At 43.6% G+C, this 72,089-nt stretch overlaps 1 protein-coding gene across 1 annotated transcript; it reads right to left on the minus strand.

Moving 5' to 3' along the window:
• Positions 1 to 21,646: 21,646 nt before the first annotated feature.
• Positions 21,647 to 48,912, minus strand: UBC32 (ubiquitin-conjugating enzyme 32). The gene is made up of 5 exons (XM_086490812.1): positions 48,705 to 48,912; positions 46,950 to 47,081; positions 46,677 to 46,761; positions 22,295 to 22,458; positions 21,647 to 22,210 (listed from the first exon to the last, which is right to left on the minus strand). The coding sequence occupies exons 1-5, from the start codon at positions 48,813 to 48,815 to the stop codon at positions 21,839 to 21,841; spliced, it is 864 nt and encodes a 287-aa protein (XP_086346938.1). The 5' UTR covers positions 48,816 to 48,912; the 3' UTR covers positions 21,647 to 21,838.
• Positions 48,913 to 72,089: the final 23,177 nt, after the last annotated feature.

Below are 72,089 nucleotides of genomic sequence, written 5' to 3' on the forward strand. Positions count from 1 at the left end.
AACATGATTAATTCAATGCGAGAATGAATCACTACCCCTAAACCAATGTCGCAAGAAACTCCTTCTAGCCATCCACGCCGGCGTGGACGTCTACAGGTAGTTTAGGCTTCTTCTAATACAAAGCTTAGTTAATCCTGGTAGAGCTTTGGCAACTTATCCCAACACAAGCACTGGCTAGAAGAGTTGGACGTCCGACTTTGGAAGGCAAGTGGAAGGCCATGGAGTAAAGATTGTCTCTGAGACTCTATGTCTCTCTCTCTCTCTCTCTCTCTCTCTCTCTCTCTCTCTCTCTCTCTCTCTCTCTCTCTCTCTCTCTCTCTCTCTCTCTCTCTCCGCGGGGGGTGCACTACCCCTCCAACATCTCTCTCGTGTTGTGCAGGGCACACTCCCAAGGCTCTAGGTTGTGGGAGGGCTATATAAGCCCAGGTTCAACTGCAATCAAGATTTACAGAGAGCCTTACTTACAACACAGAGCGTTACAATTTACAGAAGGCTTCTTCTAATTTTAATTTAAACATAACATAAGCTTTACAAATGTTATCTAAAGCATTGAAAAAAAAAACTACCTGTAGCCATCCATGCCGGTGTGGATGGCTACAGGTAGTTTGCAAATGTACCTGGCAGGAGGTTTCCAGGGCGAGGTAGACTCCCTTCTCCGAGCTTGGTTCGAGTTGCTCCCGAGTCTCGAGATTCAAGAACCGCGAGGTAGTAGAGGTTTTCAATGAAAGGCTTGAGAGTTTACCTTGAAAGGGCTACGTAAGAAGTCTTCAAAGGGCACGAGCAAGAAAGCGCAGGAGAGTTGGAGAGGCAATAGCGTAGGCAAGAAGGCAAGAAAGCGCTGGAGATTTGTTGAGGCAATAGCGTAGGCAAGAAGGCAAGAAAGCGCAGGAGAAGGGAGAAGGGATATTGCGCAAAAATAGCAGAGAGAGGGATGCCTGTGAGATAGGCGAGCAGTTAGATGCATTAAAAAATATTATTAAGCACTTGCTAGCGTTAAAAAAATACAGTAGGGGCCTACAGGCCCCTTTCACATAATGAAACATTTTGAAAAGATTTTTAATTTCTCGAGATTAAGAAGATCTACTCGTAATAGAAAAAAACGTTTCGATGAATACACTTTGAACTTTAAAGTGTATGGATGGCCTATAAGATCGCAATCATTCTTTGGTTGAGACCATTCTTCCATCTCTTTGAAACTCTTTAAATGTACTCAAATAACATACTCAGATATGATATGATGATCCAAGTAGCTAGCGTAAACTCATTCAAGAACTCACTCTTCTTGCCACAAAAAAAACCTTTTTATGGCAATGCTTGAGAAATTGGTTTATTCGTGTGTTGTCTTGAGGACTTAAGTTAAACTATTCTATCATCATTAGTTCTGCTATCTGAGCTCTATTCTTTCTATAAAGTATTCTATTCGTGTGTTGTCTTGAGGACTTAAGTTAAACTATTCTATCATCATTAGTTCTGCTATCTGAGCTCTATTCTTTCTATAAAGAAATACAATAGGGGCCTACAGGCCCTTTTCACATAATGAAACCATGACCCTTGCATCTATGTCGATTGGACTCTTCAAGATTTTCTAGCTTTAATTCGTTTTGACAATTTAGATCCGTTTTTGAGTTCTTAGCATGTAATTTTTCACAAATTACCATGCAAAAAGGGCAGTTATATCTAAAAATAAAATCGAAATTCATCTTTAAAGCTTACGTAACATACCTAAACTCTATTTTTTAGCATCTTTTATTGATAGACAGTCAGTCTTCTTATGAAAAGCTACAATTTGTTTTGCCATTCAAGAAAATTTAATCTCGAGACCAGTGGTACTTTGGGAATTTTGGAAAACTTGAAGGGCATTTTAGGAATTTGTGACAAAATATTCGGGCTTTTTCCGGAATGTTTGAAATTTGAGGGGTATTTTGGGAATTCCCGCAAATTAAAGGGGTAAATGTGCAATTTTTCCTTTTATTAACTAAGAGTAGCCATGAACTGATGGCCTCTCTAACAAACTCAATATGCAACCACTCTTTTCAGCACGCAAAAACTTGTCTTAGAATTTAATAAACCAAAAACACTCAGCAGTGTGTAAACACCCTTAACTTCGGCATGGGATATTGTGCATGGGACATTTAACTGGATAGGTGAAGCTCGAAAAATCATTATTATGCTCGATTGACTGAAAATCATAAAACTCAAAGAACTAAAAGCAGGCTCGTTTTTTCAGTGTTTTGAAAATTAAAAGCAGGCTTGTTTTTTTAGTGTTTTTAAAACTAAAATAGGTTTTTCTTTAGTGTTTTTAAAACTAAAATCAAGCTCGTTTTTTAAGCACTTTATATTTCATGTTGTGACTATATTATATAGTGAGTTGTTTTATAAGATAGTAATTCTTGTTCATGGGAACAAGAACGTACAATATTCCTGGCGGCTTGTGGTTATGGATAGAATTTTAAGGATATCAATCTATTCTATTTAGACCCTCTGGATCAATCAGAACCATGCCACTGCTCTTTGATATTCTTACCTTCTGCTAAACACACTATTAACCCATGGGGAGATGCATTACAGTTTTTGGTCCAGGGCGTGGACAGAAGCTAGTGATTATTTTTGATACCAGAATTTATTCTTTGACAGTTGCTTCTTTGCAAGAACATTTTGAACTTTGTGATGCTAATTTCTGTCTTCGTCCACTAACATTATCTGGACCGCAAGTCAAGGTAGAAGCTACTATATCATCAGATGGTGAGCAAACTTTTATGCTTGATCATGAACAACACCAGTTCTACAAGGTGGATATGCGAACTGAGGATCAGATTGATGGTGGCATTGATAGAGTTTCTCAAGACATGAAAGACAAGAAAGTACCTCTCTCTGGATCAATGTGAGTGTCATTGACATGTTTAAGTGAATGCCATTGCAAAGCAATTTATATATTGCCCTCCATCAAGCCAAGAAAGTGGTCTGTACTGATGAGCTCCCAGCTCATTATGATGGGTATATTGCTTTTGAGTTACCATCATCTGGTAATTCTTCAGGTATGAGTGGTATGGAGCAAAGACATGATAGCCCGGGAAGGTCACCTAATAAAAATGTAACCTATCACATGAGTTCAACAGAAGGGTATTTAAAGTTCTTGAAACTTACAAAAATATAAATACAGAAGGACATTATTTTTTCAAATTTGAAAAAAACTTACGGATTCTAAAAGAAAAGGGTACATTATATTCTTAACAAAATTCACAGGTAAGGGGTTTTACAAACATGTCTTGAACGCACGTGATATGGTAGTTTTACACATAGTGAACCCCCCGAGCATGATAGTCACATGTGGACAGAGTATTTCACTTGTAGCAGTGATAATTTTAATGGCATTGTCAGAATTAGTAGATGCTTTGGGCGTTTGTGCTGCATCAACATTGATTGTCCCTTTTATTTGCGCTCAAATATGTTCAATGAGTCGCAATGGCGAGGTCGACTTGTTAAATCTAGTCCTAAAGGATTGATCTCTTCTCAGTATGGCACACTGATATGCACTCATTGTGGACAAATTCCCGAATGTGTTCTATATGTCCTGCAGTTATTTACTATTGTTTGCCTAGAGATAAGCATAATTGTACTAGGTGTGCTTTGCACCTTGGAGAACATAATCATCCATGTGCAGAAGGGAGGAGTCGGATGGTGGAAAGTCACATAGATGAAATGCTGCTTGATCGAGCAAGTCGGGACCCTTTGGTGACTGCGAAACAATTGGAGTGGGCCACCACTAATGATCTTATCATGGAAAAGCTTATTGAAGCAGGTTCAACTGCAAGTGCTATGATTGAAGATTTGGAATTTGCTGGATTCCTTGACAGTATGACTCCCCTGTCAAATAAAAGGAGAGTCAAACGAAGTTTGGAGTCTGCAAAAAGATCAAAGAATATCACTTCAAAAGGTCTTGAGGCAGTGCTTGACTTGAAAAGCAAGTGCAGATATCCTTTTATCCATAATATCCTTTTCCCAGGTCAATTGGGTGATAAAGTACAACCTCATGTATTTAAAATGTCAATTAAGGGACCGGGCAGTGGAGTTGATTTGGTGAATTGCATGCATCCTGGAGGTAATTTGGAGCAAATGTGGGTGCACTTTGATCATGTTCACCGTGTTCAAGGATGGAAGACTATGTCAGCGCATGTCTATGACCCTTATGTACGAGAGCTACTCACCATTGCAACTGCTGAGTTTAGCGTGGAAAATAAATATGCTCAGATTGAATTTTGGAAGATGCTGAACAATGTGGTTAAGCAAAACGGTTTTGACAAGCCAAAGTTCAAGGGATTTATGGCAGATGAAGCCAGTGCCAATTGGATTGCTGTGCGTACTGTTTATTTTGGAGGAGCAAAGAAGTCTACTCCAAACAAAGAGAGATCATGTTTGTTTCATAGGGAGCAAAGTATGGTTCGACATACTGTCAAGTGCATCCATCCAGCATTTCAAGAGAAGCACAAGATTTTGTGTCACAAGTGGAGAACTGCACCTACAGAGAATGCGGCTGAGCAATGTAAGGGAGAGCTTAGAAGATTTTGGCAAACAGGAATGGCCATTGAAGGGGAGATTGCTTCATTGGAGACATGGTTGGCTTGGTGGGATGTACGAGTGCCTCATTGGGGGGAAAGATTTGTATCACAAGATGTTGCAGGTATCTTTGTCCCTAACACAAACTTGTCTGAGTCAAAACATGCTAGTATGCGTGCCTCGGTTGGTTACAAGGATCACATAAGTTTGTATGAGGCAGCATGTGCAGATATGGCTTTAGCTATGCTTCAAAGTGTGAAATATAATGCCTATTTGAAAGGTGTTGGGAGCTCCACCGGTCCCGGCATTAAAGATTTGGCAAATCGCTTCATGACCCGACCTTCATCTACTTTCGTGGCAGCTGGAAAGAAACTACTTGACCTCACACATTCTTCAATGCATGAAATGGGTGTCAAGAGTCCAGAAATGAATAGAAATATACTCGAAGAAAAGAGTATTAGAAAAAAGAGGCCAATTTTTGATGATGCAAATATTGTCTTGGAGGAGGATAGCCATAGGACAGAGTATGTTACAATGACAACTTCAATTGGTGGGCTTCAGCACAAAAAAAACAGCTTCAAAAGATGTCCCATATCCCGAAGTAAATGTAGCAAAGTCAATTTGGGCAATAAGGAGAACAGAACCTGGGCGAAAGATGACTTGTTTCGGTGTGGTGTCAAAAGATGTTCAACGGATGCCAAAATAGGGGTGCCAGCTCCTTGTTTTTGGGGTCGCAAGAAGTATCCTCCATCTGGTTCACAATTAGGAGGCCTTGTGGAAGGGTTCATTTGGTTTGTAACTCCAATAACATGCACACCTGGAAGGTTCACAGCATAGTCGAAGGGCCACCAGGTCCAGCTCTCGGTGTTTGCGTGGTCCCAGAGGGCACAAATTTGCAACCTCAAGAGGTAATGCAACTGCAAGCCAATGGTTTTGTTTTGCAAGCAGGAGTTACATCAGCATCAAGAATGCATGAAACAGTTCCATTGAACCAAAGAGTTGCTAGCAACATCCGTCCCAAATTTAGAGATGGAAAGATTGTGAAATGGAGATCACGATTAACAAAGGAGTTTCATGGCAAGATTGAAGTGGGTAGAACCATGGCAGTAGATTTGGTGCGAGAGGTCATTGTGGTTTGCAATGAAACACATGTTTTATGTTAATACTGTAGGGTCAAGTGCAAAGGGAGTGACATACTCTGTGACAATGTCAGATTTTCCTAGATGTACTTGCAAGGATTTTCAAACTCGGGAAAGCAAGCGCCTTGTGCATATGCCATGTAAGCACATTTACTTCATATTTCTGCAAGTACTTGGCCTTGACCCTCATGCTCATGAGTTCATGCATCAGGCGACTTTAATGAAATTGGAGTTAGTCCAAGCACTTGGAGGTTCACGAGTGCTGATGCAGCCCTAAAGGCTTGTGGACCTTGCTATGGATTTATAGAAGTAGTTTTTTTGGTGATATGTGCTTATGGCTATCAACTTTTGCCCCAAATATTCTACAGCGGCAGTATTTTTTTTGTTGCAGTGTCCATTTTGATTTGTAGATGCAATACACCTTCTTGGTTAATTTCAATGTTGATGGAAGGTTTTTGGCATGTGTTAGAGATAGAACAATTTAAAGTTATTTTTATAGGTTAAGAAACTAAGTAGGGAGTATTTCTAACCAACAAAAATCCAAGATATTGTGGTGTGTGGTCGACTCTGTCTACCCGACCAAACCAAGTGTGCCTCTCTCTCATCCGGCACCTCCTTATATTGCACACAAGCAGTTACAACCATAACATGTCTGACCACACTAGGTGGCCGGCCTCTACCTACACAACCAACCTGTTAGTTTTGCTCGGTTTATGGTTTTCTCGCTTTTATTGGCTCGGATTTTGGGATTCCTTGTAGTATACAAGAAGCCTATAGCAGGCTAAGCCCAACAGTAGGCTGTTCAAAGCCAATACAGCCAATGGCTTAAGTTTGTCGACCAACAGTCGGCCGAGAAGGCTAATAGATTATCAGAAACTCACCCAACCGCAAGAAGGACTACTACCATCTCACAAATACTAAGTAGACCTTCTCAAGCCTTCAAATTATCTAACTGTAAACAACAGTAGCCAGGCTCAGAGTATCAAAAGCCTACAAAAACTGAGGGATAGTCAAAGCCAGCAAGATTGTTTTATTTTTGCTAACCTATTAGAAATAAACACATTCAGGCCTATTAGATTTAGCCAATACCCCCGCAAAAAAAAAAAAGAATCGGCAAAATTTGCATGATAATTGACGGTTTTGGTCGTGGACAATAATTAGTGAAGCAACTGTGAGAGAGCCTTGTAGGCCCCAAAAGGGACTACAAACTGTTAGATAATCAGCTGTCTATAGAGGCATAAGAGTTGCGAGAAGAAGGAGGAAAGAAGCAGTTAAAAGCCGAGCAAGCCATGTACAACCAATCACTATTCCCATAGAATATGCCAGCTGCCTATTACAAAGTCAGAGATAATAGTGCCTATTCAGGCCAACAACAAGTGACCAGAAAGAAAATATCTTTCAAGACTGAGAAAGCTCTCAGTTTTAAACTAGAGAGCTCTTTAGAGCCAGGACAAAATCATGTAGCCATATTAAAAGAGTGTAGAAAAAAAAGCTATGTTGAGGTCTAAAAGACCCCTTAGACCCCATCACAACAAGATATAGCAATAGTAGTTGAATCTTTCAAAAGTTATCAGCAACCTGCCAAAAAAAAGTAGACAACAGCCTGTAAATGTCAGCACATTGTATCAAAGGCAACTAGATAAGGTAGCAGCTCAACCCGAGATGCACATGTATAACCTTAATCAAATACACAAGAAACTAGCAAGAGACCAACTGCCAATCCCAAGGCTAGCAGTACCTAGCCAGACAAGCAGGGTGGTCAACGGACAATTTCCAGAGACAACTGTCATGTTGAAGGATTTCCTCATATAAAAACTAGTGAGTAACCAAGAGAGAGCCCCAGCATCAGAAGGTCCAGATGTTTATAAAAGTCAAAGTGATCATGCCCTTGTAAACCAAGATTTCAGATGATGTACAGAAGTAAGCTATCTTCTCCATACCTTGATAATCTCCAGAAAAATAGTATTTATCCAAGTAGCCAAAGGTTAATGGCTTTTAAAGAAAAATCCATACCCAAAGCAAGAGCCAAGTTCAAAAAATAGAGCCTGGTTACCTCTAATATCAATAGAACAACACCAACTTATTCCAAGCAATAATTCTTTAAAAAGTGATTTTATGGTTACCATTTATGTCGGAACTGGTGCTATTTGCTGTAAGTTAATATTTAGTGATTGTTCTCGATGTGAGTTTCATGTTTAGGTTGTCAAAGGAGATTATATGAGGAAGGCATATCAAACATTAACCAAACTCACAATTCCACCATGATCTTAAAAATCCCTTGAAGAATCCCATATTCCAAAGGATTCTGGACAGTAGCAGCCATCCCTGATATAGTAATGAGCAGCCATCCAAGGCAGGTTGAATCTGTTACACAACTATGGCAGAGACCCGAAAGGAGCGGACTTCATACTAGTTTAGTGGTAATGTAGTTAATGCACAAAGGACTTGCCAGCAGAATTCATAAGCATTAGAGAGGTTTGTTGGCAAAAAAAAACCCCCATCCTTAGAGTAGGTTTATCAAAAACAACCCACTAGGTAAGTAATCCCAAATAGAGGTAAGTGACCCATGTTTGGCATCAAATATTGACACAGGGCAAGTGATAAGGAGAGAGAGGGAGAGAGAAAAAACACAAATAGGGGAGGTAAGGTAATTTCATTGAAGTGCTTGAGTGAGTAAGCTAACTTTGAGAGAGAGAGAGAGAGAGAGAGAGAGAGAGAGAGAGAGAGAGAGAGAGAGAGAGAGAGAGAGAGAGAGAGAGAGAGAGAGAGAGAGAGAGAGAGAGATTCGGATTTCTGCTTGCTACGGACACTTAGGACCACCATATTTCATAGATATGGACCTTACCTATGCAAGATCACTTGTGTATGGTAAAAACTGCACAAAAAACCATCACATCAACTGCACCAATCAAATCAAATGCAAGAATTCTTCAAATTGTTAGAGGCCCATTGGGGCATCAAATGAAGTCAAAAACTAAGACCTTTTCACCAGTGGAATCCCAATATAGGGTAGAATTCACCCATGTAACTACAGTTGCAAAACTGGTGGAGCATGGATTGCGATCCATGTCTCCCCACCTCCAAATCCAAAAATTTGTTATGCAAAACTAGTTTCTTAAGCCTTAACATTGGTCCAATTACAGTTTGAAAATGTTGTTAAACATGAATCGCGATCCATGTACCCCAACTTGCCCGATAATGGTAAAAAGTGAACCCACAGTTAGATATGCCTTTGGGAAGAGTGCCCTACAAATTTGGGAGAAAATGGCCTCATGATCACCCAAAAAACCTTAGCAAAACAAAAAATCTGCCTACAAATGGTCATTTTGACCTAGGAGGTACAAAGTTGAGCCAAATTCAAAAATATGTTGACTAAATAGCCTAGGGAACATGCCCAAATCCATCCTACAAAATTTGGTCATCAAACGTGGATCACGATCCATGTATCCTCAAAGCAAAGTTTCAAGAATTGGTTGCAAAGTGATTGTACAAGTTAAATATGAAAGAACATGCCATTTTTCACTGCTTGGATGCATAAAGTGGGTCATGTGGCAAAGTTAAGCAGTTTTAGAGTGCATGTGCAAGAGTTTATAAACCTGATCAAGTTAATGTATCTAAGGAGTTGGTATGCTCAGTGTAACCAAAATAGTCCAAAACATGCTTGTCAAATGGGTCAAACTTGTCAACAGGGCTGGGATAGTCAAACAAACCCCAAAAGTTTTGAAAATGGATGGATAGATAGAGTGGAAACTGAACTTCAACTTTCAATCATTACATTTGCAAAATCTCAAGCAGTATAATCACACGGAAATGTCAAAGGTGGGATAAAAAAATCCAATATGGAAAAGTCGAATCAAATTGGGCCATAAACTGGAAAATTGGGTAAACTTAGGAAAAACTTATCCAAATCAAAAAAGATTTCACTTGTATGCTAGGATAGGTTATAGAAACATGTGTGACAAGTTTCACCCGAAAAGGTTGCCAAACATGGATTTTGATCCATGTACCTCTTCCACTTGTCCAGGCCAAGACCTAACCATCAAGTCCTAATTTCCAAATAAAGCCTAACCCTAAAGTATCAAGTCATTTGGATACCAAAACCCTAGCCAAACTGCCAAAAATCTCCAAGTCTATAGAAATTTTCCAATAATTGGCATAAATCTCAAACTAGTGATCCAAATACAAAAAGTTTTGGACCATAGTATCCCCATATCATACTCTATCAGATGGTATCAACAAAAATTACAAATTGTTCCAACATGGGATCGCGATCCATGTACCTGTTGTGACACAGACCTGACCTATAACCACATGACCTAGTGCATGTAGTTGTCCTAGATGCACTAGTGAGGTTTGGTTGAATTTGGACTTGTTTTGATCAAGTTATGCTCATTTTTCAATTTTACGATCAAGTTTGCATTTTTTCAACTTTCTTGACAAATTTTTGACAAATTTTAGGAGCTAATCAGCTGGTTTTTTGATACCAGAATGCCTCAACGGAGACCTTAGAAAGAATGGGAGGCAGCCCCTTATGAATTCGTTGACATATCCTCAAACAGGCACACATATCGGAAGAAGAGCTTGAAAAGATTTTGGCAAATGTGTCTTAGGCAAGTTCCAAGCTTCAGATGACACAAAAGTGAAGACGACAATCTTCCCAAGAGAGCTTTGGACTTTACATCAACAAAGAGAAGTGATTGAAGGCTCTAGGTGTCTACATCTTGACACATCCTTTTGACTCCTCCCGTGAGGTACAGACTTCTAGGGGGGCCATGAGCTCATGAACTCCATCCAATACAATGGAGAAGCTACTTTGACTGATAAAAGCGGTGCAACAATCAAAGTCAAGATCACAAATGAGCTGATCAATTAGGCACTTCACATACCACATGTAAACCACAACTTTTTGCACAAAAGAAAAGCTATAATGACAAAGCCTTCATCAAGCAACAAGGGCACACATTTACCTAAAAAGAATTGATCTACACAGAGGCATAGCTATCACTCATGCTAGTTTCACAACACTTGAAGGTCCAAAAGCCACTTCATTACATTGAGCCAAACCTACACATAGCAGTGGTCATGGCCATGGGACTGGCATAGTAGAGAATCATCCAATGCAACCTCGAAAATTACATTTTAGAAAACCTGGTTGAAGCCAACTTGAAGAGAAATGAGAAGAACAAGACATATATGAATGTAGGTCTTGTACTCACAAGAATTGCCTACCAGGCTCTTGGTATGATTGACCAATTGTCCCAATTGGACTTGCTACATAAGCAAAACATGCAGTCCGATTTGTCGAAAGTTCTTCCACTACCCTACTAAAAGATGAACAAGGGGGAAAACGTGAAGCTACATAGTTTGACATGGAATTGAACAGAGAGATCAAGCCAAGAAATAGAGATACTCCATGGAAGCTCCGGTCCACAACAGATGAAGAAGAAGAGGATGACATCACAATGCCCCTAAATAGAAACAGATGCAAATTAGCTCAGCAAATCTCAAAAACACAAACTCAAAGATCGACGGAGAAGGCTCAGCAGTTGCGAGAAGAGTGTCTTGCAAAAATAACTGCAAAAAAGAAAAGGATGAACGAAGCCTGCTCTGATGTGGATGATGAAGATGATCTTGAGCTTGTCAAGAATCTTGACAAAATTAAAGCGGCATAAATGAAAAAACTCATGCAATACCAAAAAAGAAAAGCAAACAAAGATGTCAAGCTAGCACACTCTTTCAGACAGCACATCCACGACATGCTCAAAAGGAAGGTAGAACAAAGAGAAGAGCACGAGTCAAAGAGGTAAAAAAATAGATGATCTGGAATCCCCGGTTGATTCACCCAAGGTCCAACATTCCACAAAAGAAGAACCACTGAGAGATGAAGCCGCTCACAAGAAACAACATGAGTTAGAGATAAGAGCTGAACGACAACTATCCTCATTGAAGCATGCAACTCCTCCTCCTGCTGATGAAAAGGAAGTAGAGGTAGCAAAGTATCAAGAGAGTCGAGAAAAATTTAAAGAAGATCTACAATAGACTTAGATAGAGCAAGGGGATCTTACACACATAGTTTCATACCAAAGAGAAGAAGCCCAAGATTGCGACCAAACTGTGTAGGATAGTGTCCGTAGGCCTATTATACCTCCTCCTAAAGTTTCGTTGCATTTCAAGTTCGTTTGAGCGACGAAATCTAGCATATAAGCAATTGATCTGAGAGAGGTCCACACCCTCTACTCTACCATGAGATTGAGAGAAAAATCGGTTATGTATGACCTTGAGGATTTCAGATGTTTGGTAGCATGAAAACTTTGTGTGACCCTAAGACAAGCACTCCCAAGTTGCCAACTCATCCCCTTGCACAATAGCATGGTTGCCTCCATTCCTATCCGAGGGGTCCTCCAACATGTTGAAGTCCCCCCCCCCCCCCCCCCCACACACACACACACACACACACCACACCATTGGTTTGCATGAGGTAAAGACTCCATAATGTGTGACCAAAATCAGCTCGTGCACTCGCATAGTTGGGTGCATAGATGTTCAGGAGGTCCATGAGGCTACCGTGAACCTACATAGTAACCCATTGGGCCCTACCTAGCACAATGATACCTCTACCCACAATGGCATGCTGCCATGAGTCCACAATAGTCATACATACATCTCCTTCGTTGCATCTAGGCCCAAAAGCAACTGACCAAAAGATCTCATAGCACAGCCATGTAGAATTTGACCACAACGCCAAATGCGGCTCTCACAAAGATGGTGCTCTTGAAGCATTAATATATCAACCCCTCGAACACCTAAACCCTGCACTATTCCAAAGAGACAATTATCATGGGATCAGTGAGAAAAGACCAATGTTGCATTAGCAGTCAATCCTGCTATCTTTGAGGTCGGCTTGGATGGGAAGTAATCTGCATCCGATTGGGCTCGAGGTAGGCGTGTTTGTAGTGATTGTCCAATCCAGGCCCAAGAAGAGCGTGTAGTTAGTAGGGTACATCCTCTATCCAAGAGTCCTCATGTACATATACATAGCATGGTGTACTTTGCATGTCAGCAACCCCAAGTCTCCCGTGTGGTGAGAGAACTTGAGAGCCTGAACTTGAAGCCACTCCATCACTGAATCCATAGTCCACTCACTCTGATCCCTACCAAAGAGTGGGACGGAGAAATCAATTGTCGTGTCCAGGGCCTCTTCCCCTCTAGCTACTAGAAAGATTTTGTGGACTCTGAAGCAAGCCGCCTCAAGGTCGGGAGAAGAGTCACCAAGGAATCATGTGAAGTCATAGGTAAAGAAGTCCCACCGGTGATGAATGTTGAAACTAGTCATTCCACGAGGGAACGCTACAAAAGGTGATGCCTGCACCAACAAGGGCATCTGTAGGTATGACTGCTCTTCCCATCCTAGGCGACTCATGGCAGAGGCACTACCAAAAAACCTCCTAGATACCGAGGAATTTCATGTCCCCTGGGCCGGTGGTGAGGTATGAGAGGGAGCAGGCAACGGAGCAGGGGGGCTAGAGGTGGGGTAGGAGAGGCGGTAGTGGGGGGGATTGGGGGGGGTGGGGTGATGGAGGCACGGGGTATGGGCAATAAGCAAAGAGGGAGGAGGGGAGCTGTCGGTGGCAAAGCTAAGGTGGAAGGGGTACGCATCAGTTCTTCCTACTGTAGAGGGTCAAAATGGTTTCCTATGGGAACCCACTATTGTTACCCTGGTGTAAGCCAACTACCAGGGGCACCTAACTGGTGTGGTGCTCCCTAGTGACGTTGACCACAAACCTGCTGCTAGCCCTTCTCCACTTGGGTACCAGTCTCGGGGGAGGAACCCGGATGTGCTACATGTGTCTCTATATGTTGAGTATGGCCAGCCTTAGTAGGTTTGTTTTGTGTCACAGGTTGTGGCCTCCTCCTTGGACAAGGCTTCACAAGATGTCCCATCTATCTACAAATGAATCACTAATGTGGGAGTTTCAAATACACCACATTCTAACGAAGCCAACCACCTTTCACCCAAGGTAGACGTGTATTGTAAATATGCATGTTGCCTTGGCAGTGACGGAAGCTCTCATGCGAGGTGTCTCCAAGAAAATCCCAATCTCGAAGCCTATCCTAGAAGGTAGTGGGAGGTACTCTCTCCTTACGCCAGGGACTTACTCTCGCAAGATGTCCCATCTATCTACAAATGAAACACTAATTTGGGAGTCCCGGATACTCCACATATTTACAAATCCAACCACCACTCACCCAAGGTAGACGTGTATTGCCTTGGCAACAACGGAAGCTATCGTGTGAGGTGTCTCCAAGACATTCTCAATCTTGGAGCCTATCCTAGAAAGTAGTTGGAGGTACTCTCTCCTTAGGCTAGGGAAGTATATCGAAATGGGCAGATCTATATCCTTGACAAGAGCATCATTAGCTGGATTGAAGCCATGGCACCAATATCAAAAATGAGCTTTGGCTGCTCGGATGGAAAGAGGGCTCATCGCAATGTGACCTTGGACCTCATACTCAAGGCAATACTTCACTACTTTCCAAGAAGACGGGTGCTAAAAAAGAGTCTTGAAAGTTGAGAGGTATTGTAAACTTTGTGGAAAAAAAAGGCTATTATTGGTAGAAGTGTGCAAAGCAGTTGGCGAGACTGAAGAGGAAAAGACTAAAATGGCTACACTGCCTTATTCACCTACAGTTGGGAGTTTGATGTATGCTATGATTGCTGCACGTTCTGATATTGCTTTTGCAGTGGGAGTTGTTAGTAGATATATGTCAAATCCAGGCAAGAAACATTGGGAGGCAGTGAAAGAGGTTATGCAATATTTGAATGGTACAAAAGACATGTGCATTTGCTTTGGACAAAAGGAAGCATGTGTAATGGGTTACATGGATGCAGATTATGCAAGAGACTTGGACAAGAGAAGGTCCACTTTAGGCTATGTCTTTGAATTCATTGGAGGTGCAGTTTCATGGCGAACTCATTTGCAAGATTGCATTACCTTGTCTACTTCAAAAGCTGAATATGTTGCAGCTTTAGAAGCTTGCAAGGAAGCTATATGGCTTGGCCGGCTAGTGGGAAACTTGGGAATCAGTGTTGAGATGCATGTGTCAAATTGTGATAGCCAAAGTGCTATACACTTGGCAAAGAATCCAGTGTTCCGTGTGCAAAGACAAAGCATGTGGATGTGAAGTATCACTTCATTCATGAGGTGCTTGAGGACAAGCAATTGCAACTTACCAAGATTTATGCCATTGAGAATCGTGTTGATCTTCTAACAAAGGGCTTACCTTCAGAGCGGTTTGCACATTGTCGAGCACTAGATGATCATGGTTATTGTCTACCTGTATTGTATGTATATATGATCATGGTCATTGTCTACCTGTATTGTATGTATATTTACATTGTCACCCCAGCTTAAAGGCACATTGTCCTTTGAGTGGGAGATTTTTGGGGTGGTAAAGCCCGATGTGCCATGCCTAAGTGTGTTGGGTCGACAAAGACTAACCGAAACTAACACTGACCATTCATTCTACATAAAACAATAAGCACTCGTAACCTTAAAACACTATCGTGTTTGGAGTCCACCACAACCTATGTCTCCTCTCTTCTTCTCTCTTCTCCATTGCTACACACACACGCGCGCACGCGCACGCGCTCCGCTTGCGCACTTCAAAAATTGTTTGGAAGGAACAATCTCAAAGTCAAGAGTCTATGCACCCAATTATTATGTGTTGATGCCAAAGTTGATGATGAAGTTAAATTCAAGTCAAGCTCTTACTGATGAGTATAGTCAAATTGTGATTGTTATCAAGAAGGAGGACTCAATTCCTTCTTTAGAGGATTTCTAAACTCTTCAAGAGGAACAAAGAATGATCCATGGAAACGACAAAATTTTGACATAGAAAAATTTGAAGCATATGTAGCTAATGCAAGCCCTTAGATGGGGTGCCACATATGTGGCTTAGACGCCCATCCTGCCCAATATCCAATCAAATGTAAATCATTCTCCCATTTTCTATTATGAATGTTTCACTTGTGCACCCACCTTAGTCTTCAATTGGCCATCTTATCTCAATAAAGTCACTCATCTCTTAGAAAAAATTCAAAGAGTCACTACTTTGGTTCTTAAAGATGAGTATTCAGGATTCATAATAGGTTTAGGTGGGCACATGATGAGAAATATATGTGGAGAAGGGGAGAGAGAGAGAAAGGGGGGCGGGGGGGGGGGGGGGGGGTGTGGTTTCCAATCACAAGAGTAGTAATAATCATATAATATAGCCTTATTTATTTACCTTTAAAAAAGGAGGAGAGAGAGAGAGAGAGAACTTTTTGGGGTGAAAGAGGAAGACATATAAGTCGTTTCCTTAAGCATTCATTATATAGTCATGGTAAGCCAAAATTCTTTCAAGCATGTTTTGAAATAACCACTTGAAGAGTACACAAAAAACAACTAATAACGTTTGTATAGTTAAGTGTAGCACAATTGCAAAGGAAAACTCATGAGATGCAAGTTTCATTAAATCAAGTCTCTTTGGCCTATTGCAAATTTTATGCCCAGTAGAAAAATATTCTTCTCACTTTGGCTCATGGAAGACCCTTTCTCTTTTTATACCATTAAAGTTTCACTTTACAATGGTATATGCCCAAAACCGCTCATCTCCTTGTAGTTGTTGAACTCTTTATTGCATTTGGTGGAGTATACCCTCAAAGACTATCATGATTCCTCTCGTGATTCATAACACAATCGAGAATTGAACAGTCCACTCCCCATGTTTACTCCTTATTCTAACATAACTAGAACCATCATCCAAGAGCCTAGTTTCCATGCGAATGGTTGTCATGGTATATGGTTGTTCAAGGATAAGTTTCCATCTCTGCAAAAAGAAGTTCTTCTTAACTTTGACATCTCCAATAGTCACCTACACATTTGGACAAGCCCCATATACATCTCTTGATGGCTAGTTGACAAGTCCAACCATGATCTGTATTGATCAACCACTTGCCCTTCATCTACAAACTCTTGGACGTGAGATTGATTTCAAAGCCAAATCTATCAATACAACATATGTCTCTTCAAGATCACCCACCTTGACCAAGGTTTCAATTGTAGCTCTTGCCAAATGACTTTTGGAGTAGTGGATTTTGTGTGTGGCTTCATCTTCATCATCATTGTCTAAAAAATTCTATTACATAAGACTGGTAGCATCCTACCACACTTTCATCACATGCCCTCTCTTAGACATGTATCCCTTGTGCCTTCAATGCCTCTCCTTCACCCTGTTATTATGGAGGATTAATCTCTACTAGAGAATACCTTGTTTTTTTATATATATCTATAATTTCCTCATGGAGCTCATGCTTGGCTATACCAAGAGCTTCACACAAAGTAAACTCTACCTTACTGTTCAAAATCCTCTCCTTCAATACCTTCTTCATAACCGTTGCAGCTTCAATGTGAGATTGTAACCTGTAAACAATGGCACGCCTATTTCCTTCAAATGGATTTTTTATCCTTGAAGAAAAAATCTCTCTTCAAAGCATCTTTAAAGTTGTCACAATCTCTCCTACCATGATCCGTGCTATTGCATCATATACATCTATGTATGAAGCCTTCTTCACTCTAAAATTATCTTCCAAAGGGTTGCCCCTTTTCTTCTAACCTTGCTAGTTTAAGCTTCACTTCATGTATACCTTGACGAGCTCGTATAGCATGGAAGAATCATCACTCTTTTGATTCACAGTAGTTGGGGTTATCACATTCTCAAGTGCGCTATAGAGGAAGGAGTCACACTATTTACCACCATTTTGTCTCTATGACGTTGTCTCTTGGCAAGTAGTGAACTTGCATCTACAACGTCCTTCCACACAAGCTTCATACCTTGTTATGTGTCCTTGTCTTTACCTATAGCCTGGAAAAAAGTTTTACTCCTCTAGGAATCCAAGGTACCCTATTTTGTGGCTGACAATTGAGCATATCATCCCTCAGACTCGCTCAGTAACTCCATTGGTGAGCAACCCATTTTGTGGCTGACAATTGAGCATATCATCCCTCAGACTCGCTCAGTAAGTCCATTGGTGAGAGTCCTTTTGGGTGAGCAACCCATTCCAAATAATTCCTCTTGGTAATGCGTTCAGAATCCTCCATGAAATATTCTTGCTTAGAGATTTTGTAGATTCTTTCAAATCTTCCCAATGGCCCCTCCTTAACTCCCTTACATGTACTCTAACTTCTGGAACCACAAACTCAAAACTCACTAAGATCTCAACTGCAAACACTTTTTTTACTTCCATTTCTTCTACATAATGCCACAAGCACTCTAATACATCTTTCTCATTGAACTTATCCATGTTTTCCACTAAGGAATGCAAAGCATTAAACACTTCCCTCTTGTTTGCAGTTCATCGACGTTGCATAAACAATGCAAACGCGTGAAACATTTGCATCGTATTTAAATCAAAGTGCATTTCTTATTGCTCTTGTTGATCATCCATAATTTAAAAAAATTTGATAACAAAAAGAAAACTCTCACCCCGACTGTGTGTCGAAAAATTGTGATCTAGCGAAAAAGTCACAAAACCTTTAGCTATGAGAGTTCGTGATGGAAGTTACAAACACTTTTTGTAACTTTGTGAAAAGGCGTTGTAAGTTTTTCGCGAACCCTCTTCCTAAAGATACTTCAAATCTTGTATACTACTGGGTCTACTTTCACTTCCATTAATTAATTCGAATGGAAGATTCCTTCTAGAATCAAGAACTCAATGGAAAGTCCATGCCATGTCAGAAACCCCCTAAGCGGGCGTGCACCCTGCGTCTTTCTCCCCATCTCCATAGTTGGCAGTTGCAGACATTCGACAGAAGCGCCCTGCTGACCTGAACATGCATTTAATAATCTCCATCGCCCTCGTCCCATTGTGCATGTGCTGGCATGACTTTCGCTTGCTCGGAAGGGGGGGAGAGAAGAAGAAGAAGAATAAGAAGAGCCGATCCATCCCCCTTCGCCCTCACTTGCCCCTGTGCTTACCCACTATCTCCTGTAGCACGCCTCGCCTACTAATGGATAAGAGAGAGAGATGGAGAGAGAGAGCATGCCCTCTTATACAACCGATGGGACACAACACCGCCAGTCTGCAATTGAGAGCAGAAAAAAAAAACAAATATTGCTTGCATTTCTCTCGTTGTCTCGCTCTCTCTCCCCTCCAGGCTCCACACGCCTTGGCCAACACCTGGCCTCGACCGCCTCTGCAAATCGTAGCACCCAACCCCCAATATGCCCTTCAAATTTTGAGAGAGAGAGAGAGAGAGAGAGAGAGAGATAAGACACCTTGGGAAAAATAATGTTTTCAAACATACAATATATATCCCTTTGCTTGAATTTGTCGAGAGGAATTTTTTTCTTGAAGGTTTTTACACTATTTTTCTATTTTGGAAGAATTTATCTTTTTCCCCTTGCCCTCTACTGACATTTTTGAAATCGAAAATGGCACAATATCAAGCTGAGACACATTTTTCCTGAATGCAATTGCCCTCGAAAAAAAAATCCGCTTTTCCTTTGAAGACAAAAAATCTCTCTTTTTCTCTCTCTATCTCATCCACGTGCCATTGCCACGTGCCACCTTCAGTGTCCATGCGACACCACCCTCCCCTTCCCCTCCTTTTCCACTTAGTTTAGCTAACTCTTACACAAGCATATTTGCTGATTTCTTTAAAAAGAAATGAAAGAAACGTTTTGGGCACCTACTTTAAAGCGTTTGTGATAGAAAATTTAGAATTCCGTTTCTAAATCTAATTGTAATTGTGAGCGAGTTCGTAGTGAGAAGATTACAAACTCAGGAACCAAGCTTACTCAAAAGAACAATAAAAGACACTCTCATCAAATCTCTACTCACACATTAGCACAAAATTTATTGAAACCCCAACCTTAATCAGGGAATCTTGCGGCCTTGCATCTAATTGCATATATATATATATATATATATAACTTCAAACTGTTAAAAGGAACGCTTGAGCTTCCTACCGCAATTCGCTCACATTCTAATCCCTAGCGTATTCTAATACTCTCTTATTCAGACTCACATACAATTCTAATGTAAGAAAATGCTAATTCACACCCTCAGACGGAAGAGATATAGGACTGCACTATTTTTTCATAGAGAAACCAAGGAGTGAATACTGGAAAGAGTTCCCTTTGCTTCCATACAAGGCACATTGGCTAATGTGTCAATTTTTATGCATATCCACTCAATTTAAACTATTTATTTTATCATATTTATGCCAGTTTTGACCTAAAAATGAACTTTTGTTCGTGTCGAAATCCCAAACGAGTTGTGGAAAGTTTTCCTTGAGCTCAAATGTTATGCTCAACATTAGTTTTTCACTTGTCATGATCTCTCGGCACATTTGTGATAACCTCGCAAGCTAGTTGGTATTTAGACGAGATAATTGTGCTACCATGAAACACTTGACACATATACGTTCTTAACCAAAATTAGCCATGTTCTAAACAAACTTAGTCAAGTGTACTGCCATAAAACACGACATACACACATTCCTAAACAAAATTATTCATGTTCTATAGTGAGAAAACAAAACAGTGCCACATCCAAGGCCACCACTCTTTGGATAGCTATGTACATAGTAGCGTCCGCAATAGCTGCTTTTGCATGTACCACACTATAAATCGTGGCTTTTCTTGCCGAGCATCAAAAACTATAAAAATAGAGGCAAATATTTCTATTTTTCTTTGTGTACGTATCGCAGCACAACGTGGTAAAACATTATTATATAGGTCATCCTTGGTGGATAAACACTTGGGTGATCATTTTTCAAAACTTGTACCATGTCATGTGGCTAAACCAGAGAGAGTTATATATACTCAAAAATGTATACATATATGCTCAAAAATATATACTCACTTAATTATAATACGCCATAAGTAAACATTTTCGAGCATGTATATTTGCGTATAATTCATAATATTTTGAACACAAGTGATATGGGAAACTGATGATCAGCGTATGGCGTAGTTATTGCTTTAATGGTTGAAGTAATCACAATAATGGTTTGGGCATCTTTAATATCTGGTCTTTTCTTCCGGCTTAATGTCACAATCGCATCACATCTTGCCCTTCACCACGTGTAGTCGTCGATGGCACAACACTATCATGATGAAACCATCCTCATATAAAACAGAGTCACATAAACCTTTTGCAAACAGAAGATTCTTTACTCTTGCAATACTACAACAAATAGTTGGTGCCATCAAACTTGCCTTCAAACTTATGAACACATCAAAAATATAGTTACATTACGATTTGTGCCACCTCATTTTACCTTTTCAAGACAGGTTAAAAATAAGGAAACCTCTCGACAAGAGTGATTGGAACTCATATAGGCTTTGCCTTAACAAAATCTATTGTTGTGTTTGCTTTGACACAAAGGGGAAGGGGGGGGACATGCACACACACACTAGTACAAAACACGAGAAAAGCGAACACCTCCTCAACGAAGGCCATATTGACAGTATAACCTCAAACTGAAAGACAACATATATATCATACTAGAAAGTATAAACTCCTTTTAAGACCAACTTTGGCATGTGCCAAGTGTCTTGGTTGACATGAGACACACCGGGTAAGACATGCACATGATCTTACAAACCAAACTTTGTGATTCTGATCAGTACATAACCGCGAATATGCGTACTATGACTCTAGACGACTATGCCATTCGACTACGCCTTCTACAATCATTTATGCGCAAAGTCTATTCGATCTAATGGATCTCTCTTGGCAGGCAGGTCTTAACAGGCTACGCAGTCAACTTGCAAACTGGAAGATCTCCTCACAACATATGTTGCTTTCAGTTATTGCATACCTAGAAGGCCCATTACATACTAGAAAGCAAAAGAGCTTTCTGAATAGAACATAATGTTACATTATGAAATAGTAAAGACAGGAGTATGATTGACGACTATATTGCAAATTCCACCTTCACTGCAAGGCTAGAATGTCTTGTTCTTGACCCAAGAAACAACTGCATCTTGCTTACATGTAGTGAGCAAGCGGCTCCACAACCCTCTGCCACACCTGCCTGTGATGCAGATAGTCAAATGTACAAGAGCTCCCAACGCTTAAATACAACGATAACTCGTCAATTGAAACTGATCCAGGAGAAATAATGGTAGAACTTCTTGAATAATAAAGCTGCTAGAGCGACAAAGAGACCGATTGCTAATAATGTTAAGAACTGATCATCAGAAGCTTGCAGCCTGGTAATTGGCCTTGCAGGTGGTGAAGATCTCACTTCCCTTGATTCCACAGCAGATGGCCGCTCTTCAGCTGTCTCCATCGGCTGAACATCTTCACTGGATTGAACCTCAGGCAAAACTGCCACATGTGCTACAGTCTCTTCAATATTTTTGGAGCCGTCACTGTCCGTTCCCATGCTTGCAGCTTCACTCTCAGCCTCTTTAGGAGCTTCTGCTGGAAGCTTTTGCACTCGTTTCAACATTTCTTCATGGATCTGACCAAAATTTGCAAAAACAGAACGTTAGCACAATCTTACGACCCCAAATTCTGGTAATCCAAGAAGAAAGCAGGTCAACACCTCATCAATCACTTTCTGCCGTTCAGCAGTTCCATATTTGGGAGGAGATTCAACAGATTTCAATGCAAGGGCCTTCCTCTCCTCTTTTGTAAACTCTAAAGAACCTATGGCACCATTTCCTTTTGTTGGCATGAATGCAATCAACGCCACTAAAGCGGTTCTGACTGCCATGATAAAATACAAACTGTTTGCATGAGAAACTCTCTCTCTCTCTCTCTCTCTCTCTCTCTCTCTCTATATATATATATATATATATATATATATATATATATATATATATATATCAAAAGACCACCATAGAAACTAGGAAGCACTTGTCCTGGCATGGATTTACGTGGCACGCCAACCATTGCACTTGAGAAAAAGAGCTTCCCACTTCACCAATTGTTTCTTTAAAACCACAACTTCAAAGTGCACATACACCACAAAACATGCAAGCCTTCACCACTTACCCTATACCAAACTGCTTGCGGGCTTCCATATCATGTGGGAAATAGATTGTATCTTCCAAATCACAACTCCAAAAGGGATGCTTTCAAGCCTCAACAATTCTCTGCATTTTCTACAACAAAAGTTTTGAAGACACCAAATTTCAAATCTATGCACCATTATGTGCAGATTGGCACGAACAAGATGCTGCCATAGCACGACTATACGTAGAGAAGGCTAGTCGAGGGCATCATTGTAAGACATGAATAAGACATGAAACAATTAATCATGCTCTAAAGAGAGAATTTACTCCTATTTGTACACATCCGAGATGTACAAAGTGGTAACCTTTTTTGATAGCCTAAACTTTGTCATGTTGATAGTTGAAGGATCTCAGTGAGCCGGATAAAATGTATTTGATTATCATAAAGAAGTGTAGAATTTCTCGTTGGGCAAAGGGTTCTGCCTCCTCTATAGCTATGGAGAAGTTTGCAAGAGGCTTAGTCACTTTCGAAAACAATCTGCCGAAGAACGCATTCAAAACTTACCTGAAAATACTTCGAGAGAGAGAGGAGTTTCTACAAGATTTTACGGTGGAATTCTATATGAATTTCTCCAGGAATTGATTTGAGGACTTGTGCATGTTGCAAAGACGCAAATTTAAGTAGATCGTATCAAAGGATTAAGCTTTGCTTCTTACGACAGATAGCCGTCGAAAGTAATCTTTGAGAGTCTAATCTCATGTATTAATGAAGTTCTATACCACATTTTGATAAGACATAAGCTCTAATACCAAGATATGGACACAACACTAGTGCAATCTAAAGCAAATACCTCTCTAGCAATACAAAGGGAGGCCCTTGAAGGTGGGTTTGGGACCCCATCTAGTGTCGTCTCTTCTCTCTCTCTCTAGCACTCTCTTGCATACTCACCCACAGTTTTGCATTACCACTCTCGTGTTTGGTCATTGCACATTCACTCTCGAAGTACAGAAGGCTCTCTCTTCTGCTAAGAAAAAGGAACCTTGAGCACCACTAATCACTCATCCTGAGCCATACACCATCATTCACTTTGGGTTCAGTTCAGTTAGTCTAGAAGAAGAAGTGATCTGGCACTTTTTTGAGTCTGTTCGCAAACCGTGCATGTCTAGACACTTAGAGTAAATGCATATCCTCTGGTTGCACACAGCATGATCATCAGATTTCCATCAGGATCCATTAAGAGCATTTTTACAGTGCATAGACCTATTTTCCCTATTTTTGAAATTTTTCACTTATTATTTTTAAGTGACTTTTGTTGGGAACTAAATAGGGCAATTTTGCTAAGTTTGTATATATAGGAACGGTTAGCGCTAGCACTTTCGGGCAGAAGAGGCAGCAAGAGCACCTTGCTCAACAGGCAACTTCTCAGCAGAACCCCATCAGAAGACCTAGCGTTTGCAAACTGCAACACCTAGTGTTTTTGCTCCACAACAGAAGGCTAGCGTTTTTGGACAAAACCTCAGATCAGCCAGCGTTCTTGCTGTGGCAACCACCTGGCGACAAAACCACAGCAGACTCCCCAGCGTTAGCAGATTTCCACCGCAAGGACAAGGATCAACCCTAGCGTTTTGCATCTGCAAGGCACTTCAGCGTTTTTGCAAATCTTCGCCACGGAATCCCCACAAGCATCAGCGTTTTCAGTTTTCAGCAGTCAGACTCCACAGTAGAACCCCCGAACCTCGCAGATCTCACCTTCCCGCAGCAGTTCCTCGCCGCACGGTCAGATTCCGCAAGGTTGCTCGGAAAACGCAGATTTCAGCATCTGCGTTTTCAGCGCGTCGTCATCGCATCGTGGTCATCGACATAGAGTCAGAATTCAGCAGATAAAGATTTGCAGATTTCAGCCCTTAGCAGTTTCAGATTTCAACTGTTAGGTGCAGCGGAATGAATGTTTGCGCTTTTCTCAAGATGAGTGCTCCAAACTGTGCTCAAGGTTCCTTTTGTTCTTATGGAAGGGAGAGCCTTCCGTTCTTAATGAGAGACTGCTATGATCACAAACAAAGTGAATGGACACTGTGTGTGCAAGTGTATGAGACTGAGAGATAGAGAGAGAAGAGAGATACGACACCAGAGACGTTGTAAAACCCTCCTCCAAAGGCCCCACTCTCGTCGGCGAGAGTGGTCTACTTATGATTGCACAATCTGGTACAAATGGTATGCATGAGACTGATGCAAGTCTAGGCTATGTTGATGACGACGACGGGGATGACGAGGTCGACCTAAGGACTGAAATCTGCAATCTTGCTACTGCTGTCCAAAAACGCTATGGGCTGAAATCTGCGACTAGTCCAAAAACACTGATTTGGGGGCTGTTTTCTGTGGGTCTTTGACGCTGAAAATCTGCAGGTTTAGGGCTGAAAACAGAGGTTCTTAAGGGCTGAAAACTGAGATTCTTACCGGGCTGAATCTGCTGGTCTTATTGCTGCTGAATATCGCTGCATACTGTGGCTGAAAAACGCTGCCAACATGCAAAGGCTGAAATCTTCAAAAACGCTAGGTTGAGATGTCTATGCAAAAACGCTATGGTCTTCAAAATTGCTAGCTTGTTGGGGTCTTCTGGCGATGGCAAAACTGATGCAAAACGCTAGGATCTGGAACTTGTTGGCGATGGCTTGTGGAAGGAAAAACGCTAGGGGCTGAAGTTCTTCTTGCTTGGTGGGGGAAAGCGCCAAGGTCTTGTTGAGAAGTTGCCTGCTGAGCTTGGCTCCTGTTGCCTCTTCTGCCAATTAGTGCTAGTCTAGGTTTGCTTATATACAAACTTACTCAATTTGCCCTACCTACTTTCCAACAAAAGTCACTTAAAAATAATAAGTGAAAAATGTCAAAAATAGGAAAAATAGACTAAATGCATTGGAAAATTCCCCTGAAGGATTCTGATGGGAATGCTTATGATCATGTTGTGTGCAACCAGAGGATATGCATCTACACTAAGTGTCTGGGCATGCACGGTCTGCGAACAGACTCACAAAAGTGCCAGATCACTTCTAAATCTAGACTGGCTGGACTGATTGAACCCTGATCGTGGTGTAGCTTGTCCACGGACACATAGGGTTGGATGTGTCACGTGACATCAGCCCATCTCGTTGTCGTCCTCATCGTCGTCGACTTCGTTGGCAAGTCCAACATTGTAGAGATTTATGCAATCATAAGTAGACCGCTCTCGCCATCGAGAGTGGTGCCTTCGGAGGAGGGTTTGACAACTTCTTCGTGTCGTATTCTCTTCTCTCTCTATCTCTCAATCTCAGCACCTTCATTCACAGTGTTCATCACTTTGTTTGTGTCCATTGCACTCTATCACTAAAGGAACGGAAGGCTCTCCCTTCCCGAAGTAAAAGAAACCCTTGAGCACAGTTCGGAGCGCTCATCTTGAGCAAAGTTCAACATTCATTCTGCTGCACCTTACATTGTGACTAGAAAAAAGCGTGTGCAACAAGATTCTCCACTTACCAACACCTTTTGACAACGATTCTTTATAAAGTGACACCACTACTTGTAAAGTGATACCCACTACCTTGCTCACCAATGCATTAGCTTGTTCCTCAAGCCACCTTGCCTCAATATATAAACGGAACAACTCTTTGTTGTAAACCATCTCAAGTTGAGCTCACTATCTCAAGTAGAGTCCAGTCTCTTGTACCAGCTTCTTACATAAGCTCTATAACAATCCACTACACTCATGTACTACATCTTTAATCTTTAGAAACGTAATACTTACCTTCCGCTTGCAATAGTCTTGTGTGCGTATCTTGGTGTGTGTCTGTGTGTGTCTATATATAAGGTTGATATCTTTTACATATCAGCATCGGCCTTCTCTCACTGATCCCATGAGGATATTGTCACGAGGACGGGCATCACGTGCCAAGGGAAAGGAACAGACTGAACAACTTTAAGCACTCCAAATAACAATTGAACTGAAAGAGATAGACGACACACGAGACGGGGAGTGGCGGAGTTCTACCCCGAGAGGGCACTAGCCCCAAACCTTGGCGCCCCTATCAGTATTTCTTTATATTGCTTGAACTCAAACAATGCCGGTACTCGTGCTCTGCAACTTCATGCAGAAGTGTGCCAAAGACTAAGCCCTTCGCACATATTTAAAGGCCCTTGGAGGCTTAGCCTATGAAAAGCAGTTAAATGGAAAGCTTCAAACTCAAAAGCATATGGTCCCAAAAGCACTAGTGTTCAAGAGCTACCTACGCGTCTTGCGGAAATCCGTACAGACTGCCACGTCAACAGTCAAACTTAATTTGTGGGTCTTCCGTACAAGTCGTCACGTTATCATCTTCTATGCTTTGTGTGTGTTTGTGTGTTGGTCCCACTTTAGTTTAATGGCTTTAGGTCCCCTAGGCCCCATTCGACGGGGTCATGTAAGTTGGTGGGAACTCGTCTTTAAAAACAGGCCACTCGGCAAGACTTTGCAAGTTGGTAAAACTTCTTCTTCTTCTGCTGCTTCTTCACTTAGGGTTTAGGCGCCTCGGCCGGGATCTGCAGGTTGACTCCGTTCTTCAGTGGCTTGACATGTCAGCAGTTTGTGACATCCCCCCTTCTTTAAAGAAAGTAATCGTCCACGATTACAGCATATTTGCAAAACAACTCAAGTTAGCTCAAAAATGTCCAAGGGTCATTCTGAGGGACAATCAGTTTTCTCGATCCAGATTGGAGCTCTAGATCGTTGGCTTCCCAGAAAAATCTCATCCAAAAAGGAGTCTCACTCCACATCGGAGCTCTTGATATTTTGGCATAGTAAAATTACCCATCACACCCAGACCGCGTTGATCTCCAATAGGTGTCTTGATACACTAAAATTACATACCCAAGCAATCTCATCCAATTAGGAATATTCAATGGTTGACACATCACAATGCAACACAAATGCTCACATATGCATGTTACAAGAGACAACGAACAGCGCCGATGAGCACTCCCACGAGACAGACAGTCTACGGTATGAAGCTACTCAACTACTACCTCATCACTCCCCCCACAAATAACCTAAGAAGGTCCGGGCCATGAGTTCGGAGGATTGGTACAACCAAACGCTCCCCAGACCGCAGCTTGCGTCGCTTGGAGGTTCAAGCATACAACCAAACTCTCCCCAGACATCTCGTCTACGTCGTTCTGATGTTCAGATGTCACGTGACACATCCAACCCTGTGTGTCCGTGGACAAGCTACAGCATGACCAAGGTTCAGTTCAGTCAAGTCAGTCTAGAATAGGAAGTGATCTAGCACTTTTGTGAGTCTGTTCGCAGATCGTGCATGCCCAGATACTTAGAGTAGATGCATATCCTCGGGTTGCACACAGCATGATCATCAGATTTCCATCAGAACCCATCAGGAGCATTTTTACAATGCGTAGACCTATTTTGCCTATTTTTGACATTTTTCACTTATTATTTTTAAGTGACTTTTGTTGGAAAGTAGGTAGGGCAATTTTGCTAAGTTTGTATATAAGCAAACCTAGCGCTAGCACTTTCTGGCAGAAGAGGCAACAAGAGCACCTTGCTCAACAGGCAACTTCTTAGCAAGACACCCCATCTCAACAAGGCTAGTGTTTTTGCATTTGCAAGACACCCCATCTCAACAAGGACCTAGCGTTTTCACCTACAACCAGCCCGGCGTCTGTTGCACAGAAGATCAGTTTCTTAGCAAGACACCCCATCTCAACAAGGACCTAGCGTTTTCACCTACAACCAGCCCGGTGTTTGTTGCACAGCAGATCAGCCCCGGCAGCAGCAAGACCCAACAAGAAGCCTAGCATTTTGTAGTTATAGGACATCCGGCAGCAGCAGGACCCTTTCCAGCCCTAGAGTTTTTGGTTTGCAGAACAACCCTAGCGTTTTTGCAAATCATCGCGACAGAATCAGCCATAAGACCAGCGTTTTCAGTTTTCAGCCTTTAGACACCACAGATCAAGTCCTGAACCTCACATATCTCACCTTCCAGCAGCAGATCCTCATCGCACGGTTAGATCCCGCAAAGTTCGCCTGAGAAACACAGATTTCAGCATTTGCGTTTTCAGCGCGTCGTCGTTGCATCGTCGTTGTCATCGTCATAGTCTTAGAGTCAGAATTCAACAGATAAAGATTTGCAGATTTCAGCCCTTAGCGTTTTCAGATTTCAGCTCGTCTCGTCGTCGTCCTCGTCGTCGGCAAGTCCAAGCATTGTAGAGATTTGTGCAATCATAAGTAGACCGCTCTTGCCATAGAGAGTGGGGCCTTCAGAGGAGGGTTTTACAACATCTCTACTGTCGTATTCTCTTCTCTCTATCTCTCAGTCTCATGCACCTTCATTCTCAGTGTCATTCACTTTGTTTGTGTCCATTGCACTCTCTCATTAAGAACGGAAGGCTCTCCCTTCCATAAGAACAAAAGGAACCTTGAGCACAGTTCGGAGCACTCATCTTGAGCAAAGTTCAAACATTCATTCCGCTGCACCTTACATTGGTATCACAGCTTTGGCAGTGTTCTGTATCACTCAAGGAAAGAACCACAAGAAATTTTTTTTGCTTGTTGCTGTCGCACGAATCCAAGTTCGCTTGGGCGTGTCGATTCCTAATCGTGTTTTGAAGAGTGACAAGAATCCCAGGAAAGAAGGGCTTGCCCAGCCTCCCCTTGTGACTCTTTTCATTCATTGAGAGAGGACCGTGCACTTAGCAGTCGGCCAATCGACGTGACGTGGGAAAAAGCAACCTTGGTGTCAACGCAAGGCCACCAAGGGGTGCGCCCGCGGGAAAGAGAAGAACTCGGGTGAAGAGAAGATCCTTCTCTGTTCGCACCTCAACTGCAAGGGAACACCAGGGGAGCCTCGTGAGAGCCTTGGGATGCATGTACAGGCTTTTGGGCACCCAGCAGTGAAAAACAGAGAATTACAGCCCGCTGAATTTCTCTGACTGCTCACCAGAAAGCTTCTAGATAGCGAGGGAATCCGCCCTAGACAGGTACTTTTGAGCTAGAGGGGTTTTTGCGCCGTTATGCTGCCGAAATCAGGTCAAAAACCTGCGTTTTCAGCCCTCGCCAGGTTTGGACAGCTTTGTGAAAGCTTGTACTAAGTGGTCAGATCGTCTACCTTAAATTGAATAAAGAAATACAGAAAGGGGCGCCAATCTTTGGGGCCTACAAGGTGGTGTCGGTCTCGTGTGTGCAGTGCCATTCTAGTCGCTGGACGCATCTGTGTTCTCTTTCCTTCTCAGTGCTCTGTGTAAAGTTAACAGGTAATTGAAATTTTACCGCCCTCTACGTTGTACAGGCCGGTTATACTAATTGCCAAGTCAACCTGTCAGCGCAAACCCAAGCTTGTCCGTATACCCTTCTGCCACGTCAGTCTTTCCTCTGTCTCGGGCACTACTACCACATTATCATTTTGTGACACGCATGTGGAAATCCACGTTCTCTTTGTAATCAACTAGCTGAAGCGACAAATCAAGAACCATCTGACTCCATATATCCGTATCCTTGCCACGAGCCATCTTCATGTGATACCCGAAGCAAGCCCCCTTCTTCACTGCATCAGCAACTGCAGCATTCTTGGCTTTCTTCTTCTCTTGAGAAGGTCTCAACGGGGATTTGGACCTTTGTTGAATCGAGGTCGCTTCCTCAAAGTGCCCTCGTCGGATTGGTGGTCTGAACTTCTTTTCTTCTCATAATTCGCTCCATTTATCATATAGAACGTCTTGGCCTTTTCCACAGCATCCTCGACGTCAGTCGAGGCTTTGTCTTTGATTAAGGCCCAACGGTAACCCTCATGTAATCCCAGCAGGTACATGTGCACAGCATGCGTGGAATCCACCTTGCAGAAGGTGAGCGTTTCCCTAAAGCTGTCGTGTATTTATCAAAAGTAAAGGCTCTTCATCAAAAGACTCTGCAATTTTGCATAAGCTTTCAAAGAATCCATCTTAGCGAAATCCTGCTTGAATTTAACACAAAAATCAGTCCACATCGTAGGCTTCTCTGTCATGTCAAGCCACCAGGTAAACGCCTTATTGCGCAGATAAAGAGGAATCATTTGAATCCTCCGTTCGTCATGCTCCCCATGGAGGTCAAAATATGTGGTCCACTGATGAGGAAGCCAATTATTTACGGCCAGTTCCGTACACTCCTCTTCCCCTAAGAAATTCGTAGTTTTGTATGGAATCGTGGCAGTAGGACCACCCGCCGAGCACCCAACAGCAGCAATTGTTTCGCTCTCAAAAATACACATAGTCGTCGACTGCACCATATTTTCCAGAACAGCAAGAAGGGCATTAACGGCCCCTTCGAGAGAGGTCAAGCGAATGTTCGTCTGAACGTTCCCATTTTGCAGAGCGGAAATACTTTGGTTGAAGCTCTAGAAAGTGCCTGTGATCCATGTGTATAGAGCATGCATGAACGGAATTTGAATGTTACCTTGCGCATTGTCAAACTACACATCCGAGTCGGAGGAATCTATGGCGAAATCTTGTGAAAACCTTGGAATTTCACGAGAAAACGGGCCTTTTCTTTACTTTTCGATCGCCAAATGTTGAACTCTGAGGAAATCTACGAATCGGCATGAGCGTCTGGAGGCGAGTAGGTGATGGTGGTCGCGCGTGAGCGCGAGCGAGTGGAAGAGAGGAGTGTTGGGAGAGAAGCAGGAAACTCAAAACCAAGTTCTCTGTAAGTTTTGAAGTCTATGTAAGTGGGTTTTTTTTTTTATATAAAACCCAGATTTCATACTTACCTTAAAAAAAGGTCCTAACCACTTTTAAAAGAGGGAGACCCCAAAAACAAAACAACACGAATGGAACTCCTAGCATAAAGGAAAAGCAGACGAAGTCACACCCTTTGCGAACACGTGGAGAGAGAAGAGTCTGACGAGGCATGTGTCCATTTGTGCTCAACACGTGAAAGAGAGGCCACGCTGGCTCCAATGTTGCACAGCCTTCTACGTCAGCAAAACTTCTTCAACCTGTGTCTTCCCACGCTATAGCACGACTGTCTTCGCTCCACACTAGAAGCGACGGCAAAGGGAAGGCTCGTAGAGAGACGTTCAAGATCAACTCTCTCTCTCTCTCTCTCTCTCTCTCTCTGCTTCACACAGAGGAAGAGGAGGTTACAGAGAAAGCTTAATAATCTAAAATCAGTGAAGTGATAAGAAATTCACTGATTTTCATCGAAAATCAGCAAAATTAATAAAAAAATCCTCTGATTTTCAGCACTTCCACCTCCTAATTTGCCGACTTTTATAAAAAAATAGCAACACAGCATTAATTTTCACCTGCACACATGCTTACCAGAAGAAAAACAAGCGATTTCAACAATTTAACCATTAAAAATTACGCAAAATTGAGGTTATCAAACTCGAACCGATCCATAGGTGTGCAGGTGGTCCTTCTTGCAGCCAAGCCAGCTTTGATACCATGAAACGGACACACATGGAGGATCCCCTGGCTTCATGGACCGCCTACAAACACACGTCAGACGAACCACCCAACCATAGCCACCATCCAGTAGCACCCATGTGTTGGGGCCAGCATCCGAGGACGTAGACATGCACTTGTATCACCGTGCGTCCCATACCACCGGCCTCACCTCCTCGAGGTGACCTCGCACACTCCTAGCTAACCACTGGCACTCTGCCAGTGGGGGTCGATAACTACAAATGAGGCCTTGGCCTCCCTTTCATAATAATGGCCGGCCACACTGACCGGGTTCACACTACGTCCGCCCAAACACTGGACGCCCATCCCGACGGCATCTAGGCCTGTAAGTGGGACATAACAATGTGTCACGAGAGAGGACACATACCCGCAATACATATATACCGGAGACTGACTCTGTTTATAAAAAGGAGATGACCACTTTGTTGACTAAGATATTGCATTATACAGCAGCAGAGGCATACCCACACACTCGGCCTGATCAAAGACGTCACAAATTGCTGACGTGTCAAGCCACTGAAGAACAGAGCCAACCCGAAGATCCCGGCCGATGGGCCTAAACCCTAAAAAGAAGCAACAGAAGAAGTAGAAGTTCCACCAACTTATGGGACCCCGTCTGATGGGGCTCAGAGGACCTAAAGGTATTAAAATAATGCAAGACCACACACACCTGCGTAAAGGTTGATGTCGTGGCAAAGCTATACAAATTCTCCAAATTCGCATTGACATGATGACGTGGCAATTGTACAGATTTCCACAGTGTCCGGTAACAGTGCCATGTGGCAGTTATACGGATTTCCGCAAAACGCGTTGCTTGCTTTTGGGTGCCAACTTTTGAGCCAGTTGCTTTTGAGTTTCAAGCTTTCCATGTAACTGCTTTTGAAGGCCAAGGGCCTTTAAATATGTGGGCTCAGTCTCTGGCACTCTTTCGAGTGAAGGGGTAGAGCGCAAGTACTGGCATTGTACAAAGTTCAAGTAATATAAAGAAAAACCGAAAGGTGCGCCAAGATTGGGGGCCAGTACACTCTGGGGTGGAATTCCGCCACTCCGTGTCACGTGTGCTCTCTCTCTTTCAGTTCAGTTGTTGTTGAAGTGCTAAAAGTCTGTTCAATCTGTTCTTTTCTATTGGCACGTGGTGCTTGTCTCGTGATAGACGACATTCTGGGAGCAAGCCTCATAACAATGGGTATAACGAGGAGTGTAGAGAGACGAGAGCACAACTTCAGAGGGATCTTCTCCTAGGGGTCATCAATCAATCTCCCGACAACTTGTGTGACAAAAGAAGCGAGCATTCCCACTTCAAGAAATGGTACCATCTCCAACATGCTCTAAAAACATAGATTTGGTGCACCTCCTGCTGGCTAGATCTAGATCTGGTTCTGGATCTCGCATGAGAACTCTATCATTGCATGATCACAAGGTTTGTGTAATGCCGCCCTGAAGAACCGCTGCACCGAAGAGATGATGTCACGAGGACGTGGCAACTGCTAACCTTGGACATACTTGACGGCTCGCTGCTGCTCCTGCGCGTTCCCCTCCCCCCCCCCCCCCCCCCCCCGCCTGCTCCAGCTCCCCCGCGCCATAGCCCCTCCCCCCGCCTTCGCCCTCGCGCTACCCCTGCCTGTGCGCTGCCTGCCTGCACCCAGCCTGCGTGCAGTCCAGCAAGGGCGCGGCCCCGCCCGCTGCCACCCCGCTTTTTCGCTGCCCGTTGCCCTCGTTGCTCGAGCCCCATTTCCTCACGCCCCCCCCCCCCCTCCGAAGGCCTCGTTTAAATTGTTTGGCAGAGGATTTTCAACTGGTTTCTCCTTGCCGAGCTCTCAAGTAGTAGCCTTCACGTCCGCCCTTCTCCTTCAGAGCAGCAGACACTAATGGAGGCTCATGCTCCGCCCCAGAGGGACTCCTCCGAAGTCCCCTCGCCCGACTCCGCTGAGCCCACCATTCGACTTGCTCTTTCGCCGACAGAGCAAGCGAGCCTAGCCGCAGAGGTAGAGCGTCTGCAGGCGACCTCGGTCATTTGCAAGATTCTCGGCACCCGACCCAGCAGAGGAGAGCTGCGTGACCTTCTCCAGGCCCGCCTTCTTGTAGAGGTGGGCAAGATCTTGGATGTCCAGATTCTCGGACGGGGGTACTACCAAATTGAGTTCGAGACCTCCGAGATGGCTGCCAAGGTCATAGCTATGAGTCCACATCCGAGCATCACGCGCCCACTTTCGACAGTGGCGTCATGGTTTTGACCCGACTTCGGATGTGCTAGTAGAGGAGGCAGACATCCCCATCTCAGTCTACTTTCCGGGTTTACGGAAGGAGTACCTACCACTTCTCTCCAGGATTGGCTTCGCCATCAGGACTGTCCTGGAGACACCTCGTACAGCAGCATCAGTAGCTGCCAAGGCGGCTGGCATCCCCTCAGTTCGAGTTTTGATCAGAGATACCCACACGCTCCCGAGGGTCATCCTTCTGCCTCGGGTGAGTGGGGGTTGGTTTAGACAGAGTGTGGAGTACTCGGGTCTTCCGAACCAGTGCTTCATTTGCAGACAGATGGGCCACCTAGCGAAGGCCTGCCCACGGAGGAGGCCACGACCTGCACCTCAGCCTCAGCCTGCCAAGGCTGGGCTGCAACCGCAGCCAGCGGCGCAGCGCACAGATTCAGAGTCTCCCTCCGAGCCTGGGGCTCCAGCGGAGGAGGGGTGGCAGCAGGCCCGTGGCCGGCGACGCCAGGGGCCACAGCGACAGCCTGACACTCAGAGTGGCCCTCAGGTGCCCACTCAGCAGCAGTGGGTTCCCACGGGGAACCGCTTTGGTCCTCTTGAGCAGGAGGAGCCTCCTGCGCCAGCCTCCACCTCCGCTTCACCCTCGCCAGTCGCCCCCCCTTCAGAGTTCCCCTCCTCCTCCTCATCCCCCCCCCCCCCCCCCGCCCTCTCCTCCCGTCCACTCCCCACCTCGCCCCTCTACCTCTTTCGCCCCACCCCGCTTTTCCTCGCCCCCTCCAGCTCCCTCTCCCCCCCCTCCTGCTCCAGTTCCACAGTCGACTCGAGAGACCGGTCCCTCGCCGGCGGCTAGGAGATCTCTTGGCAGCGCCTTTGCCACGAGTCGCCTAGCGAGAGAGGGTCAGCCCTTCTTGAGGCCCCCTCTGCAGATTCAGACATCTTCTCTTGCAGCTATCCTTCGTGGTCTGACGAGCATCGACCTCCGACGTCGCTGGGATTTCTTCGACTACGGGTTCACTCGCTTTCTCGGTGATTCCGCAGCAAACCACGAGGCAACCTGCTTCAGGGTCCATGCTTTGTTCCTCGCCGCTAGGGGGACAAAGGCCTTGGACTCAGCAGTTGGTTTCTCCTTCCCCCTCTGTGGTAGGACCGAGACAGTGGTCCCTCGACTCAGTGGTGGGATGGTTGCATACACAGGTTCTCGAGTTCTCTCACCACATGGGAGAACTTGGAGTTACAGATTTACTGCAGACGTTGTGGCCATTGGCCAAGTTTGCGGTGACACCCCCAGCCTCAGCAGGATGTAGACACATTGTGGTGTACTTCTTTGCTGATACACAGTGTTTGCCTTGCTATGTATACATTCATGAGGACTCTTGGACAGAGGAGGTTGCTCTACGCACGGCTCGCTCTGCTTGGGATTGGACTAGGCACTCACTTCAGTCTCGCCTATCTAGAGAACGCTCGGATACGGATTACTCCCCATCCAAGCCAGCCTCGAAGATAGCCAGTCTTGCTGTTGCGGCAGCATCTGTTCTCTCTCGCTCCCCATGAGGATCGTCTCGTGGAACGTGCAGGGACTAGGTGGACCCCAGTTTCAGCGACAGCGGGGCCGGTTGCGACAGAAGCTTCAGCGTTGCCTTGTGGGAGGAGAGATTGATCTCCTTATGCTACAGGAGCACCATCTGTCTGAGAGCCGCATTCGGCGATGTGGTCAGATTTTGCGTGGACGGTATGATACCTTTTGGTCAGCTGCTTTTGGACCTGGAGGCATCCAGGGTGGGGTATGTATGACTATTGCGGACTCATTGCAGCAGGCCATTGTGGGCAGAGGGATTATTGTGCCAGGCAAGGCTCAGTGGATTACTATGCAGGTTCAGGGAGGCCTTGTGGGCTTCCTGAACATCTATGCGCCCAATGTGGCGAGTGCTCGTGCAGAGTTTTGGTCACAGATTGTTGAGTCTTTGCCACAGGCTGACCATTGGTGTGTAGGGGGGGACTTCAACATGTTGGAGGACCCTTCTGACAGGTAGAGAGTCTTGCCTTCTCTAGGTCGGACCGCAGAGTGGGTGGAGTGAATCTATCACGGATAGATCGCTTCTACACTAGTGACCACTTCAGTGACTTGGGGGGATCAGTGGGCATTCTGGCAGGGGCCTCCTCCTCGGATCATGCACCAGTGATCCTCACAGTGGTAGACAGGCAGCAGAATGGGAGCACGATGCTTCGCATCCCAGAGCGGGTCTTGTTGGACTCAGCACTCAGAGAGAGGGTGGAGGCTCTTTGGACAGAGGGCATGGACAGCCAGGCTCTACCCGCAGACAGAGTGGCCTTAGGCCTAGCTCAGCTTAGCTACTTTTTTCTCCAGGAGTCTCTGGCTCGACGGGCCGCAGCGAGAGAGGAGGAGCAGCGTCTCAGACGAGGCATTGCTTCACTACAGAGGATGCAGGAGCAACATCCAGACAGTCCATGGTTGGAGGAGCAGTTACAGCAGGCTCGACAGGAGCTTGCTTGCACAGAGGAGAGGCGTCATGAGTTTGCCTATCACCGACAGGCATCTCAGTGGACTCAAGTGGGTGACAGAGTGACAGGTGTTTTTTTTGAGACAGTGGGACCTCGGCACTCGCATGCCAAGGTCAATCAGTTGATAAGACCCGATGGGTCAGTTGTTTGTGAGCCCGAGGATATGCGTGCAATTGCTACTGACTTTTATTGTGAGCTACTGTCAGCTGAGCCCCAATCAGAGCGGCAGGATGCATGCAGAGAGCAGGTTTGGGCACAGATGCCTTGTCTTGTGACTGAGGAGATGCGCCAGAGGCTGGAGATGCCTCTTCAGCTTGAGGAGTTACACACGGCTCTTAGGGCCCTACCTCGTGCTAGCTGTCCACGTGAGGATGGGCTGACTCCCAGTTTCTTCTTGGAGTACTTGGACCTGCTTGGCCCAGATCTTTGTAGTGCCTTTCAGTACATTCTGCACACAGGAGTGATGCCGGATAGCATGAGTGAGGGCCTAATTTACCTCATTTCAAAGGAGGGTGGCTCTTTGGATGAGATTCGACAGTGGCGCCCCATCACCATCCTCAACTCAACCTACAAAATTCTTGCCAAGGCTCTGAGTTTAAGGATTCAGCCACTTTTGGAGAGCCTTATACATGGGACTCAGACAGGTTTTGTCAAGGAACGCAGTATCCTTGACAACATCTTCACTTTCTGGGAGGCTTCTGCCCTGGCACGGCTCCGTGGGGAGGACCTTGTGATTCTTCTTCTCGATTTTGAGAAGGCATACGACAGAGTTGACTGGGACTTTCTAGAGGGCACTCTACGCAGGATGGGCTTCTCAGATGCTTGGATGAGAGGGGTGTCAGCTTTGTACAGACAGGCTCACAGTCAGGTGCTTTTGGCAGGAGGTAGAGGGGAGCGCTTCATGCTCACACGTTCGGTCAGACAGGGTTGTCCCCTTGCCCCCTTTCTCTTTCTATTCTATGCGGAGGCGATGAGCAGATTTTTGGTGTCACAGCAGGTTGGTCTGAGGGGCCTTGCACTCGCTATACGGGGAGATGAGCTTCTGGACGCTGAGTTTGTCGACGACTCAGCCTTGTACTTAGAGGGCCAGGAGGCCAATCTACACAGATGTGAGCAGGCTTTGGCGACCTTCTGCTGTGCATCGGGCGCACTGATCAACTGGAGAAAGACAGTGGCTTTCTCGGTTGGCAGTGCTCCTGTGCCAGATTGGATGCCAGGTGAGGGTTTCGGGTGGATTCCTCCAGGGACTGCAGTTCGGTACTTGGGTTGTCAAGTTGGTTTGGATTTGTCCCCCGAGCAACAGATCGCTCCTCTTCTCTTGTCCATCAGAAGAAAGCTGTTACATTGGAGCTCAGCACGACTTTCGCTGGCTGGTAGAGTAGTAGTTGCCAACCAGGTGTTGTTGGCGACTATGTGGTACATCACTTCTTGCTGGATTTTCTCGAGTTCTTGTATCAGCCAGGTAGAGAGGCTGGTCAGGAACTACCTTTGGTCAAGTCGTGACACTCAGATTGCCCGAGCCAAGGTGGCTTGGTCGGTCATCATACTTCCTTGTTCTCAGGGAGGGCTTGGGATCATTGATCCAGCATAGCAGAGCAAAGCCCTTCTTGGGAAGTTTGTCGTCAGAGAACTTCTTCCAGGCGAGGAGCCCTGGAAGGAGTTCTTGCTACAGAGGCTTCGTGCCAGGGTGCCTCAGTCAGGAGGCCCTTGGCAACCTTCGACCAGATGGATCTTTACAGAGTTGCGCCGAGTTGGTTTGAGCAGGAGACTGGAGGACCGATTCGCTGTGAGTCTGCTTCGAGCTTGGGAGCTCCTACGGCGTGGCCTAGAGCAGAGACAGCCGACGTGCACGGAGGAGTGCCTACGGCAGCCCCTCGTCTGGAACCCCCTGGTTAGCACTCAGAGAGGCCACTTGGTTGGGAGTCGGCCTCATGTTTCTTGGGGTCCCATGGCAGCAGGTCCAGCACGCTCTCTAGGTGACTGGCTACAGTTCACAGGTTTGTCAGAGGAGGTGCAGGGTGCCCAGCTACAGGGCATGAGGGTTGCAGAGCATGTGTCAGGACATCTCAGTGTCAGTTCCAGTTGAGTGGCTCACGCCTCTCGAGCCAGTAGCACCCTGGTGGATGGGAGCCTTCACACGACTGGAGGTTCTCATTTCAGTCAGGGCCTGCTCAGAGACTGTCCCAGCCTTGCTCTTCGAGCTTCAGGGTGGGGGACGTCTACAGCTAGTTGCAGTAGAGGCCCCGCAGGTAGCAAAGTGCTGTTTCCAGAGGATCCGAGTTGTGGGCATCTGTGGGAGGACTTGCGTCATAGACCCTGACCCAGCAGCTCTTGAGACTGGACACTGGAGGCTTTGGGCTTGGGAGTGTTGTCCACTAGCACGAGTACAGTGGGATCCTGGTGAGTGGCTATGGAGGGACCCTTTCTCTTCGGTAGACCGCCCAGGAGTCCCCTTCTTTCAGTACACTGTTCGGCTTGGACGTCACATACTTGCAGCACACCGAGAGGCCCGCCCCGCTGCAGCACGTCATTGGCAGGAGGAGGGCCTCACAGTCGAGTTCTTGGCAGCTTTTTGGCAGAGGCTCTGGGACTCCAGACAGCCGAGGCGCGTCACTTTGTTCCAGTGGCTGGTTGCACACAGAGCCATAGCAGTAGGGAGCTGGCTTGTGCATAGTGGTCTCTCGGCCGCATGTGCAGCCTGTGACCAGTTGGTGGAGAGTCAGCGTCACTGTCTTTGGGACTGTCCCTCGGCCCAGCAGGTGTGGCTACGAGTTCTTCGGTTGATGCCTGCCCTCTCCACGGCTCGACAGTACACTTGGGGGGCAGCGGCTTGGTCCACCCTCACGGGCCCGGCACTATAGTTTGAGCTATCATCCACCAGCCGGATGATAGTGATGCAGGGGGGGCGACCTACACTCCAGCCTGCTACAGAGCTTACTCCACAGGAGTGGTGCAGTGAGAGAGAGAAGTGTTGGGAGCTCATCAGTGGCCTAGCTCTCTGGTTCATCTGGCGGGCCCGCTGTTTCCGCATCTTTGAGGCTCGCCCTGTGCCACCAGCAGAGACTGTTCGTGACTTTTGGCTAGAGCTGATCCATACTCTCAGAGGACAGCTTGAGGGACTACAGGGCAGCTCCGACCGCATGCGGGAGCGCCGCAAGGGTTTCCTTCGACTCTGGCGCCCTGGGCCTTTCTACACCATAGTCCAGGGGGTGCTCAGATGGCACTACTATCCACCTGTGTGGCTCTTCCCTCCTCCCATTTCTTGATTTAGCCTCATTGTATATATGCTGTTTTTTCATTGGGAGAGTCTCCCCATCATGTTTCTTGTAGCCCTCTCTTGCAGAGGTGGATGTAGCCCTATGGGCAGTTTTCAGTAACTATTAGAAGGATCTTTTTCTCAAAAAAAAAAAAAAAAAACTGCTAACCTTAGTTGTTGGTTTCTTTCCGATGATTTTCGATTAATTTTTGAGACCCTCTTTTTTAAGTTGCAAATGGTTGGACATTGCATGGCGAGTGTGAAACCATAGTTTCACCCGCAAACGGGAAGTTGGTCAGCATTGGAATCCGAGTAATAAAAGGGTGTCTAGGCTCGGTTCAAAGTCATTTAGGTCCCCTCACCACACTTAACAAGTTGGTGGATAATAGGAAGTTAACTCAATAAAGGCAGTGTCAAGGTGGGGTCATCAAGAGAAAATCACCCAAGAACTGGGCTACCTTGCATTTTTAGATGTGGTCCAAGTGGTGACAGATGATCAAATGACCAATGAGAGTCCAATAGAAGCATCTCCTAAAATTTAGGAGACTGCTATTTTGGATCATGAAATCTGTTCGCGTCATTAGCTCCGGAATGACAAGAGGAACATTTTATTACTCTGCTGCAAAGTCAACTGATGTACCAGTTGAGAGCTTTTTAAGTTGGAAGCCCAATGCGAAGAAAATGCACGCATAAGTGCCAAGTGGCACTTTTTGGGCAAATTTCCACTTTTGTGAAGGGGGGGGGGGGGTAAAATTCAGCAAGGGGTCGCATTTTTTAGTCTCTGTCCACGTTAAGAGCTACTATGTGCAAACTTTCCCTCTCATGTACAATGTAGTGCAAGAAGTGATGTCCTGCACACTCTACACTGCTCTCTCTCCCCCCTACATGCAGTGTAACGTGATGGCCCACAAGAGGGCTCTTCATTTGACCTATGTACAGTAGTGTGGTCTTATGCTTCTGTGCCAAGGCAAGAGCCTCTTTGAGCAGGAACATGAGTAGCTAACTGCTACTCAAAAAGCAGGCACCGGTGAGGGTGATAACCTCATCTTACAGGTGCATTTTCAGTGCTGGTTATGCGCTGTTTTGCAGCCGTATGGATGCCAGAAGCATTGGGAACAATGCCCCAATGTCAGAGGACAGTTCGGGGACTGTTTAGGGCTGAAAACAGGGTAAAAACCAGAAAATACAGCGAGCTATAATTGCTGTTTTTGGGCTGAAAACAGAGGGTTTATGTCTTTGGAAGCGAGTTCTAGCAAGGGGATTTGTTCCGGGCGAGTTTTGGGGCTGTTATGCTGCCGAAATTTTGCCAGAACAGGTGTGATCTAGTTGGATACAGGTGAAGATCCCCAGGACTCTAGTTTTGTAACTTTACCCTCTAAAGGAATAAAGAAATACCGAAAGGAGCGCCAGTTTTTGGGGCCTACAGATTGTCCGCGTCTGCCGAGAGCATTCTAGCTTCCGAGACGTGTGCGCTTTGAAGTGTTGATTCCTGTTACAAGATCCTTCTGCAAGGTTTCTCTATGTGTTAAAGCTTAAAGTTTTGGGCGAAAGTCAAAGTCTGCCGCCCTACGGGCCGGTTTCATGGTTCTGTCGCCGAGACAGAATCACTTTTCCTTCAAGAAGAGAGCCTCTGTTGCTTTGGTGAAGACACAGAGGACAGGAACGTGGGATTACACTCTGGCCGACAAGGGGAAGAGTATTATGGAAGAGGGTTCCTCTTCGAAGGAGAGGCACGAAATTCCTACAAGGTTTTGAGGTTGGCGAGAGTTCATGGCCACCCCGCTTTGTACCTCCTGTTGATGTGAATGTTCCCCCAGTGCAAGGCTTTATGACTGGGCAACTTGAAGATGATGCGTTCAGGACTCAATTAGTTGCCGTTGTGAACGTGTTTTCTCGACTGATGCAAAACCCAAGGTATATGGAGTTTTTGCAAGCGCCACCAGTGCCAAGCAGCTAAGGCAACTCACACCCCCCGTGGAGCTCTTGAGGTTCAAGCCCAAGTACTTCATGCGTCCCAACAGGATAGGGAGCACTCGCATGTTGCGGAGTCAGGGGCTCCAAAACAGGTTCCTTCCGTCCATGAACAGGTGGTTAGGACGCCTAGTCTACAAGCTTTGCCGGTTCAGCCCGCCACCTTTCCAAGCCCGCATGTTGCGTTACAGGGACAGGGAACCAATTTCCAGGCAATGCATCAGGTTTTTTCCCCATTCAAGGTACATCCTGGGTATTTCGGAGGTGGAACAGTGTTTGGGGGTATGCAAGGATGATGCCAAACCCCATGTATGGTAACATCGGCATGCAGCAAGGCTTTCAGAGCAACCAAGGCCAGTTTGGGGTGCCACAGGGTAATTTCGGCATGGCTGGTTTTTCTGGGACAGCAGCCAGATATGGCACCTATGACACAAAATGTCAATGGCCAAGACTCGCCGATGATCCCTACTACAGTGCCCATGTTGCAGACAATTCCTCCTGACAATTTGGGGGCACTGGAAAAGCCGAAAGATTACAAAGAAGGTGGTGCAGTTGTAAAGTTTAGCACTTTCAGCGGCTTTGAGGATAAGGCAAAGGCTCTTACTTTCCTCCAACAGTTTGATACAGCTTATGCAGGAGGAAATTTTACAAGGCCTCTAAGGTCAAGAAAGCTGCCACTTTCTTGAAAGATAATACGCTTACATGGTGGACGGCCCTCTTGATGCAAGGACAGGCACCCACCACATGGGTATACTTCAAGCAAATGTTTGCATCTGCGTGACTGTCAAACGAATTTGAAGCCGACGTCATGACGGATTAGCACCAACTCACTACGGCTACTTGCAAGAGCCTACAAGAGTACAATCGGAGGTTTTGTAAATCATTGCTCTCAGTAACCTCCTACAGCCTACAGGTTCCTACCATTGACAAGGAAGATAGAGAAGTATTGTTGTGGGTTGCCTAAAGGGCTTCGAGATTACTAAACAAAGAACAAAGTGGCTACCCTCACTCAACTTATGAAAGTTGCCAACACTAGTCTTGCCTTGTTGAAGGGAGAGGAGAGGGATTTCCGGGCAACGTAAAAGGGGGCAACAAAAGAAAAATTCAGCAAAGAAGTCCTTTGCAAAAGGAGCTCCTAAAGCATCACAAGGGTCAGAAAGGACAACAAGGATAAGGACTCAGCCGGGACTTCTAAAGCACAGGCAAAGAAGCCAAACTGGAAACCTTTTGTGCGCAAGTCGCTCGAGGAGGAAAAGGACTTGACGGCTAAAAATAAATGCTTTCTATGCGAGCAGTCTGGTCATCAAACCTTGCGATACTTCTTGACACTATCAAATCTATCCGAAAAGCATATGCGATGGGCAAACATTCTCTCTATGTTCCACTTCCAGATTATGCATATGGAAGGCAAGAAGAATGTTGTGGCTGATGCGTTATCAAAGAAGCCACAAATTTCAGTTGTGTCAATTCCTCATCATCATGAGCTGGATGACATTATGAAGGCACAGTATGCTACTGATGAAGATTTTGCAAGGATTTTTGAACAGTTGCAAGAGGGGCAACATCATGAGCACTACCTCCTCAGAGATGGTTTTATTATGCATGGCAGACTTTGTGTCACTAGGCCATTGCGACATAAGGTCATGGTAGAAAGTCATGTCCCACCGTATGCAAGGAATCGTGGTATCGATGCGACAGTTAGAGCGGTAGAGACATTCTTTTATTGGCCTACTTTGAGGAGAGATGTGGATGCCTTTGTGCGAGCATGCGTAATTTGCCAAAAGGTCAAGTTTGATAGGCAAAAGGCACCAGGGTTGTTACAGCCACTACTGATTCCGGATAAGCTATATGAAAGCATTGCTATGGACTTTATCTGTAATCTTCCAAGAACGCCGACAGGGAATGATGGTTTATGGACCATTATTTGCAGGTTCAGCAAACAAGTCCATTTTATCCCTATCAGGAAGAAGATAAAGTTTGATCAAATGGCATGGTTATTCATGTACAATGTATTCAAGTACCATGGTATGCCACGATCGATTGTCAATGATCAGGATCCTCGCATGACAAGTTTGTTTTGGAGAGGATTGAGAACAAGGACCCTACGCTCAAGTTCTCGTCTTCGTTTCATCCACAAACTGATGGACAGTCACAAGAGGCTAATTCTACTGTCTTGGATCTGTTGAAATGTTATGTGTCAGATAATAAAGGCAAGTGGGAACAGTATTTGCCTATGCTTGAGTATGCATACAACAATACGGTTCATTCGTCAACTAGCAAGGCGCCTTTTGAGATTGTTGAAGGTGGCAAAAAGGTTCCTCCAATTTGCATACAAAGGACAAGATCTTTGAGGCAGATCAATATGTTGAAAACATGGATGAAATGTGTAAGAAATCAAAGTTGCCTTGGAGAAGACTCGGGCAAAGCAAACTGTTGTTTTCACCTGGTGATTGGATACTTTTATGGTTTGAAAAGGCAAGGTTAAAGAAGATGAAGGGCAAGGAAAGGTTATTTCCGAAGCTCGACATGCGTTACTATGAGCCTTTTCAAGTGCTTGATAAGATCAACGATGTTGCTTACAGGCTGAAATTGCCTGATGCTTGGAAGATTCATAATGCGTTTCACGTGAGTCTTCTAAGACCCTTCGTGGGTGATGTGCGAGAAGATATGCCAGATGAGAACCAGCCAAAAGTTAAGAAACTTGATGAAATTTTGGTTCCTAAGCAGATTTTGGCACATAAGGAAAGAAAAGTTAAGGGACAGGTTGCAAGACGCTATTTGGTGAAGTTCAAGAACTATCCACCTATGGATGCAAAGTGGATGGAAGAGCATGAACTGTCAGAGTCACCAAATGTATTGTAGTTTTACCTTGAGGCCTTTGGGTTACAGCCTACCTATGCCCCAACACAACGTGTGCAAAGGGTCGTTCTTTAAATGTTAAATATACAATGTTCACTTCTATCGTAGATAGAAATGACAAAAGTATGAAGCTCTCATTAAGTCACTTGTATCTATGTCTTATCATCACTCCTAACAACACGATCTATGGTATGCAATCAAGGACGTTCACGATTTCAAGAGGAGGGTATGTCACGAGGACGTGACGACTGCTAACCTTAGTTAGTTTCTTTCCGATGATTTTCGTTTAATTTATGAGACCCTCTTTTTAAAATTGCAAATGGTCGGACATTGTATGGCCAGTGTGAAATGGTAGTTTCACCCACAGACGAGAAGTTGGTCGGCACTGGAATCCAAGTAATAAAAGGGTGTCTAGGCTCAATTCAGAGTCATTTAGGTCCCCTCGCCGCACTTAACAAGTTGGTGGATACTAGGAAATTAACTCAATAAAGGCACAATGTCAAGGTGGGGTCGCCGAGAGAAAATCACCCAAGAACTGGGCTACATTGCATTTTTGGACGTGGTCCCAGCGATGAAAGCTGGTCAGATGACCAGTGAGAGTCCAATAAAGCATCTCCTCAAATTTAGGGAAAGCATTCTAGCTTCCGAGCCGTGTGTGCTTTGAAGTGTTGATTCCCATTACAGGTTCCTTCTGCAATGTTTCTCTGTGTTAAAGCTTAAAGTAAAGTTTCGGGTGAAAGACAAAGTCTACCTCCCTACGGGCGGGTTTCAGATGATCTGCAAGCACTACATCTGCTACCCATGAAAAACGTTGGGGCTGGTCTGCTGAGCAAAAACGCTGGGTTGATCTGCATCAAAACACTGGCTGCCATGCACCTGCTACAAGCCCCCTTGGGGCACCCAAGGGAGGGCGCCCCCCGCTGGGCTATATTGCTATGATGTAAGAGGTGACCCCCCCTGCACATATATAGACCTAATCCCAGCCTGCCCGACCCAGCCTAATACCTCGGTCCTCCACGACCCTGGAAAATGCCCCATAAATAGGAAAAATACAGGAAGTGGGGACCATTGGCCTATAGAGTCCTGGAGAAAGCGGGGAAAAATACCCTACAGGTACAGGAGCCTACGTGGCCATGGAAACAAGCCAAAACCCAAGACTAAACATGGCTAAACACAACCCGACATGAGAAAAAAACCTCACACTGCCAGGCACAGCCACAAAACAGCCCTCACTCACTAACACGTCCTTGAGAGAAACCGGGACTAACTGAGCGAATCTAGAGATATGCCTGAACTATCACAGGATTGAGCTCCATGATGTCCCAGAGGTTCACCAAATGTTTGATATGAAGACTCGGCAGTGCTGCACCGCTTGAGAGAAGTTCCCAGGTAAATTTATGCGGTTCCCTTGTGGACAATTGACTCTTGAATTTCCGGTTTTAGCCCATTTACGAATCACATTTTTCCCTCAACTTTGCTTCCCCCTAAAGATCTTGTACTTTGGCTTTAGCCAAGTTCTGAAATTGGCAATTTGCCTCTATGTAATACAAAGGGTACAAGCCCAACATATTATGAAGAAAAAAAGAGAAAGGGTCTCTGTATGTGTTTGTGTGCGCGTGTGTATCTGTGTGTACGTAGGTATAAAGAGAGAGAGAGAGAGAGAGAGAGAGAGAGAGAGAGAGAGAGAGAGAGAGAGTTACCACTCCAGGATGGTTGCCAATGCTCAGGGTGAAATTGGGAGATGCTCAAACAGATTTTGGTCTGTGTTTCAAACCTCCCATTTGGCTACAAGCAAAGATACATGAAGGTTATTGTTACAAAAGTTAAAGGGCTTGCAAAGAGCAAATAAATGTTTTAATACCGTCTGAACATACAAAAGAATCACAATGCACATGTTAAAAGTATAAAGACTTTTCTTACCACCCTATAAGGTCATTATGACCCCATAATACTCATTCAAAGTGAAGTATTACCGTTAAAAGCATAAATGAAGGAGGCTTGAATGGATACTCAGGAGGAAGTTGGATACGGCCATGATATATCCCTCCTTCAAATTCAGAGTCTAGGGGGCCGCGTATTGCAAATTGCCATTCAAATATATTATCCTGCATATAACAATTAACATCAGTTATCTGGTTCCCTGAAAGCATCAAAAAGGAACCCTACGAGATCTTCACAACCAAACAACCACAAGCACTCATGCAGAAAGACCATTATCTATGCACATAGACAGTTTTAAACACTTTTCCCAAGCAATATCGATTTCCTGAAATTAATGAAAAGCTGGTTCCAATATAATCACAAGACAAGGTGCCACCTTAGTTAAATGCTGTCATATTTTACAAAAAATGTAATCTGTGATTTTTACAATGGTAAATCCAAAACAAGACATGAGGACTCTATTGAATTTTTTATAAAAGATGGTACAGCGACCATGAATAAAATATCATAGTAAAACTCAAAAGACAAAATAAAAAAACAACCACAGACAAATAGACGAGCCATGCTTATTACTGAAAGGGATGGACAGTAAAACATCTTCATAGAAGGGAAAGATATCAACTGGAGTAGTGAAGTTATTTAAATTTCATTAGCCATCAATGCATTTGATAGTAAAATGTTTGTTTTATGACAGAAAAAGATATGAGAAACTTAATGCATGACTACTTTAGCTTCACATCAAACAGACACCCTTTCAAAAGTAAACATGAAAAATAAAATGAATAAGACGAGCCTTATCGTGTGAAAGCTTGGATACGAGCTACAACATGCTGAGCTTCTTTATATTTCTCTCAAGTCTGACCTTGCAGCCTTAAAAACATTGCACAACATAGCAATCAAGATATTCAAAAACTAATAAAAGAAAGGAAGCACTGAAGTGAGACGGACAAAACACCACTTTAAACACGAATTTCAAAACTTTAAAGCACATGAAAGAACATCACCTTAATCATGCCTAGCTTAAACAATAGTTACATCATCCCTGTAATCAGTCCCCAGGAGTAGGTGCAGGTTTGTATGGTGCTAGTTCCTAATTACAACTTTCTTTTAAACTGAAATTGTTTTACAGAACCAAAATCACTAAAATTTCTTCACTCCAGAGAGCAAATCATTCAAGAAAAAGAGCAAACGACAATAATGGCAACATAAGAAAACTCTTCATGGTAGGCTTTTGGGCTCCTCATTTCCATCCAAATATTTCGTTCTTACTTCAATAGTTTCAAACTACAAGAACAGACTTGCTAAGCTATAAAAAAGCTAAACCATCTATAAGCAGAAAAGTAACTTTTTAGCCAGTAAAAATACATTATCCAATTTATGCCAAATTCAACAAGGCCCTAAGGAACTAACGGCCATGCTCACTTTAAAATCCGCAAACCCTGCAACCAAAGTTATAGAGCAAATGAACTGTCAAGGCCACGTTTATATTGAAAACACTAGGCATTGGCATGAATCGATTTGTTGGTCATCGTCGATTATGCCACACGTATAAGGGCCAATAAGCTCACCATCAGCATTTGCATTCACGGTAATACTCTCTAATGATCATGATACAAAGTGTTCTTACACACAAACGGAGCCAAAATGATAACGAATACACACACAATTAAAAGACAGCATCGTCCATTGAAGCCAAATGACTCAATCAACCACAGTCTGGTTTGCAAAATACACAAAGACAACAGCAGAAGAGAAACCCGTGCAGATCCAAAAGATCTAAGGCATACCTCAAGAGGAAGACTCATGTAGTCCTCGCTAGGATTGCTTTGCATCTCCTTCATCTCCTGCAGAATCCTCTTCACAGCAGGATTGTTGAGATTGAATTTTGGGGCCGCCATGGCTGTGGCTACAAAGAAAACGCAGACACTGTAGCACAGACTTGAGCGCAAGAGACGCACTTCGGAAATTGGCTGCGTGTCTTCACAAAAAGTTTTCGAGTCATTCATTCATTGCCTATGACTTCTTTTGCAATGGGACTTGACTTGGTTGGTTATACAAATTGGAACTTGACACGTGGCATTGATTGCTGTCGGTTCTATTTGGCAAAAAATGTGATATTGACATTGGGAGATGTGAATTCTAGCTTGGGCGGTCCACAGCAAGGCACTTTCCTTTGTCATAAATCGCAATACTCAGACAACGCAACGCAAGAGTCCCAAAGCACAATGGCAAAGTTTGGCATAGCCGAGGAGCAAATCCATGAGATTGTAAGGCAAGTGTTGCTGACAAGGGACAACAGTTCCATAAAAAGATCATGATGCAAGATTTGTTAAAGGCCGATACTGTATTGAGTCATGCAATTGGGCATTCTTCTTGGCGAGAATCGTTGCATTGCAAAATGCTTTTGGACATTCTCAAACTCTTTCTAAGTAAACTTAAAGATGCTTCCACCCCATACTTCAACTCCATAAAAGAAGCACCGGTATCATCAAGGTGTCAAAGAGAGGCTCCTTTTGTACACAATGCATGGCTTCTCTTTTTTAAGATTTTTCACAAGCATTTAGAGCCATTAACAATTAGTCCACCATGCAAGCTGAAAGTATTGCAAGACAATCACAAGCTTTTGTGCATCTTATAAAGTATGGGCCAAAAGCACTACATCTTCCACATACAACAAAAAGTATGATCCCAATCAGAACCTCTTCAATGCCTTCTTGTTGCATAAAATCAAGTATCATGTGTTCAATTCATCGATGAGTGGCCCAAATAGAGCAGATGAACGATGGCATCCTTGCTTGTTGTGATTGTGAAAATTTCTAAAATTTCGTGTTCCATGTGCACTCAACATATCACGTTCTCATAAATAGAAGATATTGTATGCATATATTCATTTGCCACTTGGAGTTCCCCATCCGTTGTTGCGCACATTTTGATCACCCTATTTTTTGTAAATTTGTATATATGCACATGATGCCATTTTGTCAAAAGGGTGTGTGAGATTTCTTTTTGTGGGCTTTTTTGCTTGCTTTAGCAAACCCATGTACATGCAAGGCAAGTCGCTGGACTAGTGCAATAATTGAGTGGTACATTTAAAGATCCTAACGCCAATACCATTATCTTTATATTAAGAATGGCTATTGGTCCAAGCCATTGCGAGAGAGAGAGAGAGAGAGAGCGAGAGAGAGAGGAGGGGAGGGGGGGAGCCTTGTATTATGTTCTCCTAGAGACAGGAATTGAAACAATAAAGGTAATGAAATATTTTTCCGAGCAAAACATCTTGTTGTTGCAAATTCTTTCGTACATACATATGCAAGGTGTGGTGCAAAGGGACAACAAGAATTTCATGTATTAGTGTAATCCCAACTTGTGTGTGCCATGAGAAACTTCTCTAGTCAACTAGTGACATACTAGAGAAAAGAAAGACCTCATCCATGCCGTAAGAAAAAGTGGCCACAAGCTACATAACTTTCTAATGTATCCTTGTATCAAAGTCTATACACAAAGGCCTCTAAAGAAGTGTGTGTGTGTGTGTGTGTGTGTAGCTGTTTTCATTATAATACATAACACACCAATTGAACAAAATGTTCAAAAAGACGACTGGCTAAAGATGTCTAGACAAAGAAAAGTACAAAAATAACTCAGTCCTTGATTCATAATTGTACATCATAATAAGAATGAAGTATCCTTCCAGTTGAGTTTGTACAAAGGTATCAGAACTATCCCAGTTGGATCATCAAGTGTTTTCAAAGTCGGACTGCAGCATGTAATGGAATTGGCCTATTTAATTTGAGAGTAGCGGAAATTAAAGAGAGTACTTTTGAGAAATGACTTTGTGAGCATAGCGGGTGAACATAATTGAAGGTAGCAACATAATCACAACAATTAGTTAACTTGGCATGAACAATACTTTTGCAAAAGAGAGAATTTAGAGAACATGACAACAATTGAGGACCGGATTTATGTGGAGCCGGTCCCCCCTCCAATAGGCATTTGTATTATGATTTCCCCCATTAAGAGAGACTTGTTACAATACAGTCTTTGTGTTCCCTGTGACCTAGGTGATGCAATGAAGATGGAAAGCTTCATGCATCACAAACATAACATAAACTTGAAGAAAGCTTTAACTATCCCAAGCCTCAGTCCCAAGACCTCCAACACCCTCGAAGGTGGAGAGAGCTAGCAGGGAATGAGGGTAGGGAAGAGGAAGAAGAAACATTTCATAGGAGAAAGAATTAGTTCCTCACTTATCATAACTCTTGTTGCTAGCATACATAATAGCATAGTAATGAAGAAGAAGGAGATGGCAAGCTTAAGCATTGAAGCATGGCTCTTGGTTGGATTTGCACTCCATATCCAAGAGTGTTGGTGTAGGCTCTCAACCTCTACTTGCTTGGAGAAGGAGAGGGAGCGCTTGCACTTTGCATAGCACACAATGAGAGTGTTTGTGAGTGTGTGTGGGTGAGTATACCCCCTAAGAAACCCCCCTCCTTGCTAGGTCGACCCCCTCTAGCTCATCATTGAAGCTCATTGGCTCATGCCAAGCCTAGCCAATCACAAGCTTGAGCCATTTCTAGCAATAGGTGTAGTCTTGGGACAAGTGCCCCCCTTTCCCCTTTGAGAGAGAGGACTTGATAAATGCAAAAACAATTAGATAATTGTTGTAAATTATCATTGGACCCCTTTTAATCCTAGCCAATAGAGTTCAAGCACCTCATGGAGGTAACATGGGTAGGGGCTTGACATGTGTCCCTGTTGCCTCTTTAAGTTTGGGCTTTCCTTGACAGAGTGTGTGTGTGTGTGTGTGTTCTCTCTCTAGCCCCTAAGAAAAGGGCTCGCCCCCCTCTTTGTAGGGAATCTTTTTGACCTTTGGTGCTCAAGCACCTTAGTCATCAAGCATGACTAAGCACTTGGACTAGGGGTGTTCCCACAAGCATCTCAAGCAAGCATGTCAAAGCACCTCAAGAACCTTAATCATGCAGCAGGTCAAGTACCTCATGTCATAATAACTAATATCTAATTCTCCTAAATGATTTTCTCATGTTAAACTGATCATTTAATATGGGGAAGTACCAGGGGAGAAAAAGCTAGATTATTAGTAAAGCTAGCAGACTGGTCATAGTAGGGGGCCCACCGTAGGGATCCAAAGGGGTACCATCTGCACAAGAGCAATGTGCAATGTGCAATGAATGGGCTCCAAAGACCTTAGGGTTCAGCCCATTAAGACTTCCAAAAGGTTAAGTTCCAAAATTTCAAAGTGTAAAGTCCAATGGTCAATTGTAAATGGAATTGGATGCTTTGTGTGTGTGCAAAAGGCCAATAAGCTAGAGGACAAAAGCAAAAAAGTTTTGGGAAGATGACAAAGCTTAATAAGGACTAGACACACACACACACACACACACACTATACACCTAAGCTTACCCTTTCCACAAAGTAAAGAGGACACATGTCAGGCATGCAAAAAAACGCCCAATTCTTGCATGAATCCTATTGGATGGGCACAGAGGTGGACCAATGAGAAGTTAGCTAGTGTAAACTAAAATTTTATTTTTATAAATGCTCAAAAAATAACCAATAAGAAATAGTCCCCCTAAAAGACTATTGGACAGTCAAAAGGTCCAATGATAATTAAGCAGTTCCTGAAATTGTTTAATTCCTATTGGCCAAAGGACTAAAAGGTCCAATAGCAAAGCAGATAATTAAATTAATTATTTGGCATTTACAAAATGGAAAAAAGAATGGACACTTGTCCACAAGGCTCTTGATTGGGCCTCTCAAAGGCTATTGGCCAAATTATTTACGGGCCAATAGGAAGCCAGCAAGAGTAAAACTCATACTCAAATACTATTGGCTAGGCTTTTCAAGGGCCAATAGGAATGCAGCATGAGTAATTGGCAAGGGGGGTCAACCAAGAGGAGAGAGGGTGCTGTTTTGGAAGGGCATTATTCCACACGCACTCACACAACTCATGTGTAGAGCAAGAAAATCATCTCCTTCTCCAAGCTTTAATGGAAAGCTCATCTTCTTCTCCAAGTTTGAGAATGGAGGCCTACACCAACAACTCTTGGATATGGAATGCAAATCCAACCAAGAGCTAAGCTTCAATGCCATGCTTCTCTCCTCTATTATCTAATAACTAAGCTAAGCAAAGCTACAAGAGTAATTAAGTGAGGAAATACTTCTTTCTCGTAAGAATACTCCTTCTTCCTCTAGATCTACTCTCATACCCCGCTAGCTCTCACCATCTTCGAAGGTGTGTGAGGTCTTGGGTCTGAGACCAACGAGTAACTAATGTTATGTGTTATCACATGTAAGTTTGGTGCATGAAGCTTACATCTTCATAGCACCGATGAGTTTTTACCAAGGAACACAAAGAATTGTATTGTACAAAGTCTCTCTTAATGGGAGAAGTTATAATACAAATGCCTAATGGAGGGGGGACCGGTCCATGTAAATCCAGTCCTCAATAGTTGTCAATTGTTCTATTTCTCTCTCTCTTTCAAGTATTGTTATGCCAAACTAATTAGGTGTTATGCTAATGTTTTTATCTCCAACCAAGCACTCTTGTATGCTCATTAGGAATTTGCTCTTAATGAAATGCTCACTATGCTAAGTAATTTTCCGCTATTTACAAGCTTTATAGACCAGTAATTGTTACATTGGTATCAGAGCTATCGGTTTCTCTTTTCTTGCTCAAGAAGAGAGGTCCTCAAGCTTGCTACAAACGGTTGGAATTATTAATTGCATGAGGGTAAGGAGAACAGGGATTTATTATCCTTGAGGTGCGCCTGCTTCGTGCAGTTAACGGGGTATCACCGTCGAGAGCTATGGTCTTAATAATGGAGTCCCAAGGGGCTTGCCTACAGCTTAACCATTATTGAGCTATTAGAAGCTTGACAGGAACCGGTGCCGACTGGGCTATGATAAACCCTCTCTTCTATTCCTTGCAATTAATGATATTCCGAGCCACGGCTATAGATGCTTGAGTGCTTATCTTTGAAAGTAAAGAGGAGTAGCAACTAGGGCTTGAAGTGCCAAAGTACAAGTAAAAATTTACACCTAAAACTTAGTTATAATGGCTGACAATAGTAGAGAAAGTGAAATTAATTTTGATGGCTTTGATTTTTCTAATGGTCAAGCTACTAATGATGCCCCTATGCTTGTGAACTATCTTGTAACTAGGCTTCAACAAGCCATGGGCAACCCATCCCTCCAAGGTGAAGTACAACAGCAATTACGAATCCATGGGATTCTCCAATCTCCTCACCTAGAAGAGGGAGTGCCTATGAAAGCTCCTAGTGAGATTTCTAAAAGAGGGCTCTCTACGGTGAGAGAAGAGGAGGACCCATACGAAGGACCCAAAAGCTTACAAGTTGATGGGGCAACTCCCTCACCAAGGAGAGCCCAAATCTCAACGGTAGAGCCCCCACCGAAATAACGAGAAAGAAGTGAATCTCCCGCCACCTTGGCGGAGATGGCACCACGAAGAAGGCGGGCAAAACGCTCTCCAACACCCCCTAAACAGAGAAGACCATCGGATAGTCCTTCTCACCATAATTCAAAGAAGGAAGAAAGGAAGTATGAGAAGAAAAAGGCGAGAAAGAGGTCACCCTCTTCTCCATCTTCATCATCCTCCTCCTCTTCTGAAGGAAGTGATGGTGCGGCTCCCAAAGAATTTAAAAGGAGAGGCCATAGGAAATCCTATGCCGCTTGGAAGAGGTCATCCAAGCTCAAACAGTTCAAGGAGGGAGGAAAGAGTATCTCTTTTCTTACCTACGCTGGCACCTTTGGTGCTACGGACAAAGTCTTGGCCTTTATTCAACAATTTGATGCGGCATTTGGAGATGAGGGCTTCAAAGGGTCCTCTAAGATACGTCATGTAGCCATGCATCTCCAAAAGTCTGCCAGGCAATGGTGGTCTAGCCTATGAGTAAATGGTGAAGCTCCACGAACATGGAAAGCTTTAAGAGCTTCCATTATGAAGCAGTTTTTGGCTAGCGATGCCAAAGACAAAGTGCTCACCGAATGGCGAAGCTCTCTCCCTACGAATCTATTCACAAATACGTAGACAAGTTTTGGGATTTACATCTCAAAGCCACTGTCTACAAAAAGATAGATTTTGGAGAGCAAAAACAACAATTTTGTGCGGGTTTATCTGAAGATATGGCGGAGTATGTCAACTCCCAAAGGCCTCGCACTATTTCAGTGGTCATACACCATACTATGGTGGCTTCACGAATCCACTTCCAACAAGGGGCTAAGAAAAATCTTAAACCCATGGAAAGCAAAGACCGTAATGAGCCTAAAAGGAAGGACCATGTCCAAAAGATTCACAAGGGCAACTTCAACAACAACAAAGCTAAGGAGAAGGGAGTCTACAAAGGCAAAAATAAACTCTCTCTTGAAGAGCTAGAGCGTTATCGCAAGGATAACCATTGTTTCAAATGTGGGGAGCAAGGGCATGCTTATCGTGCTTGCCCACAGAAGAACTCACGCAATGAACCTCCTAGAGCTTCCATAATTGAAGTTAAAGAAGAAGATGCTCATCACAAAGGATCTCCTCTATGCCATGCTTGGGGGAAGGTGAGAGAACATGATGCTTTCATTCTCTTCGACAATGGCTCTACTCACAATTTCATATCCACGGAGTTGGCCACTAAGCTAGGCATCCAAGCCTTTGAGATGGGAAATCCCCTACCAGCCGATAATACTTTCAAGGGAGAAGAAGTCCCAGTTACTCCCTTGATTGGGAAATTGAGGCTTCATGTCCAAAGTTATGTGGACAAAGAGGATTTCTTCATCTCTCCCCTTAAGCATGAGGATGTAATCCTAGGGGCACCATGGTTTGATTGCATGGCAGCCAACATCAAGTTTCCTGAAAGGCAAATTTACTTTATATACATGGACAAAGACATGTACATATATGCTAATGAGTCAGGTAACACTATACCTCTTGTACATAAGCAAGCTTTTGATAAGTCAATAAAGAGCTCTATTTCCGTGTACATGATATTTGTAAAAGACTCTCAAAATGAACCTAATGTTCTGTCAAATAAAAATAAAGTGAATCAAAAAGAATTAGGGTTATCTAATTTCCTTAATGAATTCCAAGATTTTTTTATTGACGACATTCCTAATGAATTGCCTCCAAAACGAGGGGATGATGACCATGCAATCGAGCTTCTTCCAGGAAGCTCACCGCCTAATAAACCTCCTTATCGAGTTTCTCAAGCTCAACAAGAGGAAATTATGCGGCAAGTGCATGAGTTGGTTGAGAAAGGAATGGTTAGGAGGCCTAGTTCATCTCCATTTTGTTCACCAGTTTTATTAGTGCAAAAGAAAGATGGCACATATCGTATGTGTGTCGACTACAAAGCACTAAATAGAATCACTATCAAAAATAGGTTTCCCGTTCCGCGGGTAGAAGACCTATTTGATAAGCTACAAGGATCGACCTACTTCAGTAGGATTGACCTAAAAAGTGGCTATCACCAAATAAGGATTGTTGATCAAGACATTGTAAAGACCGCATTTCGCACTACATTTGGTCTCTACGAATTCATTGTCATGCCTTTTGGCTTGACCAATGCACCAGCTACATTCAACCGCATGATGGAGAAGCTCTTTAGGCCTCACCGCAGTTACACTGGAGTGTTCTTTGATGATATAATCATCTACTCCAATTCCTTGGACGAACACAAACAACACCTCCAGGTATTTTTTCAAGTTTTGCGAGAGAATAAGCTTTACATAAATCAAAAGAAAAGTGAATTTTTCTTACAAGAGATTCAGTATTTAGGTCATATTATCTCCAAAGATGGCATCCAAATGGATCCATCAAAGTTAGAAGTAATAAAAGCATGGCCTAACCCAAAGAATTTGCATGAATTAAGAAGCTTTGTAGGTATGTGTGCATACTATAGACGCTTCATAGAAAAATTCTCACTCATAGCAGGACCATTGCATGACCTAACAAAAAAGAACGTTAAGTATGCATGGACTACCAAAGAGAACACTGCTTTTGAAAAGCTTAAAGAGAAGCTTATCTCTCAACCTGTGCTTACACTACCGGATCTCTCAAAGCCATTTGAGGTCCAATGCAATGCTTGTGGTGATTGCCTTGGAGCCGTGCTTCTCCAAGAAGGGCACGCCATAGCATATGAAAGTCGAAGGCTCGACCCAGTTGAGCAAGCTCTAGGCATATATGAAAAGGAACTCCTCGCAGTTCTACATGCCTTAGACACTTGGAAGCACTACTTATCGGGGACTCCTTTCATTCTGCGGACGGATCACCAAAGCCTCAAGTACTTCATGAAGCAAACCAAGCTCTCCGACAAACAAATGAGGTGGGCAAATTTCCTTTCGCAATTTCATTTTCATATTGCTCACATTGCTGGCAAGCATAATCAAGTAGCTGATGCACTCTCAAGACGTCCGAGAGTGAATGCGGTTTCCATAGCAACTCACAATGATCTATCTTCTATGATAGATGAGTACGCTATCGATTCCGATTTTAAAGGTGTGATGTCAGCCCTTGCACTAGGGAAGAAAGAGGAACCATTTACCTTACAAGATGGTTATCTTCTCTATGGTAATAGGCTATGTGTTACCAACTCACTACGTGAGAAAGTAATGTATGAATCTCATGCTCCTCCATATGCGGGGCATAGAGGGATTCAAGCTACCCTAAGAGGGATAGAAATGTACTTCTATTGGCCTACCATGAAAGCGAACATACAAGAGTATGTTTCAAAATGTGTGGTTTGCCAAAAGACAAAGTTTGATAGAGGGAAGCAACCTGGTTTGCTTCAACCTTTGCCAATCCCTAATTCACCCCGGGAGAGCATATCCATGGATTTTATATTTGGATTGCCTAAGTCTATCCATGGGAATACGGGAATATGGACAATAGTAGACAGGTTCAGCAAACAAGCGCATTTCATACCTGTCAAAAAGACTATTAAGGCCCATCAAATGGCAACCCTCTTTATATCACAAATCTTTAAGTACCACGGCTTGCCAATGTCAATAGTGTCGGATAGAGATCCTAGAATGACCAGCAATTTCTGGAAGGGTCTCTTTGAGAATTTAGGTACAAGGCTAAATTTCTCTTCGGCCTATCACCCGCAAACGGATGGTCAAAGTGAGATAGCTAACCTAACAATTCTTGATCTACTCAAAGCTTATGTCACTGAAGTAGATCAAAGATCCCAATGGCAGAAGTACTTACCTTTAGTGGAGTATGCTTACAATAACACAGTACATACATCCACGGGAAAAGCACCTTTTGAGGTAATTGAGGGAAGATCAAAAAGTCCCCTGCTACTTAAGGTACATGGGAAGATCTTCGCTGCAGATGCATATAGCCGCGACCTACAAGAATCTTTCCAAAAGATTAAAGATGCTATATCCATCTCACAGCAAAGGCAAAAGACTGCTGCTAACAAGCACAGAAGAGCCCTGAACTTTAAAGAAAATGATTGGGTCTTGCTTAAATTTCCCAAGGCTCGATTAAGGCACACGACGGGCAAGAATCCTACGGGACACCAAAAATACTATGCTAAACTAGCAAAAAGGTACTATGGCCCCTTTCAGATTCTTAAGCCAATCAATAAGACGGCTTATCAGCTCAAGTTGCCCAACCACTGGCTCATACACAATGCTTTTCATGTGAGCCTGTTAAAGCCTTACCAAGGAGAGCCACCCCAAGAAGCAACCATAGAAGACCCACCGGAGATTGAAGACCAAGATAAGGTACTGCAGCCAGAGTCCATTCTCCGACACGAAGACAAGGTATTGAGAGGTGGTAAGATTATCCGACGGTATCTTATTAAGTTTAAGAATTATCCTTTTGAAGATGCTAGATGGATGCAAGGCATACAATTAAAGGATAACCTAAACCTTGTCAATGCTTACAATGATTCCCTAGAGTAAGCAAATGTAAATATGTTTTAAATGATCAATGTTTTTGTCTTATAAGACTCTTTTTTTCTTTATTGTGACAAATGTTAAGAAGTATGCATGCTTAGGATCAAGTTTGCGGAGACGACGTCTCCCAAACACCAAGTAGAGCTTGTCACTCTACTATGGAAGATTGATAGGACTAATGTGCAGACATGCTTGCGGTAGCTTCGGCTCCCAAGCGCCAAATGGATTAGTCATCCATTGTGGAACAGTGTCGTAGGGTAAAATAGGGATCCTATACCCGCTAAGAAAAGGACTAAAGACTATGCTTTATCATCTCTACCTCATAGTCGAGGACGACTATGATTTCAAGACAGAGGTAATGTCATAATAACTAATATCTAATTCTCCTAAATGATTTTCTCATGTTAAACTGATCATTTAATATGGGGAAGTACCAGGGGAGAAAAAGCTAGATTATTAGTAAAGCTAGCAGACTGGTCATAGTAGGGGGCCCACCGTAGGGATCCAAAGGGGTACCATCTGCACAAGAGCAATGTGCAATGTGCAATGAATGGGATCCAAAGACCTTAGGGTTCAACTCATTAAGACTTCCAAAAGGTTAAGTTCCAAAATTTCAAAGTGTAAAGTCCAATGGTCAATTGTAAATGGAATTGGATGCTTTGTGTGTGTGCAAAAGGCCAATAAGCTAGAGGACAAAAGCAAAAACGTTTTGGGAAGATGACAAAGCTTAATAAGGACTAGACACACACACTATACACCTAAGCTTACCCTTTCCACAAAGTAAAGAGGACACATGTCAGGCATGCAAAGAAACGCCCAATTCTTGCCTGAATCCTACTGGATGGGCACAGAGGTGGACCAATGAGAAGTTAGCTAGTGTAAACTAAAATTTTATTTTTATAAATGCTCAAAAAATAACCAATAAGAAATAATCCCCCTAAAAGACTATTGGACAGTCAAAAGGTCCAATGATAATTAAGCAGTTCCTAAAATTGCTTAATTCCTATTGGCCAAAGGACTAAAAGGTCCAATAGCAAAGCAGATAATTAAATTAATTATTTGGCATTTTCAAAATGGAAAAAAGGATGGACACTTGTCCACAAGGCTCTTGACTGGGCCTCTCAAAGGCTATTGGCCAAATTATTTACGGGCCAATAGGAAGCCAGCAAGGGTAAAACTCATACTCAAATACTATTGGCTAGGCTTTTCAAGGGCCAATAGGAATGCAGCATGAGTTATTGGCAAGGGGGGTCAACCAAGAGGAGAGAGGGGGCTGTTTTGGAAGGGCATTATTCCACACACACTCACACAACTCATGTGTAGAGCAAGAAAATCATCTCCTTCTCCAAGCTTCAATGGAAAGCTCATCTTCTTCTCCAAGTTTGAGAATGGAGGCCTACACCAACAACTCTTGGATATGGAATGCAAATCCAACCAAGAGCTAAGCTTCAATGCCATGCTTCTCTCCTCTATTATCTAATTACTAAGCTAAGCAAAGCTACAAGAGTAATTAAGTGAGGAAATACTTCTTTCTCGTAAGAATACTCCTTCTTCCTCTAGATCTACTCTCATACCCCCCTAGCTCTCACCATCTTCGAAGGTGTGTGAGGTCTTGGGTCTGAGACCAACGAGTAACTGATGTTATGTGTTATCACATGTAAGTTTGGTGCATGAAGCTTACATCTTCATAGCACCGACGAGTTTTTACCAAGGAACACAAAGAATTGTATTGTACAAAGTCTCTCTTAATGGGAGAAGTTATAATACAAATGCCTAATGGAGGGGGGACCGGTCCATGTAAATCCGGTCCTCAATAGTTGTCAATTGTTCTATTTCTCTCTCTCTTTCAAGTATTGTTATGCCAAACTAATTAGGTGTTATGCTAATGTTGTTATCACCAACCAAGCACTCTTGTATGCTCATTAGGAATTTGCTCTTAATGAAATGCTCACTATGTTAAGTTATTTTCTGCTATTTACAAGCTTTATAGACCAGTAATTGTTACACCTCAAGCACCTTAATCAAGCACCTCAAGCACGACAAGCACCTCGAGCTTGGGCCGGGTTCCCACCTCAAGCTCAGACCTAGCTTTAACTAAGGTCAAAGGACTTTTACACACATTATTGGAGGTCTTCAATGAAGCTAACCCTAAGGTCTTATGCTCCATTGGTTAGCCTTGCTCTTTGATAGACCATCTCTCATTTGGGCCCCTTTACCATTGGCCCCGTCTTGAGATAGATTTGTAAGCACATATCTATATCTTAACACTTGTTCTCGTTCATTCTCCCACATTAAGTGATCAATTTAATATGAGAAAATCATTTGGGTTGGTTAGATATTAGATTTTATGACATTACCTCTCTCTTGAAATCATAGTCGTCCTCGACTATGAGGTAGAAGAGATAAAGCCTTAGTCATTACTCAATTTTACTTAGCGGGTAGAGGATCCCTTTTTACCCTACGACATCTTTCCAAGATGGATGACTAATCCATTTGGTGCTTGGGAGACATAGCTGCCGCAAGCATGTCTGCTCTTTAGTCCATTTCATTCTCCGAAAGTAGAGTGACAAATTCTACTTGGTGTTTGAGAGACGTCGTCATCACAAACATGATTCTAAGCATGCATACTAGTTAAATTTGTGCACAATTAAAAAGAGGACTAGTCTTATAAGACAAAAACATGAGTCATTTTTAAAAAAATTGTTCATTTGCTTACTCTACTGTAGCATTGTAAGCATTGACAAGGTTCATATTATCCTTAAGCTGTATTCCTTGCATCCATCTAGCATCTTCAAAAGGATAATTTTTGAACTTAATAAGATACCGTCGGATAATCTTACCATGTCGTAGTACCTTGTCTTCATGCCGAAGGACAGCTTCGGGTTGTAGCACCTCTTCTTGGTCTTCAACTTCGGGAGGGTCTTCAATAATTGGTTCAGTTGGTGGCTCTCCTTTGTTGGGCTTAAGTAGGCTTACATTAAAGGCATTGTGTATGAGCTATGTCGAAGGACAGCTTCGGGTTGTAGCACCTCTTCTTGGTCTTCAACTTCGGGAGGGTCTTCAATAATTGGTTCAGTTGGTGGCTCTCCTTTGTTGGGCTTAAGTAGGCTTACATGAAAGGCATTGTGTATGAGCCAATGGTTGGGCAACTTGAGTTGATAAGCCGTCTCATTGATAGGCTTCATGATTTGGAAAGGACCATAGTATCTTTTTGCTAGTTTAGCATAATACTTTTGATGGCCTGTAGGATTCTTGCCCGTCATTTGCCTTAATCGAGCCTTAGGAAACTTGAGTAAGACCCAGTCATTTTCTTTGAACATTAAGGCTCTTCTATGCTTATCAACAACAGATTTTTGCCTTTGTTGAGAGATGGATATAGCCTCCCTAATCTTTTGAAAAGATTCTTGTAGGTCACGGCTATACTCATCGGTGGCGAAGATCTTCCCATGTACTTTGCGTAGCAAGGGACTTTTAGGTCTTCCCTCAATGATCTCAAAAGGTGCTTTTCCCGTAGAAGTATGTACAGTATTATTGTAGGCATACTCTACAAGAGGTAAGTACTTTTGCCATTGTGAGCATTGATCTACTTCGGTAACATAAGTCTTGAGTAGATCGAGTATCGTAAGATTGGCTATCTCACTTTGGCCATCCGTTTGTGGGTTATAGGCCGAAGAGAAATTCAATCTTGTTCCTAGATTTTCAAAGAGACCTTTCCAGAAATTACTGGTCATTTTAGGATCTCTATCTGACACGATGGATGTGGGTAATCCATGGTGCTTGAAAATCTGAGATATGAAGAGAGTTGCCATTTGATGTGCCTTAATAGTCTTTTTGACAGGAATAAAATGTGCTCGCTTGCTAAACCTGTCGACTATTGTCCATATTCCTGTATTCCCATGGATAGACTTGGGTAAGCCAAAGATGAAATCCATGGATATTGTCATAATAATCAATATCTAATTCTCCTAAATGATTTTCTCATATTAAACTGATCATTTAATGTGGGGAAGTGCCAGGGGAGAAAAAGCTAGAATATTGACTAAGCTAGCAGACCGGCCACAGTAGGGATCCAAAGGAGGGAAAATAGGGATCCAAAGGGGAGGCCATCTGCAAAAGAGCCATGTGCAACAATGGGCTAAAAAGAGCCTAAGGTTCAGCCCATTAAGACTTCCAAAATGCTAAGGTTCCAAAATTCAAAGGTTGTGTCCAAAGGTCAACCCTAGGGAAAATTGGATGCTTTGTGTGTGCCCTAAAAGTCTTTGCACGTCCCTACATGGGAGGGGGCGAGCCCTAAAGGTAGGGGATGAGAGAGAAAGCTACACACACACACAGGCTCCCTTTACACAAAGGGAATGAGGGACACATGTCAGCTCCCTAGGCCAGATGCCCACAAGGTGTGCCCAATTTCTATTGGATGACCCTTGAAGTGGACCAATGAGAATTAAGCTAGAGTAAATCTAGTTTAATTAATTTAAAAACATTTAATAAAAGAAACCAATGAGAATTAAGTCTCCTAGAAGACTATTGGGCAGTCTCCCAAGGGGTCCAATGAGCATTCAGGAGCCCCATGGCTTGCCTGATTCCTATTGGCCAGGAGGCAAAGGGGTCCAATGAGAGTTTAGTTTAATTATTTAATTACCTAAAGCTCTCACAAAGGGGAAAGGGGGACACATGTCAGAAGGCTATCACTTATGCTGCTTAATTGTAATTGGCTTGACTTGGGGAGGGCCAATGAGGCTTCAGCAAGAGCAATTAGCAAGAGGGCTGATTTATGCAAGGCATTATCACACACACACACACACTCACACAAGCTCATGTGTGAAGAAAGAGAAGACTATCTCTTCCCAAGCTTTAATGGAGAACTCATCACCTACTCCAAGCTTGTGAGATAGAACCCTACATCAACACTCTCTTGGCATGTGGATGCAAATCCAACCAAGAACCAAGCTTCAATGCATGCTCATCTCCTCTACCAAGCTAATTACTAAGCTAAGCTATGCTACATATGAGTGATTATGTGAGGAGATGTACATCTTTCTCGTAAGATACTCCTTCTTCCTCTCAATCTACTCTCATACCCTGCTAGCTCTCACCATCTTCGAAGGTGTGTGAGGTCTTGGGTCTGAGAACGGGGATAATTCAAGTTGTGTTTGTTAAGTGTTTTGCTCAGTGCATGAAGTTTCCATCTTCATTGCACTAGCTAGTCTTGAAGGAACACAAAGAATTGTATTGTACAATGTCTCTCTTGATGGGAGAAACCATAATACAAAGCCTTTTGGAGGGGGGACCGGCTCCATGAAAATCCGGTCCTCAACTGTTGTCAATAGCTTAATTTCTCTCTCTTTTGAAAGTATTGTCGATGCTATCTAACTAGGTGTTATGCTTTTTGTTGCTCTCTCCACCCAAGCACTCTTGTAATTCTCATTAGGAATCTATTCTAATGAAATGCCCACTATGTTCATGCTAATTTCCGCTACACATAAGTTATTAGGCCATTAAATGTTACAGATATACTCTCCCATGGTGAATTTGGAATAGGCAATGGCTGGAGTAATCCAGGTTGCTTCCCTCTATCATACTTGGTCTTTTGGCATACTATACATTTTGAAACATACTCTTGTATGTCCACTTTCATGGTAGGCCAATAGAAGTACGTCTCTACTCCTCGGAGAGTAGGTTGAATGCCTCTATGCCCCGCATATGGAGGAGCATGGGACTCATACATAACTTTCTCACGAAGGGAATGGGTCACACATAGCCTATTGCCGTGGAGAAGATAACCATCCTGCAAGGTGAATGGTTCCTCTTTCTTCCCCAAAGAAAGGGCTGACATTATGTCTCTAAAGTCAATGTCAGTAGCATACTCATCTATCATAGAGGATAGATCATTGTGAGTAGCTATAGACATCGCATTAACTTTTGGTCGTCGTGAAAGTGCATCGGCCACTTGATTGTGCTTACCAACTATGTGGGCAATATGGAAATTAAATTGCGAAAGAAAATTTTCCCACCTCATTTGTTTGTCAGAAAGCTTGGTTTGCGTCATGAAATACTTGAGACTTTGGTGGCCGGTTCGTAGGATAAATGGAGTCCCCAATAGGTAGTGCTTCCATGTGTCTAGGGCATGTAGAAAAGCTAAAAGCTCTTTCTCATAAATGCCCAAGACTCGTTCATCAATATTGAGCCTTTGGCTCTCATATGCTATGGCATGCCCTTCTTGAAGCAAAACTGCTCCAAGGCAATCACCGCAAGCATCACATTGGACCTCAAATGGCTTTGAGAGATCCGGAAGCACGAGGACTGGTTGGGAAGTAAGCTTCTCTTTGAGCTTTTCAAAAGCATTTTGCTCCTTAGCAGTCCATACAAACTTAACGTTCTTCTTAGTTAAGTCATCTAGTGGTCCTGCTACTTGAGAGAATTTTGCTATGAAGTGTCTATAGTATGCGCACATACCAACAAAGCTTCTTAGCTCATGTAGATTTCTTGGGTTAGGCCATGCTTTTATTACCTCTAACTTTGATGGATCCATTTGGATACCATCTTTAGAGATAATATGACCTAGGTATTGAATCTCTTGAAGGAAGAATTCGCTTTTCTTTTGGTTAAGAAAAAGCTTGTTCTCCCTCAATGCTTGAAAAATCACTTGGAGATGTTGCTTATGTTCCTCCAAAGATTTGGAGTAGATGATGATATCATCAAAGAACACTCCAGTGAATTTGCGGTATGGTCTAAAAATTTTCTCCATCAAACGATTGAATGTAGCTGGTGCATTAGTCAAGCCAAAAGGCATGACTAGATATTCATAAAGACCAAACGTTGTGCGAAACGCGGTCTTTAAGATATCTTCATCCACTATCCTTATTTGATGATAGCCACTCTTAAGGTCAATCCTACCGAAGTAGGTCGAGCCTTGTAGCTTATCAAACAAATCTTCTACCTGAGGTACGGGAAATCTGTTTTTGATAGTGATATGGTTTAGTGCTCGATAGTCCACACACATACGTCTAGCCCCTTGATGGAAATTGATGCGTGAAGCAACCATGGTGTGATGGATTACTTCGCTAATAGTACCAGGCCGTTGAGAGTTGATGTATTCGGCCATCTCTTCAGGTAATCCCGCACAGAATTGCTGCCTTTGCTCGGCAAAGTCTATCTTTTGAAAGACAGTAGCCTTGAGATGTAAATCCCAAAACTTGTCTACATATTTGTGGATAGACTCATGGGAGAGGAGCTTCAAGCTGCGCCATTCGGTAAGCACTTTGTGCTTTGCATCTCTTGCAAGGAACTGCTTCATGATGGAAACTCGTAGAGTTTTCCATGTCTTTGGGGCTTCACCATTGCCACGAAGGCTAGCCCACCATTGACGAGCTGATTTTTGGAAGTGCATAGCTACATGGCGTAGCTTGGAGGACTCTGTGAAGCCCTCATCTCCAAAGGCCGCATCAAATTGCTGGATGAAGGCCAACACTTTGTCGGTAGCACTGAAGGTGCCATCATAGGTGAGAAAAGAGATACTCTTTCCTCCCTCCTTGAACTTCTTTAGCTTTTGTGACCTTCGCCATGCAAGAAATGATTTGCGATGTCCTCCCCTCTTGTATTCTCTAGGAGAATAACCATAACGTTCTTCAGAAGAGGAGGAAGGTGAAGAAGAAGGAGAAGAGGGTGACCTCTTCCTAGCCCTTTTCTTCCTTTGTTTCCTCTCTTGCCTTTCAGAGTGATGAGGAGAAGGACTATGTGTTGATCTTTTCCTCTTGGGAGGAGTGGGCGATCGTCTAGACCGCCGTCTTCGTGGAGCCACATCTTCAGAGGAACTTAAACTTTTCATTGCTTTCTTGCTCTTTGGATTCCTCCTCTCGAATGGGAGAGAGTCTTCTTTTGGGGGTCTCTTCAAGAGGCCTCCTAAGCTCTCTCTCCTCTTGGAGAGGAAGGGAAATCCCATAAGCACGAAGTTGTTGAGTAACTTCAGCTTGCAAAGCAGGGTTGCCCACAGCTTGCTGCAACCTAGTAACGAGATAATTCACAAACATGGGAGCATCATCATTAGCACCTTCATGTGCAAAATAAAAGCTATCAATGTTCATTCTACTCTCTTCATTATTGTCAGCCATGTTAACAAAATTTATGTATGTACTTAGTGTATGCTTTGGCAATTCAAAACCTTAGTTGCCACTCCTCGTAGCCTTTGAAAATCGGCTCTTAAGTATCTACACCCACGGCTCGAAGTGGTTAATTATAGAGAGTAGAGGAGTAGGTCTAACATAGCAGAGTTGCCAAGGGCTAGCTCCTTTCGGACTTCTTATGGCTCAATAATGGTAAAGCCGTAGGCAAGTCTAAAAAGACTGCATTATTAAGTCCAAAGCTCCCGAGGTGTGCACCATCCCCCACATAGTGGGCTCAACAAAACCGATATTAGATCCCAGTTCCACTTACCCTAATATAATTAACAACATCAACCATTTATAGGCTACTTAAGGACCTCTCTTCTTAAGCAAGAAAAGAGAAACCAAATGCTCTGATACCAATGTAATGGAATTGGCCTATTTAATTTGAGAGTAGCGGAAATTAAAGAGAGTACTTTTGAGAAATGACTTTGTGAGCATAGCGGGTGAACATAATTAAAGGTAGCAACATAATCATAACAATTAGTTAACTTGGCATGAACAATACTTTTTCAAGAGAGAGAATTTAGAGAACATGACAACAATTGAGGACCGGATTTATGTGGAGCCGGTCCCCCCTCCAATAGGCATTTGTATTATGATTTCCCCCATTAAGAGAGACTTGTTACAATACAGTCTTTGCGTTCCTTGTGACCTAGGTGATGCAATGAAGATGGAAAGCTTCACACATCAGAAACATAACATAAACTTGAAGAAAGCTTTAACTATCCCAAGCCTCAGTCCCAAGACCTCAAACACCTTCGAAGGTGGAGAGAGCTAGCAGGGAATGAGGGTAGGGAAGAGGAAGAAGAAACATTTCGTAGGAGAAAGAATTAGTTCCTCACTTATCATAACTCTTGTTGCTAGCATACATAATAGCATAGTAATGAAGAAGAAGGAGATGGCAAGCTTAAGCATTGAAGCATGGCTCTTGGTTGGATTTGCACTCCAGATACAAGAGTGTTTGTGTAGGCTCTCAACCTCTACTTGCTTGGAGAAGGAGAGGGAGCTCTTGGACTTTGCATAGCACACAATGAGAGTGTTTGTGAGTGTGTGTGGGTGAGTATACCCCCTAAGAAACCCCCCTCCTTGCTAGGTCGACCCCCTCTTCTAGCTCATCATTGAAGCTCATTGGCTCATGCCAAGCCTAGCCAATCACAAGCTTGAGCCATTTCTAGCAATAGGTGTAGTCTTGGGACAAGTGCCCCCCTTTCCCCTGTGAGAGAGAGGACTTGATAAATGCAAAAAAAATTAGATAATTGTTGTAAATTATCATTGGACGCCTTTTAAGCCTAGCCAATAGAGTTCAAGCACCTCATGGAGGTAACATGGGTAGGGGCTTGACATGTGTCCGTGTTTCCTCTTTAAGCTTGGGCTTTCCTTGAGAGTGTGTGTGTGTGTGTTCTCTCTCTAGCCCCTAAGAAAAGGGCTCGCCCCCCTCTTTGTAGGGAATCTTTTTGACCTTTGGTGCTCAAGCACCTTAGTCATTAAGCATGACTAAGCACTTGGACTAGGGGTGTTCCCACAAGCATCTCAGGCAAGCATGTCAAAGCACCTCAAGAACCTTAATCATGCAGCAGGTCAAGTACCTCAAGCACCTTAATCAAGCACGAAAAGCACCTCGAGCTTGGGCCAGGTTCCCACCTCAAGCTCATACCTAGCTTTAACTAAGGTCAAAGGACTTTTACACACATTATTGGAGGTCTTCAATGAAGCTAACCCTAAGGTCTTATGCTCCATTGGTTAGCCTTGCTCTTTGATAGACCATCTCTCATTTGGGCCCCTTTACCATTGGCCCCCTGTTGAGATAGATCTGTAAGCACATATCTATATCTTAACACTTGTTCCCGTTCATTCTCCCACATTGAGTGATCAATTTCATATGAGAAAATCATTTGGGTTGGTTAGATATTAGATTTTATGACAGCAGCAAGCTAAACCTTTCTAAGCCAAGATAGAATTCTCACATGCATCCATATAGTCAAGACAACAGATATGTTAGACTTGGCTACGTATGGCACGCTTCAAAGAACCTATCAGTTGTTATCCATGTTCTGGTAGGATTACTTTGTATATGTTAAACTTGGCTACGTATGGCACGCTTTGTATCCATGACAGTAGCTCTATTAGACTAGCTACTGTCCTATACAAAGTAATCCTACCAGAATTTCTTCATATGTTAAAAAAGTTCTTCTTTCAAAATAGCCTTTTATTGTGAGAGGAAGTCGACTACTCCATATCCTCCTGCAATTTCTTAAGTTTAAACATTGTATAAAAAAAGACCCAGTTTTAGGTCAGGCTTAGTTAAACGAGTAATCATTTACTTTTGCAATAGGCCTGCTTACCTATCACCACCCATTTAAGTACCATACATAGACTTTTTTGATATCAAAATAGCAGCTGGATTAATCTGCCCACAAAGTATCAGCCAGAGTCACAAAAAATGGAGCTTATTCTCAATGGTAAAAAATGCTTTCAAGACATCCCTTAATCCATGCCACAACGAACCATCAATAAGGTATAACACCAAAAAGTTTTTAGATAGATTTTTACTCAAGCAGGCCCGAAGTATCATTATCCAGATTTAAGCCATGGTTTGGCCAGAAAAATACAACCAGATGTAGTAAAAAAAGGGGGCAGATTTATCCCAACAGACTAAGTAACAAGCTGAAGATACAAAATCTGGCTACAACCACTTATACTCAAACCAGACCAGTTCAGTAATCACCAGATCAGTAACGAGGCTAGATCAGAATTTTAAGCCAATTCTCTTAAAAACCAGATTATGTATACGGTCAAACTAGAAAAAAGCCAAACCATACTCTTAGTATATGGCAGCAAGCTGCATGTCAGATTCTTTGCATGTCAAGGTCAGTATGACAAAGTCAAGCCAGGTCAGCAAGGAGAAAAAGAATCTAAAAAACAGCCCAGAGCAGTATAAGCACTATAACAAAAAAAGGTGTCATCGACGCAGATATCGACGCACTGCGTCGCTATGTGCGTCGATATCCGCGTCACTGTGAATCTGTCGCTATTTGCGACGCAGATAGCGAGGACCATAACAGAAAAAAAAAATCTTGGGCAGAGGGCAGGTAGCCTGGCCTATGCCCAGTTAAAAGATGGACACAGCCACAGCCAGACTTCCTGCCCTCTGCCCAAGAAAGCGAGCAGCACCAAAATCAACCATGCTCCCGCGCGCAGAAATTTCGGCAGAGTTTCCTTTGTTTTTACATAAACTTTTCAAAAAAAACCATATCATGTATACGCCTCCTACATGCTATCCATGTAGGATCTCACATGAGATTTAAGGCCAATGAAAGACAGGTACCGTACCAACTGAAAAGCATAACCATAACGAACCATAACCATAACTTAAAAGCATAACCATAATGCAGATAACCATAACCATAAACAAAATCAACAATAACCATAAGCATAACCAAAAAGTTAAACATAACCATTAACAAAACCTGAACCATAACTATGTCTATACAAGAATAGGAGAAATAACCATGTCTATACAATGACAATGACAATAATCATAACCATAAGGGAAACAATAATTGTCTGAACAATAACTATCTGTACAAAAAAGAGACACAAAAGCGTGTCTGTGTCTCACAAAGCATATATATGAAATCCAGTCCACTAATGACTAGGCGTCGCAACCTACACATAGGAAAACTCACAAAATTAGTATGGATATTACTTCACATATACTTACTTAATTAAATCAACTCACACATATTAAGGTCTCACCTCAAGCGATCAGCGAGACTGCAAGGCCTCCCAGTCTACACGCACTCCTGAAGCTTCAAGATCATTCAGTACTTCATAGATACCTCTGCGATATCCATCTGACTCCTCCTGGCGTGACGGAGCTCGATGCATCGCAAGATTCTGCGTTTATACAAAAATCAAAGTAATAAGAATACATGATTCATCGCGTTTTAAAAAACACCATAGTTAAGATTGGATTAGAAACTCACAAACTCATAGCGAAAGGTGTCGAAGCCTCCGCTGCCAAGATGAGATGTCCCCCTGGTCATCTGTCGTACCTGCGCGGCCTCACGCTGCTGTCTGAACCGTGTGTCCGTTGTTCGCTCATCCTCCCTGATATGCAGCCACGTCTCGTGTGGGATGCCCGAAGGCTTCGGCGAGTCGGTCCTGAAAGCCTTCCGAGCTGCATCTCGTCGATGTTTCACGGTGTCCTGTGCAACACCCTTGATCCACCTCCTCGGAACAACGGAAGAACCCGGAGCAAGCTGGTACTCTCTCAGGATGGTCTCCACTATGTAATTGACTTTGTCCCCATCCTGATCACCCCAAGACATCAGAAGGCTGGTCGAAAACTGCAGCTCCGCGAGCTGGCAAATCTGCTGTCGCATCTCAGTCCCGACTCTATCCATGTCAACAGAACCATCTGCCTGTACAGTATAGATCTTGGAGGCACTAGGATCGTGTGCCCCCCAAGGTGTCCGAGGTGTGCCAAGAGGTGTGTCGAGACGTGTGCCTGGGTAGGACGGGGGTCGTGAGCGAGGAGGGGTCGAAGCATCTGTGGACCCTCCTCCACAGCAACCACCACCTCCACCTGACGATCGTCGAGATCAGCGAGTGCGCCTGTGCTGCGGAGATGAGGACGTACCCGCCTCTGTCCCACCCCTAGGTGTTGAAGCGGCCGTGATGGGAGAAGTAGGCGTCGTACCCATAGACGTCCTCCCCCCCCCGTAAGGCGTCCCCCTCTAGGCGTTGGACCCTCCGGTGTGAAGCCCGGAGGCGTAGTACCCGTGCCTCTGGCTACCCAGTACTGAGAAGCCTCTGCCATCTGAGCAGGCGTCATCCGTGTAACGAAGCCCATGAATGCATCTGCACTCATGGAAGCGGGATCTGGAATCTGGTCTGCCATACTAAAGTCCTGCACAAAGAAAGTAAAATAAAGCGTCAGAACACAATTGTTTAAATTAACTTTAAGCTTAATTTTAAATCAACGTCTTCACACAAACACTTACAGGCCTAGGCCTCGACGAGTGAGGCATCATCGATAAGATCTTGCACCGTATCATCGTCTATCTCTAATTGCAAACATAA

The sequence above is a fragment of the Adiantum capillus-veneris genome, chromosome 19 (assembly GCF_014529385.1).
Source record: "Adiantum capillus-veneris isolate H3 chromosome 19, ASM1452938v2, whole genome shotgun sequence".
In the NCBI taxonomy this organism is placed as follows: domain Eukaryota; kingdom Viridiplantae; phylum Streptophyta; class Polypodiopsida; order Polypodiales; family Pteridaceae; genus Adiantum; species Adiantum capillus-veneris.

Excerpts from the sequence above, each read along its gene's own strand:
- UBC32 (XM_086490812.1), bottom strand. The coding sequence starts at position 48,815 with ATGGCGGCCCCAAAATTCAATCTCAACAATCCTGCTGTGAAGAGGATT. Across the intron at positions 46,762-46,949 it reads CTTCATTTATGCTTTTAACG|CCAAATGGGAGGTTTGAAAC; the intron begins GTAATACTTCAC and ends CTTTGCTTGTAG. Across the intron at positions 22,211-22,294 it reads GGCAGAAAGTGATTGATGAG|ATCCATGAAGAAATGTTGAA; the intron begins GTGTTGACCTGC and ends AATTTTGGTCAG.